At 35.4% G+C, this 72,089-nt stretch overlaps 2 protein-coding genes and 1 long non-coding RNA gene across 3 annotated transcripts; all 3 read right to left on the bottom strand.

Annotated features, from left to right (window-relative positions):
* Window positions 1–730: 730 nt before the first annotated feature.
* Window positions 731–47,310, bottom strand: LOC138325641 (pyrethroid hydrolase Ces2e-like). The gene is made up of 11 exons (XM_069271439.1): window positions 46,836–47,310; window positions 18,542–18,700; window positions 14,155–14,305; window positions 13,475–13,660; window positions 13,009–13,205; window positions 10,528–10,672; window positions 9,907–10,017; window positions 9,086–9,159; window positions 6,626–6,755; window positions 6,139–6,274; window positions 731–3,219 (listed from the first exon to the last, which is right to left on the bottom strand). The coding sequence occupies exons 1-11, from the start codon at window positions 47,046–47,048 to the stop codon at window positions 2,943–2,945; spliced, it is 1,779 nt and encodes a 592-aa protein (XP_069127540.1). The 5' UTR covers window positions 47,049–47,310; the 3' UTR covers window positions 731–2,942.
* Window positions 47,311–58,982: 11,672 nt separating this feature from the next.
* Window positions 58,983–60,030, bottom strand: LOC138325643 (uncharacterized). Its single transcript, XR_011208813.1, has 2 exons — window positions 59,263–60,030; window positions 58,983–59,189 (listed from the first exon to the last, which is right to left on the bottom strand). It is a non-coding gene; the product is annotated as an uncharacterized lncRNA (long non-coding RNA).
* Window positions 60,031–63,299: 3,269 nt separating this feature from the next.
* On the bottom strand, window positions 63,300–66,547 carry LOC138325642 (galactose-3-O-sulfotransferase 2-like). Its single transcript, XM_069271440.1, has 2 exons — window positions 66,501–66,547; window positions 63,300–65,396 (listed from the first exon to the last, which is right to left on the bottom strand). The coding sequence occupies exons 1-2, from the start codon at window positions 66,512–66,514 to the stop codon at window positions 64,211–64,213; spliced, it is 1,200 nt and encodes a 399-aa protein (XP_069127541.1). The 5' UTR covers window positions 66,515–66,547; the 3' UTR covers window positions 63,300–64,210.
* Between the last annotated feature and the right edge of the window lie 5,542 nt (window positions 66,548–72,089).

A 72,089-nucleotide genomic window follows, 5' to 3' on the forward strand; every position in this document is an offset into this window, starting at 1 on the left:
AGTCTCTTAAAAGATCAATTTGTTTATGTCTTAGCGAGACAATTAATTCATTTTTATGTTACACAACCATGTGCCGATGGTGTGAAGCTGGTGTATTCAGATCGAGTAGGGTTGCATAATGTTTTGACGACACAATTATCATTTCTAAATGCAAGTACCTGTAGCTTTAAATCGAAAAATTACCATGTTAAGAACGGCTTTATAATCATTAAAATGCATCATAAAACTCATCTCAGCCATTATAAATCGTTTTTTTTTTCCGGGGGAGACCCCCGGACCCCACAACTCCAAAATCTCGCGCTTTCGAGCGCTCGCAAATTCATCAAAACACATTTAAGCTATTCTAAATCGTAATCTTTTTCCTGGAGGAGGCCCCGGATCCCCCAAAGACCAAAATCTCGCGCTTTCGGGCGCTCGCAAAATCATCATTATTCATTGTAAAACTCATCTCAGCCATTCTAAATTACAATATTTTTCCCGGGGGTCACCCTCAGACACCTAAAATACCAAAATCTCGCGCCTTCGGCGCTCACACGCTAATTTGGCCAATTTGCGTATTCGTTAATTTCCCACTGTCTATAAATGTGTACAAGGATTAAATTTACTGATATATGAAAAATGTACATAAAGCATATACATGTATGGTTGGGAGTGGAATTAATCTCCTCCTGTAGGTACGGCGGGGGCGGGGGGGGGGGGGGTTTACAAAATACTGAGGACCTTTGCCCCCCCATTACGTTTCATCTTCCTACGCCACTGGTATACTTAAAAATCATGCGATATTAGGAAAATATTTTTTTAAATGTTTTGTATTGATATTATTACAGTACAATATTGTATTTATCCAGTTTTTATTTGGAAACAACTAGGAAAGATGTGCTGTTTAGACTTGTGACCGTTGACTGATATTATTTGTTGTAATCAATTAACCGAAGAATTTACCCGCGATGTTCTAGAGTTTTCCTAGAGTGAAAAACAGAGAAATAAACCTGTTAGATCAGAATTGGAGAATGGCATTAACGTTGATTGCTGTGGGGGGGGGGGGGGGGGGGGCCAAAACAGACTGACAAACGGGTCATTAGGGGGCATTGGTCTGCTTAAATACACGTAATTTTCATTGTAGGACCAGCCATATCTCAATGACAGTAAGTACCATCTGTTTACATGAACGTGGGAAACTGGTGCAACATTTTACTATTATGAGAACATACTTGTAAACACAGAAAAAAACCAAAATAGTTAAATATTAACACAAAACATAAAAAAACGAAATCATGGATATAACAATACATGAACAATTAATATCATAATACCAGTTTTAACACTTGTTTGTTCATTTTATCTCATTGCCTTGAGAATGAGATACAATTTCATTCATTACACTCTCCCTACAATGAACGCCTCACAGATCATGTGACGTTGTGTTATTGAGACAGTAAATATTATGCATCGCTTTCATGTTAACATCATCCTCGGTACACATGGAGTAACTTAATTAAATACTGTCCATGAGTATCGAGGATATCATAACCTTTAAATACTTTCTGAATGTTTATTTGCTTGCCAAATTGAAACATCCGTCAAATGTAAAGGCATTTTAATTTTTGTGCTGTTATATAGGTGCCGAGTGGTTTGATTTCATGAAAGTTTCTCGAAATAGGTTCTACTATATGTACGAAATGCCATTTGCATTGATTTTTATAAACCAAAATGAAAGAGAGTAAAGGATATAGATCACGAAATGCGATTCCCACTAAAATTACTCAATCACGAAAACTCCAAATCTTTCGCGTCAAAAATAGTCTAATTAGCAGAATCGTAAATGGCTCAATGTCTGATGATACTGTAATGCCGGCTATGTTTTCCCCAGAGATGACATTTCGAAGATTTTGCGAGACATTGAGCCCTATGATCGTGAAAATTTGATCAGTAAAACGAAGATTTCGCGAGACATTGAGTACTATGATCGTGAAAATTTGATAAGTAAAACAGTGAGAAATAGATGATACATTGTAGTTGGTTGTAGATTTACCAAAATCTTTCGCGTCAAAAATAGTCTAATGAGCAGAATCGTAAATGGCTCAATGTCTGATGATACTGTAATGCCGGCTATGTTTTCCCCAGAGATGACATTTCGAAGATTTCGCGAGACATTGAGCCCTATGATCGTGAAAATTTGATCAGTAAAACGAAGATTTCGCGAGACATCGAGTACTATGATCGTGAAAATTTGATAAGTAAAACAGTGAGAAATAGATGATACATTGTAGTTTGTTGTAGATTTACCAAAATTAAAACTTCTCATCGTAAGTAAATAACACGAAAAAAGGTCCACTATATATTGTTCGACGTAATAATCCTGTCAATATAATGACTGTGACCAGAATCGTCTTACTAATTGCAACTAATCATAACTGTCTGACATCAGTAGTTTTCATCATAAAGTGCAATGCTAAATAGCATTATAATATGTTTATCAGTATAAAGATCCGAAATCCAGGCAGTATTGTCGTCTCGGTGTTCGGAGGATTGGAAACGACCTGCCGGATAACCATGGCGTCTGGTCGTATATAGCATTACACTGACAGGCAGACACATTCCCGATACTGATGGACAGGACTTAAATGGTCAGTGTTCTAGACGAACACACGACGTTATTTCATTCTCAGACAGTTTCTAGCAACTAGATGGCAATTCCTGTAAAACATACGACGTTATTGAATTCTAAGACAGTCTTTAGCATTTTGATGGCCATTCCCGGAGAACATACGGCGTTTCTTTTTACTGCAAGACAGTCTTTAGCATCTAGATGGCCATTCGCGGAGACCATACGACATCTTGTGACTCCAGATTATCGATAGTTAATTACAATTGTACATAGTATATCTTATGAATGTGGAAATATATAAAAATATTTAACAGTTTGGAACATACACTGAGCATCAACTATGTGAAGCCCGTCCTGTACAACACACAACTACTAACACTGACAACGCCAATAGGACAGTGTTCGCACATATTGATATGCCACTGCCGGAGCAGATACAACCAGACTTATCCAGTAGAGGTAGAAATGAGTTCCAGAACGCCATCTTTCTCGGCTTGAAGTTTGGGTGTGCCTGGATGTTGAGCTCCTTCTCATCCAGGAGAAGGCGGTTGATGGAGCGGGTAGATGTGTTGTAGATCAGGTACGGAGTTTCTCCGTCCAGAGTCAGAAATCTGGAATCAGAAATACCACATTAATACCTAGTGATAAATTTACAGAAATTTCTGTAAAAGTAGAAATATCCGCGGCGTCGATATTTTCGGTGATTACGCTTTCTCTAAATTTCCGCGCACGAACATAGTCCGTCAAATGTGCAAATCATACGTATGAATAATTTTACTTTTGACGAGGCCAAAAATATGCCCGATTTGGGTTACCCGACTGATCATATTTTTTTTTACCCTAAACCTAATTATTTTCACATTTTTCTACGGAAAAAATAAAAGCCGGAATTTCTACCTCTCTGGCCATTACCTCAGAGTGAATAAAATATCCCGACCTACCGACCCAATTTTTTTGCCAATGTAACCCTAAACAGACATATTTTGTTTTTGGCCCGAACGGCACAAAAAGTGCTACACAGCAAACAGTTTAAAAGCTCATAAGCGAAAATAATCCACTAGCAAACATCTCCACGTTTCACAATATACAAAGAGGTGTCGATCACCACCTCATATACAGTCACTCGGGCTTTTAGCTTAGCGTCAAGAAAATAATACTTGTAAATCATACTTTTATACAGCGAGAGCAACTGCGCTTCTCACATATTGTACCCTATTATTTCCAATGTTATGCCACGTTACTAATACCTTTATAAAGACATCATTACCAAAACACATTATTAGAATTTATTCGATGCCATGCAGCTGTTTCGTGCCTCAAGGATATGTATTTATGACGCTGTGGGCAAAAGAGGTGTTTTCTGTTTGGAAGTAACCAAATGTGACTCAAAGTGCAATTGAGAAAGATGCCAAAATCTATTAATGAAAGAGAAGAAAGTGCAAAAAAGATGCACAATCAAGAAATTTAGTATTTAAACAAGAATTCAACATCTTTCATTTCAAATCGCGATGTTAAAAATGATAATGAAAATCTGTTGGCGGTGTTATATTTCTTGTGTAATTGAAGATAATATGGTATTCCGATACTTAGAGGCCCATTACCACACATATTCATATTCCATCAACAAATATTTTTAATCTCATTCGAATTTAACTCCCTCCTAGGTAGAAAGAACCCCCTAGGCATTGCCTTAATATAACAGATTTATAATGAATAGACATTTTGTCGTACGATTTATCTAGGCTGCGTTATATAATTTTAACCTAGATATAAAGTACACAAACTAGATAAAGAATGCAAATCCGTGTGCCTCCTCACGCTAGGACTTTGTCTAAGAATATACATCACTGATATTTTCAGCTCAATCATGCTTTACATCAAATTAGCTTAAATGAGATAAGCCCACCAGAATTTGGTGGCAGTTCTCTTTAAAAATGAGGAAATATCAATCTATTAAACCTATCTCAATAAGCAGAGGATTCGCTTGTTGAGACTTTAATGTCCTCACTTAGGTCATATATGCACGGGACGTTAACAAGTGAATTGACTTTTTGTACAATCTTACATCATCAAAAAACAAACATGGCACTGTTTTATCATAAAAAAACTTATCTACAAGTAAATTTGATAGAACCTTAATTATTTCAATATGTGGTAGATTAATATCATTAATGAAATATTTTCATCTTTAGCAGAAAACAAAAATGTATATGAAAATAAAACCTTTCTTTATCCTCACATCAAAGAGGTTAATGCTTATTAAGATCACGGTCAAGACTTATGTAATTTCTTATGCGATTCGTTGAAAGAGATATTCAAATATGTATCCCATCTTTGCATAATACAAAGTTATCTGTCCTTGGGGAACAGATAATGCTGTAAAATGCAAATACGAAATAATTGCTTCTATAAGAAAATGAATAATGAATATCACACTTTCGAATCATAGTTCTATGAATATGTTTCTATATCGAAAACATATACTGTTAGGAAATAGAAATGAAATTGGAAAAAAAAGTTTATCAATGGATTGTCCCATTACTATCGGTATAAAACACTCCTAGAAACGTTTTTAGCAGTTGTCTTTAGCATCAAATATCGATTGTTAAGATGATCTAGAAATCACAAATCACATTCACATCAATGAAATATTTACTGACAGTTTATAGATGTATGATTTTAATCATTATCGATACATAGGGCATATAATATGTTGAATTGTAGCGACAGTTTGTAGAAGACCTAAGGTTCCAGTGTAGCAAGTGTCTTCTTCGCAGCCAACGTGTCAATGTGGGTACAATCTTTATCACATAACTTACACCTTCAACATGTGACGTCGCACAATTGTCTCGGTAGACGGAGACGTCAAATTTGAGCCTGATCTCGCCACTCTTATATAGAAACGAAACGAAAAGCCTAAAGGTTCAAGGCATATCAAATTATTTAACTCATTCAATAAATTTAAAATTACATAGCCACTAATGTAAGATCCTCTATATATCACATCATGTTCTATGGGCAGTGAAGCAAAAATATTACGTCAAAGTGCGATTTATGATTATTCACTTTTATTCTCTCTAGATATCGTCATAAAATGTGTATATGACATCGATCCACTATCAAAAGTAAAATCTGGACGGTTTACTACATGCTTACACTGGAAAAGCGTATGTGAAATCATCAACTTTAATTGGTCATGGTTTCCACCTAAATTTGTGAGGAACAAATCAGTGTTTTTGTTTGATTGTTTGTTTGAATAATTAACGTAATTAACAGCCATGGGCATGTAAGGACGGGTGACCTGCCATTTATGCGATGTGTAGTGTTTTGGGAGACTGCGGTATATTCGTGTTATGTCTTTTTGGATAGAGGAACATTATATTAAACCAATCAGCTGAGGATTTGAATGATGAATTATTCATGATACCACAGTAAATGAGGTCTTTGTCCCCAGAAGTAAATAAACGACAGAGCAATTTGCACCTGAGACCGAGGATAATTCTTACCCGTGGACCAAAGATGATTCTTACCCGTGTTTAACGAAATTACTCCATAACGTCATAACTGTCCGACTGGCCTCTTTATCCGTCTCACTGTAAGTGTACAAAGGGTGTCCGACCAGAGGGGCTCCGAATATGTAAAACAAATCTCGACCATGCGGAACACCTATATATAAATGGATAAATCATATTCAGCAAAACCTAACATCTGATAAAGTTAAAACCCAATTCGTTTTCCTTTGGTAAAATAATGAAATTTTGGTTGTGAGGGACATTTCATTGTTTTCATGGTTACTGGTTTCCAGTTATTGTACCATCAGAAATATTTCATCCAACAAACAATAGTTTTAAGTCTTTGAACCCCAAAAAGAAAATGCCCACGGATATTCCATGTTGCACAGCATTGCAGGAGTGCAAATATTCGGTTCATCTTGAATATTTATTCATAGTTTTGCTGCATAACCTCACGATAAAGCGATATTTTCACAAATTAAAAATACGTAACGTTACTCCCTACCCTTCCATTTTGGCCCTGGTGCCAGGTGTGATGTGTGTTCAAATCGGAATAGAAACAAACGCCTTGTCCATTTAGCCATCATATTTGCCATGTTGATCATGGGAGCCACAAATACAAGGTCACTCTCCATCTGTAAATGTAGACGCAAAACTGGTAATTAGAATATTAATCGATACGATATCTATCAACGTTTATATATCAGTTAGCTAACCTATCCATATGAAAACAAGATATGCCGAGTTTATAAGAAACAAACCATTTAATATATGCCGAGTTTTTTTGCATAGACTGCTTTGAAATTCATTGAAAACAATTATAAAAAAGTTATGTGATTCTATAATTTGGTCATATATATACCTGTTTAAAAATATACACTGTGCTTTTGTGATTTATTTTTTCATGGTATTTTTATTCGCGGTATTGACTTCAAACGAAAATATGTAAGTTGAAATAAGAAATCTCGATCTATCTATGAGAACTATATCATTTTTCAAGTTCTCAATATTTCACTGAACTTTGGCGATCATAGTTATGTCCTGCGAAAACGTGAAAATATCATCTCCGAAAAAAGAACTTGGTATATGGTAATTCAAGACATTTCATTCATAAAAACCATTAAGACTTCATTCAATAATGTTACTTTAAGATTTATCAGACAGATACTGTTGGAGGTCGAACGTTCTTTTAACATTTAATTAGTTGGCGTCTGAGTATAAAATATTTTTGATAGGCTATCAACACTTTCATCTAATTATATCATCGATAATACACTTATAATAATTCCATTTCCTCTTACATATCTCTGATTAGATCTGAACACTACTTTGATGTGAAGAGAACTAAAGAGAACCACCGAGTATGGGGATACATCATTACTTCCACTTAACCACACGATAATACGTCGACGTGCATTCAACAATAAAACAGTTTCCATCGTAATGTGATCATTTATACTTCACGTGCAGCCACTGATAATTGAAACTTTAAGCTTAAGCTAAAATGGGGTCATGTAATTTAGTTTTAAGGTAGATTTATTAAACTGCTGTAATGTTTATCAATTTATATCAATGATAGATTTCTGTTTTATAATTTTTGAAACTAAAACCCCCGATTTGAAATCTTCATTGTTTACATCACCTTACTTTTAACACATAAAAAGTACAGACTGAATAAACAACGGGACAATGTTCTGGAGAACTCCTTTAATACGAACACTAGGATAACTAGAGGTTTTTTAAAGGTCTCTCTGAAGTTGAATTAACTCCATTGTGCTACTAATGCATGGCATGATTTTTAATCAGATTTTGATCAGCATATCGCTAGAGACAGGAAATGTGAGGATTTGTTTAACAAAAATAATAACGAACTTTACTGAAACAATGAACATTGCCAATGCTTTCTATTACAAGTATGATAGGTATATATAATAAATGGTCAAGACAAGCATCCTACGTATAAACCCATATACAACTACTTATTTAAGTTAAAAGCGTTATATTCATTTTCATAGATAAAACAGGAAGGAATTCATTATAGCTCCAGTAAAATAGATGATTATTTTATATCTTTATTACACTTTGTTGAGACTCATGATGTGATACTACCGCAAAACGGATGAAAAGATTTCCATATTTATCTTAATAACTGATCCAGGCTTAATAGAAAATAGGTTATATTGTTTTATATACTTATCAATTTCAAGATTAAAGCAAACCTCAAAGTGACTGTTTAACACCAGCATGTATTATCTTTATCAAATAATATGTGCACGTTGAGTCACTACAGAAATATTTAGTTAACTTATATCTTACAATTGATACACTGAAAACTTCGTTCATGAAAACCGTAAGAAAAGTAAATTATTTACGGAGACTTAATACTTTTATCAATGGGTACTTGTAGTACGCTGGGAGGCATACCAGTTTCTGAGTCTATGCACTCTACGCAAATACACTGGTTAGCATAGCAAACATACTTCAGAGTGTATATAAAAATCTAAATTTCATTCATACATACGTTTGGTGGCAATTCAACATTTTTCATTCATAAACATGTTAATTAGCATTTCCAATCAGAAATACGTTGGTAGTAATCCAAAAATTAATTTCGCTTATAAATAATAGCAATAGTTTTAATTCATAAATACGTTGGCTAGTATACATTCTCCATAGTATAAAATAATCACATACTTCAGTTGGTTAGTAACATAAATCTATTTGAATTTCTTCCCATTCATGATTACTTTGAAAAACGTACATTTTTGAGTCTAGTTCTAGAATTCGTGAATATCGTGGATAGCATACAGTCGTCGTGATATCTTATATATCCAAATGTTACCATGAAATATTATAGCAAGCGCATATCCGGTATGATGAGCAGAAACATTAAATTGACGTTGAAAACAGCATTTTTTAACGAAATAAAACCGCCAAAACAACAACCACTTTACCCAGACAGTACCTCTATGAAGTTGAGGAGCGATTCATTGTCCCGGCGAAGGTTTTCCCAGTTAGAATATTCGTGTAGAATAAGCTCTGAAACAAGGTATCAATTAATAAAATTAACAAACAAATTGACACCAATGTACCAATGTGACTACCCGATATTGAACCCATACAGGTATTTACACCAAAGATATGAATACATTTCCTTTTTCTTTCCCTTAGACTTACGTTAAAATCCAGATTCATGCTGCCTATTGAGTACGATTTCTCTGCTAAGTTAAATATATATCAGAGCTCTGGCGTTCTCTTACATTTCACAAAAACGTCTCACCTTTCTTTCCCTTAGACTTACATTAAAATGCGTATAATGTCTAGATTCATGCTGTCCTTTGAGTACGGTTTCTCTGCTAAGTCAAATATAATTATAAATCAGCGTTCTTACTAAGTCAAATATAAATTATTATAAATCAGGCGTTCTCTTACATTTTACAAGAAACGTCTGCCTTATATAAATGGTCAATGTTTAGTATTCAAGATAAAAAATCATTAATTTCCATTTTCTAAAAGACATTACGAAAGAATATGATGTAGATTCTAGATAGTGAATGGTTTTTATTGTTAAAAACAGAAAACATGCATTTATTTTATTCAAATTTATTACAGTTGTCTGCACCTTCGGGTAGGTATCAACTGTGACGTTATAATTGAGAGAGATTTTAATCCAATGCAATTCACGATTCCTGTATTTGTAAATTTTGAATTTGGAAATTATTTCGTGATTAATTCGGTAAAATTATCTACATAAATCAAAATGTTATATATATAATCATACGCTACCTGTAAGGCCACACACATTAGGGAACGCCGATTTATAAAGCTGCAGTACTTTCTTAAACATTTCTTGTGAAAATTCTTCGCTTTTATCATATTGGTCCAAAAGCACTTGAGCTGAAAATAAAATTAGAAAAATAAACAAATAAGATTGAAGCAATACAAACCAGGAAATGCAAAGGTTCCAGAACAGTATGATTAATAGGTTTATTAATTACGTAATCTTATTTATCAATTTGCAGTACTCCGGAAATATTTGAACTAAAACACATTTGTACCATTTTGGCGCAGAAGGTACTTATCATAAACAAACTAGTTATAGAAATGTCAAGAGGGAATATTGAAGTCTTCTCTTTTAATGTTTATCTAACCATTCAAATGCAGATTTTCTAACACTGTTTCATTATATAGTTTTGATTCCAGTTTGTTTTAACATTGACCACCACCATCATTTATAGTGATGACACATCAAAGGGAATCTAGATTAAAACAACGAAGAGACCCTACAAACATGTATCTAACATATCTAGACGAAGTTTAACCCAAGATGGCTGATAAGTTTTCTGTACTTGAAAAACTCCATCCTAGATTGGTCTATTTGATATATTCCAGGTTTAAGTTCTGTACCGTGTTCTGAACCCTCGTCTCTGGTAAAAGACATCAGATAGGCTTCGCCGTGAAATTTTCCGGTTTGGAACGTCATTTCCGGTCTCTCTTTCAGATAATAACCATCAACGACGGCGGGAAAGGTAATTAGGTTACTAGCTGTCGTCTGCAAGGAAACAGCATGGATAAATAAGTTCAAACTAAATGACCGAGATGGTCGAGATTCAGTGAAATAGGAACATACCGAGAAAGCAGACACGATATCAAAGGTTAAATAAACAGTAGACAAAATCGAGAGTGATCAGTGTAATCGACATAAAAGATCTTAACAGAAACAACCGGAAACAGTGATTAACAAAACGATAGGTATCCACGAGGACAAGTTTTTAATGCGAGGAAATAAATACAACGAGACGAAAATGTGTCCAAAGAAAATATTTGTCTTCCGTTCCCTGATATCAGTGACATCTGGTTGTATCGACGGAGATAAAGATGACAAGCTAAACTGTATATGTTTCTGTACTAGAATCTTTCGTGACTGATTTTCCCAATGTGAACCAAGTTCATATTCAAATTGCTTGCAACATTTATATGCCACAACATTTGATGGGAAACTATTCCATATAAGTAAGACTCTACGTAAACGAGTGCTTTCTCACGCCGGCATAACATGGCCTTTTAATGCAATACAACTACCAAGTACAGTTGTATTTGTTTATCATATTTACTATAATTATGCTATATACACAACTAGAACATGGCAATGCTTAATTGAAAATATTGTCCCCTTTACAATATCTTTAATCTTGTTAAATGTTCATGTATGCCAAAAAGCATTAAACAGTATTCAGTTTTAACCCATCAAATTACCCAACTTTTAATGACATATTCTAATCTTGCTTATGCAAAACAATTCAAATAGACATATAGTTAATCTATAAACTAGTTTTGTGATGGAGAAAAATGGGCTTATCAACTTTCTGGGGTAAAACCTCAGTCATAATTTTAGGTGATATCGTATCAGTGGTTACTAACATTCTTTAATTTATTATCAACATGACGTTTGTTAAAGTTGACTTGATTCTAATATAATAGAGTGCCTAATCTGGGTGGGAGGTTTCCCGATGACTCTGCATTAGAACCAGACATTTTAACACGAGTTTTAGCGATTTTCGGGTGATAAAAAAGGAAAAGGAGTCACATTGTGTATCTATCTGACAATTGCAACTACGTCAACAGCTACTACCATTGATGGGTATCTAGGGCCGCTTTAGTGCGAAGTTCGTACACTTAGACTATAATACTGGCTGGTCTCAGGCAATATAGTCATATCGCCTGAGGTAGCCTCATGATGTCACAGCGTCAACAAATTACTATTTTCTTGGTAACATTTCAGAATTTTTTTAGAAACTAGGCTGTTTTTTTTCGAACTTATTTTTAAATGGCTGAATATTATAGTTGAAAAATGGCAATAAAACGTCGATGTTTGAGAGAAAAATGAAGAACAGGTATATTCTACCCACGGGCTCACAAAAATGTTGTAAAACCCTCCGCAAGCCTTCGATTTTACATTTTGTGACTCTTTGGTAAATATACCTATCCTCCATATCCAAAGATGAAATAATGCGTACTACTGTATATTCTCACTGAATTCAACTGTTACTGACTAAAACAGATTAAGATATTAACATACTTAGACACTTACTTGATTCATTGGCTGTTTATACACAATTAGAATTAAATATTGTTCTATCTGACACTATTTCACATGTATAAAGGTCAAACTATCTTGAAAATAATACAGAAAGTAGGCTAAAACGTTTGAGAGCAAAGAACTGTTTTTGTGTGAAAATTCGATAAAATTTCAAGATATTTCGCGATGGTCATCTTAAAGGTATGTGTTGTATATGTTGGCTGCAAAAAGGCATTGGTTACAAAGCCACAAAATTAGGATACTCTTCAGATAGCAATACTTGTATTGATGCATCATAATTCAAAACAACACATTTTTACATGAGATTTATCAATTGAAAACGAAAAAGGCAATCTTATATTTTTCTTCAGTTCTGAAACTACCATACTCTACTGTAATACTACATGTGAACATCCAGAAAACAAAAACTCAAAAAATGCGTTGTCCTTTGGACCTATATTAGAAGATCACTGACCCCCCCCCCCCCCCCCCCCCCAAAAAAAAATGTTAGCTTTGTAGACGTAATTTTAATCTGTATATATCAAACAAATTATCCAAAGTATAACATTTGATTTTACTCTGGTGATGCATCTTTAATAAGATATATTCAAATAAAGCAAGGCTTTAAAAAGAATTCATACACGGATATCTCAAACAGCATACAAACACTTTATGATATATTTGTGTATCCGTTCTATTCAATGTTCCGATTTATTTTAATAATTGCTGTGATCATCGAATTATGTTAATATTATCATGAATATATTGCTTTTAATGACAAAAAAAAAAAAAAAAATACAAATACTTACCCGTCCCGGAATATATCTGATTTGGGTAATGGATAGTTCTTTTAGGAACTGTTTATAATCTACAGAGTTAGATCCTGAAGGGCACCAGTAATCCTGACACGTTAGGTTGACGTTGTATCCTTGTTTCCATGACGATTTAGCCATGGCCCAAAATGCTAAAGGTGAGCCACTCTGTATTACGGCATACTGAAACAATCCTAGAAAATGGCGAAAAAAATCATAAGTTGGTAAGGTTGTTTTCACATACTTTAGCTGAGGAAAAATAGACTGAATCATCGATCCCAACATTAATTTCTTAACTTTACTTCAAATATTGATCGTTTTATGAAGAAACTAGAGAAACATCTTTAGTTTTATTTATTTATCTATTTTAAAGAAGACGCTACGATTTCTCTTTGTGTTTAAGCGATTCATTATACCATTATATTTTTGTTTTGTTTTAAATGCATTGACAGGCAATCTGTACCTTTTGTAAGAGGAGAAATTAAATGGAATCCTACATCCGCTGCGCCTGCGCTGTGACCATCTATCGTCACCCGATTAGGATCCCCGCCGAAATAGTGGACGTTTTCATTGACCCATCTCATAGCTGCTACCTGGTCCAGGAAACCGTAATTACCCTCCAAACCCTCTTCTTTTGCACCGAAAAAGCCTTCAGTCAACAGAAAATGGAAATTAATTGTTCCAACCACTTCTCTTGGTACAACAATGTAAAATACAAATGAGAAACATGTCACTGTCAGAGATGTCACCGTCAGGGGGCGCTACAATGAAGTCACATATCCGGGAGACTGATAGGTCCTTTGTCTACAATTGGTTAAAAAGGCAGAGCAATTTCGACCTGTCGTCATTCAGCGATGTTCTTTTGTCGAGTCGTCTGCCAGGTCGAACGTTGCATAATGCTGCAATTACTTTGTAAGTCTAAGTGGTTCTCTGTGCGTATTTCTTACTGAGGAATGGGAATAAACTACATTTGGAGTGAATTGCAAGATGCACCTCCTTAACAACATTTGGATATTGTGAAGAGTAACAGATGATTTTGCAATGGAGTTTCATGGAATATAATTGATAAATGTCAACATGTATTATAGAGTATGATTATCAAACAAACAATGATATATGCATAAACTATATCAAAATATTTACCAAACGCTCCTAGTCTGTAGTTGAAGTTGATCACTATGATATCTCCGAATCCGGCCAAAATATCACCATCAAACATACCGCCCATTCCCACCTCATTGGATCCTCCGTGGATGTACAGTAATACTGGAAGTGGGTTAGTTGTAGATGTATTCTAAAATAAAAAAAAAATATAAAACATATAGAGAAATCAGATGACATCTGAAGTAATTAACACCGTTGTAGCATTTGTCCTTATCTAAATAATTTGCTATACTTGTTGTACATATCTTAGCGGTACTCTTATCTTAATGCCTTTCTCTACAGACATAAAGTTACGCTAATTCTAATTATGGTAGTTGCATGCATGAGTAATTGTGACAATCCGTTTTGTTCTGAAATTGAATCACGCCAAAAGAAGTTTACACCTTGTTCAACTAGAAAAATAATAATGTCAGTAGTTTTAGATATACACTAGTCTTAAGAATGGTTTTTTTGTGAATGTTAAATATAGATATTCATTCAAACGAGTTTTGATAATTTCAAATATCTGTTGCTTTTTAGAAGTTACATAGCATGGCCGCTAACTTTAACATACACAACGGAAGTAAAATATAAGTATGTTTAAAGCAAATTAAAGAATATGAAAATTGGTGGAAATTGGAATAGCATCCAAAAGAATACAGAGGCTTCACTATAGATCCAAGTAAATAGTAAAATAGTGAGTCCAACAGATTAGTTCCTTCTAGTAATCTGATGATATACTTAATTGTGTTGTTGACATGTTTCTGCCATTTACCATATACACTGACGACCTTGGTACATTTAAAGAATTGCAATGCTAGATTTGTAAAATTACATCAATGTGTTAAAGTTGATATATTTGAGACAGCAATTCGTGTCTGTATTCTGACATCAATTTCTTTTGACTGACACCCAGTGTTAGATTTACAAGCACATTCCAAAATTATCCTTTCTTATTTTTAGTACTCTCTCCTAAATCGCGAGATCAACTGTTGGTATCTCTAAGCTGTTGTAAACCCCAGTAAATATTTCGTGAATGGATCGGAATGTGCCGTACCGTTTTAGTATTTTCAATACCCTCGAACATTGGGATAGTGCATCTAGAATCATCGTGTGCCGTCGAGTGAACTCTGATCTACTCTGAGATAGTTATGCAATCAAAGTTGCTATCATGCCAAATAATTTCACAAATTTCATGAACGGATTTCTAAACGCCACGAGAGAAGTTAAAGCGTAAAACATATTTTGCATTTAGTTAAAAAAAGATTTCATCAATATATGAATGTAGTTATCATTCGTCGGAACAGACGAGATCCAAAAATAGCACGAATAGAGTGTCTGCTGTGTTGTCCAACAGAGAGTATAATCGCGTCGCCTCTGTTAATCGTGGACCCAGGGGAAGCTGTCGGAATGATCCACGGCTTACTGTAATTGGGGCAGTTTATTATGCCATCAAATATCTGCAAGCTGGGATGAGATTTAGCTCCAATATTCTTGAATTTAATTTTTGAACCTGCGGTTTATAATCTGACTTCTCTATTTCATTTCCTCGGCTTTAATATCACTCGATCATAGAGGACGATTATGTTGTGGTTAGGATATAACATCTTAAATATCAGATTGCATTCTAACTGGGAAAGCCATAGCATAGAGGACCTCACAGATTAAATAGAATACATTTAAATACAATTCTCATAGCATGTGAATGTCCTTTACCGAATGATATTCATCCACATACCTGCAGTGCTATTAATCATTTTTGCATACCTACTTATAAAAAGAAAATTATACAGAAAAAAATCAATGACGAATTTGATAAATGGCTTCTCTTAGATTATTACCTAAATCATCTTAACCAGAAAACCCAATAAAAAGGAATTCCTTTAAATCGGCTTAAGCAGGTCGCTTTAATGGTACCACCGAATACTGTATACAAGTGCGTTGAAACTAATATTTAGATCTCTCTCGTACATCCACGTTTGATTGCATTTAATATATCCCATGTTGTGTGGTGTATCGTGACCACAAAACAAACTTTAACAATTCACTTTTTAGAAAAAAAATCTAAAAGAATTACAGAAGTTTAATGTAAGATAATGTACTGAAAAATGGATATTTACCACATCAACCGATGTGGCCAAATTCCTAGACTTAAGTTTGCAATAACGATAACATTAAACCTTGAAAACATTATGACGAAATGTTTGTCATCGAAGGATATTGTAACCGCCATAATGCTTCTCAGTATATCATGGCCTTTTGTGAATTTATCTTGCTACCTAAAGCATACCATGTTGACATTGCATGCGAACAAAGCCAAAACACATTTTCGTTATTAATTAGATTTCTTGTTCAAACCATTTTTTATTTCTTTTCCCTATCCATGTGTGATCATGTTCAATTCAATTATCGTTAACAAAGTTGGCCCTGCCCTCTGACCTTCACCTATATCCCCGAACTGATAACCAGGTGTATCTCAACTGAACTTTTTCCCCTTTTTCTGTTAATGATAACATTCTTCTTCAAACATGATATTCTACAATGATTTGACATGGGCCAGATTTGTAGCGTATAAATAGATCTCTAGTGTTGTAAAATATTTGTCGAAGCACCCTGAGCGACTTCCAGCAAGAAGACCTTACTATAATTAATTTCTTCTCTCATCCTGTTTACATTACGGCGTTGGATATGACGCACCTGCCCGTCTTACGTTTTAGTATCATACACATGATGACTATTAGCGAAAGGTTTATGCAGTGATCTTAGTATTGCATTAATCATGTAACGATGGATAAACAGAAGGAAAAATGACCAAGAAGAATTATAAGAAACAGCTATACTACCGATTAAAATGACATTTACAATGTTCCATTTATTTCTCGACCCCAAGCTTTCACCCATTTGAATTATGTCAATCCAAACGCTATTTTAAATGGATAAATTTGACGATTGATACAAATATGTTACAAACACCATACGGCATAATGGTGCTATAACTGTATGTGTTTAACTCCGATTCCTATCTACATATAGGGTAAGGGTTCGTTGCGTGGTTTCATAATTAAGTGAAGAAAAGAGACCCTTTCTTATTTGATAATGATACCTTTGATACAGCTCTCTGTCTAAGGACAAAGTTAAGGCGTAGAAAATGTTCAAGCAGAAAAACAGCTTTTAATATGATAGTAAATGCCAAAGAAATTATCACAATTAACTGAACCTGATATTCAAACAGGTGCGTGCAGAATTTCTAAACCATGTGCATTTTCTCTTCGTTTGTTTACGCATTACGTCATCAACAGGCGGCCTATTTATATAGACCTGATCAGTTTTCTTGTCTGCAGTTCAGCAGGATGAAAGTCGGTGTTATCGCTAAACACGATCGCTGTGCATCTCTATTCTTTGAATGAGCGTGTAAGACCTTATTATAACGAGTGACCTACACCCCGCCCCCGCACGCGCTCCGTCAAGGAGGTGGTACAATATTTTTAGTGTCTGTTGGCTCCTTTGATCGCGTTAACGATATAATAAACACATCTATGGATACACTTCCGCTTGTCTGTTCCCCGCTCTTACACTAAAATGCTGTGGTTCTATCTCTCTCTATTGTGTTCAATATGAAGTTCAGTATGACTAACAGTAAAAGTTTTGTTCAAATCCATACAAAAAATTATTTTGTTTGTTGATTATTGTTAGTATCTCTTGATCGAACCTCATAACGAAGGATAATTAAGACGAATATTATTATAAATGAAACCGTTAATACGTATTTTACCATGAATCATTCAATTTTTAAAGCAGGAAAATGTTGACCAGACCGCTGTTTGAACTATGGACATTCCCAAAACTTGACAGATACTAATTTATTTAACTACTTGATTACCTTCGATCGACACGGTGCAGTATCGCGGTATCGTGTTTGCAGCCAGTATACCACATGGTTGCTCTTTTTACCTTGTCCTCGAGCGATTCTCATTCAAGATGGACATATAGCATGAATTGTCGGTCGTGAAGCAAAATACTTTCACTCTTCAAAAAATGGGAATGCTATACTAATACTGTTTCATGAGTAACGGACCATTATTATAGCTAGCAATTGTTTACTATAGACTATTTTATTTTAGCCAATATTACATTTCGCGTCTTCGGTAATTTAAACATACTCGCCAATACATTTATTCATAATCAATGGCTGTTAAGTACTTTCACATTTATTCAATTCACGAACCACTTAAATTCGCGTTTTGGCTCTCTCGGAATATCATGCGAAAATTTGTACCTCGCGGAAATAAGGTTGTCTATAGGATTTGATAATCGCGGAAACTTAATTCCGATTTTGACAAAATGCTAGTTTGGGTAAATTTATGTAATATTTAAGATTTGTACTCACCAAAGGAACAAATATATTGAGGTAGAGACAGTCTTCATCCTCATTCCAGAAGTCAGGATAGTGCTGATGGACATATTGGAAATCGTGCATCTGAGGACAGGCAGGTGGAAGCTCCAGAGTGTCCAGTACACCTTTCCAGGGACGGGGCTTCTGTGGACGCTGGAAACATAAACAAAAATGTCAATCCATGTAAATTAAAGGCACAGAAGGAAGTGGGAGAAGATGTTGGAAACACAGAAGGACATGGGGGAAAAGTTGGAGACACAGAAGGAAGTTTGACGGTTGGAGATATCCTATAGATGCAAGGTCACCAACATTAATATCTAACATGCAACCAGTTTTTGAACGTAATATCCAATATACAAAATAAATATATGAAAAGTCATTAACATTCCATAATCAAAGATTCATTACAATATAACCTTTAACATGTACAAAGAATCTTTTACAAGATACAGAGAACTTTTAAACAGACCTCTACATGACTGTGTGTTGCATGTCCTGTTGCTGCCAACAGGTTTCTAATTAGGAATATAAACACCCATGTCACTCATTTCTTATACAACGGATAACACAATGGACAAGAATTTTCATTATTACAAAGAGATAATCCTCCTAAAACATACGCGCAATAATTTGCAGGCCGTTATCAATAGTAACCTTAACTGTTATATATGATCAACCAGACACTGTTTTGGGAGACTGCAGTATGTTCGAGTTATATATCTTGGCAATAGTGGGGCTCTTACCCGTTTTACATTGTTATCCTACTCTCGCTTCGTGACCGCAAACACACGTGTACATATTCAAAGTATACAATACAAATGCAAAGTAAGGTGCAGTAGCCGGACGGTTTGATTGGCAGCTGGCGAGCCGTCAATACAGACAAATATGCATGTTTGCGAATAAAGTAATTTGTCTTAATGCGCAATTTTTGTAGACGAAGTCCTTTTAATCTATCGATTTTGTTACTGTAATTTAGAGTCGTAAACACCCAGTATATCAAAGGAACTCATTTCAAATGTGCCAATACATCATCTGTCTGATAAAGGCTGCAGAATTATTTGCAAAAACATATATGACAACAGCGTTATGCAGATTTGGAAAAGCCGGTAACGACAATCGTATTAAAGTACATTCCTTCACAAGGGACATTAACTAGAGACAGCGTCCGCCTCATAATAGGGTAAGCGGCACTGTCGCCCAAGGAAGTTATTCATTTCAAAGCCGTTGAATAGGATTAATGATTTGCACACAAAACGTACTATAACGCACATTAAAATCTTCTACTAGCCTAACTTTCCTGGTTTTTAGTAATGATGTCATTTAAAACTTGATATGGCAGACGTGTTATGGCCGAGACCCTCTCGCTTTGTCAGCTATCTAAATACGCGCTTTAAAATTATGAAATGTTCTCTGTGAAATAGCTTTGTCGTACTTTCAATGCTTTCATTTAATGGAAGAATATAAGAATATCAGAAGAGGTATATGAATGTAAAAATTCTTGGTGGGAATCACAAACAAGTATATTAGATCCGACGAATAGAAAATATCTTAAATTTACTGTGTTTGAAAATTTGATACTGTCATATGGCATTAGAAATAATAAAAAATTGTACTATAACAAAAGAGGAGGCACAGCATAAAATTATAAGCTTCCAGAAACACATTCTTCGTACATTGATATTTAACTCTTAAGAAGTGTTTGAATACAATACAATATCGTAATTATTGATATGTTACAACAATTATTCCTTTTTATAGTGCTACCTCACTGAAATGTACTTTTAGGCAACGAACAACACACGACACCAAGTCACATGATACTGACATAACGCATCTTTGAAAAAGGTGTATGTCAAGCAGGAACAGGAACTACAATCTAACAGACTTGAGTCTCGACTACTTCTTCACGAGGTCAACGCTCTACTCAAAATAAAATATGGCGCAGTGTCATGGGAGAAGGAAGAACAATTCCATTAAGAAAAGATAAGATTCTTCTAGGCGTAATTGACATAAATACAACTGGGACAGCAAAATACAATAATGAACCATTTCGGTAATGAACCGATTATACGGACTTCTAATGTATTAGTGCTTAACTTCTACATGTTTATAGTATAGATCCATTGTTAGTCCAACAGAATTAAATATTACGTAATCCAGAACACAACATCTTGTGCAGCCATCTTTGCATTTAGTCCCGATTTCATACTCACTTTAAACGGGACCCATTTTATGAACAATTTATAAAATGATGATAATAATAATAGTAGTAGAAATGCTGCAAAAAGGATGCACAACTCTTATCATCAGCATCTTAAGTATTGTGGTAAATTCAAACTGTTATATAATGTATATGTGATGAAAATATATTGTTTAGAGTTGTGTGCCATACTTTTCACACTGACAACCACAACAAGGGTGTTTTTTATATTGTGTAAAGCATATTTTGTTATTTTGGTTATTTCAAAATGTTAATTAATAAAATAGAAGCGTCATGCATGTTTGCTAAGTGCTTTTAATGATTTGTGAAACTTATGTCATTAAATCTTGGGTCTTGCTATAGATTTGTAATAGAAAACACGTCAATTTGTTTGTTTGTTTGTTTGTTTGTTTGTTTGTTTGTTTGTTTGTTTGTTTGAATGCTTAATGTCCTATTACCAGTCAGGGTCATGTAATAACGGCCTCGAATGTATGCGGTGTGTAGCGTGAATGTAGTTCGTGGTGCGTGTTTTGGGAGGCTGCGGTATGTTCGTGTTGTGTCTTTTTGCAGAGTGGAACTGTTGCCCTTTTTATAGTGCTTTATCACTGAAGAATGCTACCAAAGACACCAAACAACACACCTCACCCGGTCACATCGTACTGACAACGGACGAATCGATCGTCCTACCACTTTTATAGACTTTGGTGTGTATCGGCCTGGGGACAGAACCAAGAGCCTACCTCAAATGTGTGAGCATTCAACAGAAGACCAAAAGTGAGGCGGTGTCAAGGGAGATGTTAGGAAGAATAAAGTCAGTTAGGAAAAAGAGAAAAGATAAGATCCTAAATTAAGTCGTCTTTTACGATCATACAATAGGGACAGCAGGTACAATTCTAACGCCAGAGTTAACGTTAACATATAACTTTAAACATAGTTTTTATTAAGCTTTACAAATCATCTCTAGGTACATGAAGAATCATGTTGAATTGTTGTGAAATAACAATTAGTTCGACGAATACTGGACATCGACTTAAAAATGTTCGATAACAAGTCCTGGTAGAATGAGCGCATTTTTCATTGCCGGATGATGTTTTACAAACTGGGGTCATGTACAAGAAAATCAGTGCATTGAACAACGATGTGTAAGATTACCTTATAGTCATTTAAGTCCTTGCATTCAATACCATTGGAAATGATTGATATTAATAGCTCACATTTCATCGACGGATAGCCCGCAATGGACATCTCCTGGTGCAAAGAAATCGTATAACCGACAGAAAATTACGGTATATTACATCATAGACCTTTTGAAAAATTTACTTGTTATACCAAAAGTCAAAATAGTGACACATGCAGTAATTGTCAGATAACTTAAACACAAGATATCAATGTTTATGTTGCTGAACGCTGAATTATTTTAGTGACAGTAAAAAAAATCCACCTTTCATGATTTGCAAATATTTTCTTGATACAAGGTATAGAACGAACCCAGACTATACAGTCAGTAACCAGTACATAAGGTCACAGGAGTTTTGTACTGCACCAATAAATAACATACATACCTGATGTAATTAGTGTTATGATTCTGCAGACGTTTATATAAAAAACGGAGCTAAAATTACACCGTTCCTCACTGCTAACGATCTAGTTGTAACAATGGAAATGCCTATTTTTATATATCAATGGCATGCATGTACTCTTTGAATCTAGTGTTCCATAATTACACAACTATAGAGATACCGTTAACGGTTCCTTGTACTCTGCTAAATTTGTATTTCTAAAAAAAATGCTTCTGACGACTGATTACTGTAGAAACACGCCGCCAGTACATATTTATCAAAGTTCGTTACAATTGGTCGTCCTATTGTGTCTGAAGCGTTCTATTCCGTTTTTGCATATTACAGAGTTAGCTCCTTTGCGGGTAGGTATCGACTGTAACGTTATTATTCTGTGAGCACATGTCGTCACAATCAATACCTATCCGCAAGGGCAGATAACTCCGTAATATACAAAACAGAAGTAGTACGTGTTGGAAATAGGGGTAGCGGAAATCAGAGTTCCTGGAAAAATCTACCACCCTACTACCACCGATCTGCCTCTTATGTCCTCTGATTCTCGACATACATTTAACAAGGGCCCAATTTTGGATAGACATGTTGTGAATGATGCAAGGATAGGAATAAATCGAAGTGAAGATGAGCTATAATGATAGGGAAGTTTCGAAAGAAAATAAAATAAATATTGAACATTGGTAAGTGGGTCAAATTTTTCGATAAGCCGAAGTTACTGGACATTGTAACGTCTACGATATCAGCATGTGACTACCATAACTACGTAATGCATTCAGAAGTTTTCTGATGTCACATACTAAATATCAGGTCTCTAGGTTTCTTGGTTATTAAGAGGAAGCTGTTTAAAGATTTTAGCCTATTGACCCATGTGACCTTGAATAAAGGTCAAGGTCATTCATTTGAATAGACTTGGTAGCCCTTCATCCCAGCATGCCACAGGCCCAATATCAGGTCCCTAGGCCTCTTGGTTATTAAGAAGTTGTTCAAAGATTTAAGCCTATTTGACCCCTGTGACCTTGAATGCCAAATGCCACATGCCAAATATCAGGTATCTATGTATCTCTTGGTTACGAAGCAGAAGTTTTATCAAGAAATTTCAGCATATATGACCCCTGTGACCTTGAATGAAAGTGAAGTTCATTCATTTGCACAAACTTGGTAAACTTTCATCCCAGCATGCTATAAGTCAAATTTCAGGACTCTAAGTCTCCAAGTTTTGGAGAAGTTGTTTAAATGGAAAAAAAATTGATGCCGGACGGCCGGACGGACGGACGACCGGACGGACGGACGACCGGACGACGGACGCCGCACCACGGCATAAGGTCACTTGTCCTTCGGGCAGGTAGGGTAATAAATGTAATATGAATAAATTGTCGACATGAATTAAGTTGTGGACTTTCTTCTTCAATTGCCAAAAGAAGTAGAGATTAATATGAAAATGAAAACGTCAATTTAACTTGAAAATGTGAAAATGTTAAGATATTGGCAACAACAAACCTAACCACCAAGCAATTTTTTAATCAATGCACAGGTAAGACTTCGATATCTGCATATCACGATTACCTTTAATCTCTGACGGGAAGGCAAACGCGGAATGAATAATTTCCTGGCCTGTGATTGGTCTGCTTTGGATTACTTTCTATAGACCTTGACCTTGTCATTTATCACAACGTAATGACACGTGCAATGTTGTTCTGATTCTGTGTAACCAAACAAGAAACATTCGATTTACATTTAGTCCAGCTGGGAAGATAACACAAGATTTTTAAACAATCAATCTATTTTCTTCATAGACCCCCGTTTTGCAGGAGTTTACAGGAACATTCAAACCGAATTCATTATGTCAGCAACATTCATTCAATTACGGGTTATCAGTCATTCGGGCCATTAACCAATCAGGACGCCGCGTTTTATGGTAGGCCGACGGTGCAATGGCGGTTCTGATATTCAATTAATGATTCTTAGAAAATTACAGATTGAGATTGAAAACGTTAAAAGCTCATAACATCCTCATTTCCATCGTACGTATTCCTAGACAAGGCTCTAAGAGTCCCGTAAATACAGGTCCATAGTCTGCGTGGACATTCGATTTTAGAATATCTAGTTCATGTCAGAGGCAGATGTAATATAAAACATTTCTACTGATGTTGGTGTTTATTTGTTAGATGACAATAATATCTAAATATAAAATGCGATAGCGTTTCGTGCAATTAAGCAGTCACTTCATTTAATTTATTGTTTCTATGGATTTATAGGTCTATATATAGTTTGGTTTATTTTGATTGGTTAGTTTATTACATTTACGTTCTATCAATAACCGATGTCATTCAAGGACTGCTTCCCGTGTATGCGATGTGTTTAGTGCATGTGAGTTTTTGGAGAGTAGCTATAGAGTAAGGTCATGTTGTGTCCCTTTGTATAAGTTTCCCAATCTGTAAATATAATGTAGACTTTGTGTTCTTTTAATCTGTAAAGTTGAATTTTGCAGAGCCTATCGGTAAAACACTATGCCATTATTATGTTTAGGGAACCTTTAAATGTTATATATGATTTTTTTACTCGTCCTTATCTAAAGTTTTAATGTCATGACCTGTCAATCCGTAAAGCGTAAAGCTGAAATATATTTTATCCCGACAAGAAAGTTTTAACTTGAACTGTCATCTTGAATCGTTCTCTACAGCGTGAACATGCTGCCATTTCCTGTGCAGTTTACTGTCCATAGATTGTCCAGCTATTCCATAAAGTACAATGTAAAGTGTAATGCAAGTGAAAAACGTAATCCAAATTTTTAGGAATGATCAATATAGCTTTTCCTTTCAGTTCATTTACCTAATGTATACTCATTAAGATATCATTGGTTATGACAACAGTTGCAAGTTCTGCATATATTGATAAGAATAGGTGGTTTGGTAAGTCGAGTAAATATCGCCATAACTCTATGGGCTATGGTGACAATATTTTTACGTTTTGAGAACTCGTGTTTTACCGTAAAAGTCACCATTTATAGGTCAAGGTCTGGCTGGAGTGCTTCCCGATCTCACAGGACGGCTCGTAATGGCAAATCCATTACCCTGTCCCCGGACCGGAAACAGTCGTGTCCGTGATTACAGCGGCGAGGGAAACCGATCCGTCAATCATGTGATGGTATGGCCATTTATCTGACATGGGAAGTTTGATTAGAGATGGTCGTCAGGTAAATCTTTATTTATAGATAGAGTGTATGCAGAAAAACAAGCAAAACAATGTAGAATGGTACAAATGTGAATTTTGTATATGGAAAAAGTAGAAAGGGCTAGTCTAATCCAACAATATATATTGGATAGTTAATTTTAATGGATGTCTGTATATTTCGGGAGGCTGCTGTATAATTGTTATATTTGTGTTGTGTCTTCTTATAGCTTATGTGTTGTAATACTGGAACTCTTGCTTGTTATTGTTATGTATCTAATGCCCAAAGACACCACTGCTGTGGGTAAAGCAGTAGAAGACATTTAAGCATTAAACGATCTTCCCATGGCATATATGGTCTATATAGATGTCAGAGCTTTGCAATCATGTCATAAACAGCCATTTTGACGGTGATCACACTTTGGGTGTCAATTATATCGTCATGCACTTCAGTTTGCCTTGGTTAGGTTATATAGTAGAAGTGACAACCAAATGTAAATATTACCAATTTTATAGACAATGGTGTTTATAGGCCACGTGGCAGGACCCATAGCTGTCCCAAGGCGAACGCTCAAACTGCAGGAAGTATCAAATAGTCAGAAAAACAAAAGAGGATAAATAAAAGCTCCCAAATTTAGTCGCCTTTTGCGATCGTGCAATGGGGCTGCAGGTACAAATCTAATAATGACGCTCTACCTGCAAGCTAATCCACAGTATACAAGTAAACCTTATATCTAATGATCAGTTATACAACTTTGACAAACAATAGGAGATTTCAGAAAAGATGGCGTGACGTCACAGAAAGTATACATCCGGGTCCTCAAAGGTACAAACACAATATGGCGACTAATAAAAACAATAACAGATACGTACAGCCCTGCTACACAATCGATACTGTGGCAAAAGTATACACTTTCATACTTGCAAATTCTGATTTTAAAATGGTTTCTTATTGATTAAGAGGTTACAGACATTTATATTTTTATATTTACAATTGTTTATTGCTAAATATATTTCTGTAGATTTAGTGTTGAAGCCAGCTTGCGAAGCGGTGCCGGGTCGTCAGACCACACGTACCCGTTTTTTGTTCACACGTAGAAATCCATGTTGTGAAAAAATTATGAATAGATAACTGATTTTATTGTGTCATATTTCTGTTGTACATGAAAAAGCTGCTCACAACACTATTTAACATAACGAAAGGTGGACCATATCTGGCCAGACCACGGCCGCTCGTGCATGGCTTCGTCGCTGGTAGATCATCGCAGGCCACAGCATTGTTTGGGAAATAAATCATATTAATATTTACCAACACTTTTATCTCAATAAGGACTTGTTTAAGATATATATTTTGGTATTTAATATGTACATGTTGTTTTAATGGAATGCTCTTGTATCGTAACAAAATGACGAATAGTAATTAAACTACTGTGTTACACGTACACGTATGGCTGCCGATCTCGAAAAATAAAATGGTGAAATCGTTCAGTTTTAATGCTGCAGATTTCATTTTTAATATTTCATTTTCAGCCGCTTTTATCCCATAGACTGCTATGTTAAGTCTCGAATTGAAGTGATATTACTTAGGTAATTTGGATACATATTAGGTAGACTTCATTTAAATTGATATAAATCACAGATCGTACTACCAGAAACATATATACATGTATATATGTTTCTGGTACTACTGTATATGCCGACCAGAATACATGTACATTGCGCACGGCTTCGAGAATCCTAAATACTCAAGTTTTGTTTAAAAATATGATAAAATGAACCTACAAACTGACTCATTTGTATGTTATAAACTAAATCCCAAAATTGATGCCAAAAAAATTAACCAGAATACGTAATTTTATGACACTGAAAATGGACGAAATTCGGGTTCTCGGCTGTACGTAATGGCTGCCTTGGGCTTGGGGTAATCTATGAAAGCAAATGTTTAATTTTGCACTAATCATACGTCGCAAGGCATTTTATCAATTAACACTTCGAAAACAGTAATTGCTTATAATTATATTTTGGGGGACTTTGAATTTAATTTGTAATTTCAAGTTGATATTTGCAATATATCTGTCAATGTATATACGTAAATGGTCACCGTGTTTTCTCGTAGCGGTCGAAAATTGAGTATAAACAGAGTGAAATATATGAATACCATATGTTTAAATTTGTATATTATTGTAAAATATTTTTATTTACACTTTTTGAAGTTAAAATAACGCAATAGTTCTCGGTTTGCCGTACTATTTATTACTATAAAATGTAAACAAACATCGCAAACGGCTGTGTTCCCACTATGTTTATGTGTAGATATACAGAGTTGTACCTTTGAGCGCCCGGATGTACCTTTGTGTGACGTCATCGCCATCTTTTCTGAAATCTCCTATATAGAAAACACTACAGCATGCGTTTTTTTAAATACATAAAGTTTACCTGATGCATTTATTAAGGATAAATACGCTGCAGGTATAACCATCGTTACCAATATTGTTATTTTTCTCTCTTTTCCATTGATTTCAACGTTTGCACCTGTGAGGAAATCCCTTGATTCAATTGTAATGATGCTCCATTAATATTTATCACATAACCGGTTTTGGCCCAGCCATGTCATACGGCAATACCATTAATATCGTAAAACACATGTATAATAACACTATTACGACTTCACATGTAGTTTTGACGTCATATATTTGATGTCATAATATATATGACGTCGCATGATTGTTTCAGTAGACGGAAACGTCACATCCGTCACATCCGAGCAGGATTTCTGCTGTTTTATAAATGTATAATATATCTATTAATAAAAGTTATGTGATAAATAGAATCTTACACTCATGACTATGTGATATGAAATTTATCAAACTCTTTAATAATTTGATATGCCACTCACAAGGATCGTTGCATATCAAATTATTGCACTTGAAATTTCATATCACACAGTCACTCATGTTAGATCGTCAATGTAAGAAATGTTAAGCAATGTGCTATTCCGTTTGGGATCTGTTGTATATGATAGGACCTATATGCTGCGTTTTTGGTTGGATTGTAACATCCTGGAGATTGGCCATAACATCCTGGAGATTGGCCATAACATCCTGGAGATTGGCCATAACATCCTGGAGATTGGCCTTAACATCCTGGAGATTGGCCATAACATCCTGGAGATTGGCCATAACATCCTGGAGATTGGCTATAACATCCTGGAGATTGGCTATAACATCCTGGATGAGATTGGCTATAACATCCTGGAGATTGGCTATAACATCCTGGAGATTGGCCATAACATCCTTGAGATTGGCCATAACATCCTTGAGATTGGCCATAACATCCTGGAGATTGGCCATAACATCCTGGAGATTGGCCATAACATCCTGGAGATTGGCCATAACATCCTGATAAAGACTTTTTGGGACGGCCTCCTCTGTATGCAATGTGCTGTGTGTATGTGTGTTTGTTTTGGGAGGCTGCGGTGTATTCATGACTACATGAGGTTCGTGTTGTTTCTTCTTCATGCAATAGTGAAATATAAACACATATGTAATTAAAAGTGTTGTCTCACTGAAACTTGTATATAATTACGTCTGTCAAAGCACATGGTCCACAGGAGTCTGTCCTTAAATAACACAACTGAAATCAAACAAAGTATTATGGTTATGTGTGTGTGGTGCTGTATGTTTTGTTGCACCTTAGTATAGCGGGGATCTACTTTATAGTGCTGGCTTACTGTACCAAAAACACCACGGTTAGTCAATTAATGTTGACAGCAGAACCCACAATCTTCCTCATAAGGCGAACGCTCAAAATAAGGTGTTAAGGCGAAGATGATTCTAAGATGATCATAAAATAAATAAGATTTTATAAAGTTCTAGATGTGATGTGTAAAATATATAAGTCATACATGATTTTGGAGATAGTTATGTATGTATTAGTTTATTGATAACACAAAACAACGGGAAAAATAACCGGAATGATTACCATTACCATAAAATTCCACCACATAATTAGTCAACAAATTGCTTAAATTGCAATTAAATATCGTTCAAATTTATAATGAAGGGCATTATACTTTAATTACAAAAGTATTGGAATGAATCACATTCTAATTGCATAGCAACGGTAAAAATGGCATGGTAACGTACAAACATCAGTTTGTTTCCATTTTATGATTTGAAAACGACCCATATCTTGTGTATTTCATGTAATAGAGGAATGCTTGGTTGGTAAACAGAAATTAAATCATAATGATATTGAAAAATTGGAATAATAATACCATCATAAAATTGTGTCGCATAGCAACCAGTCAAGGCTTTGTAGAATGTAAGATGGCATATCTCGGTGTCATTTTATAAAACAAAATCCAACATCATCGAAGACATTTACAATGGAGGCACAGCTGACCAATAATAATGCTGTACAAGAAATAGGTTAACAGAATGTCTAACGCAGTGCAAAAATATATAGCATTACAAACATTGAAAGTTGCACGGTTAACAAATATGTGTTTTAAAGAAGGGAATTTGATACGTGGAAGAAACTGATAAAAAGATGACCATGTTGCCTTTTATTTTATGAACATGTAATGTAATAGGCTTGTTAATGAAACATGAATAAAATCCTAAACAAATAAGTTTTAATGTGAATACATTTTAGACTAAAATGATAGTGATGTCTAGTAAGCAGAGCTTTCAATTTTTCTGTAAAACGTAATAGTAATCTAAAGTATGATTAGATAAGATATTAGAAATGTTGCCACTAGTATCATAAATAAGCCATTAGCGATACGATAGTCTAGAACCAGGTGTTTCGAAAAGGAAGCGTTATCTATATCGAGTCGAATTGATTACCGGTTGATGACTTATCATTATACAGAAACAATTAGCAAAAATAATATTTTTAATCAAATTTATTTATAACATTTTTGAAGAACTCAACTAAGATGTTTACACTACTCTCTAACAAAATGCATTGAATGTTTTACCACTTGTAGGTCTAAGATAAAAATTACCTTGCTGAATTGTACTTAACGTACTGGGATAAAAAGTAGAAATCTTGATGTACGACAAGGGCATATGGTATGGAGCAAACTTTTCGCCATCTATGATTTAAATCTAGAACATGTTTCGATAGTCCCAGTTTTTCTATAAGAAGCACGTGTTTAGGTGCAGTGCGATAAGACGTGTTAAAGTTGTGGTTTCTTCGACTGTGTACCTTTGACCATCACGACCCATCCGCCTGCTTCAAAGAACCGAAGATGGACGGAGGAGATATGCCTATACAATGATAACACACGAACAGATACTTCAAACACCAACTGTGTGATCAGGTCAATCTGTTGTTTTCGTCAAATTCCGAGAAAATATTTTTAGAATTTTAAATAGGTTTGTTTGTTTGATTAATGAACTTCCTATTATGTAAGGACGGTATCCCATGTATGCAGTGTGCGGTGCGTGTTTTGGGAGACAGCAGTATATCCATACTGTGTCTTCTTGTATAGTGGGATTGTTATTTTTTTATAGTGGTATATCACTGAAGCATGTTGCCGAAGACACCAAGCAACACCACCCACCCGATAACATTGTACTTACAACGGACGAACCAGTCGTCCTACTCCCGGTATGTTGAGCGCTAAGCAGGAGCAATAACTACCACTTTTATAGACTTTGGTGTGTCTCGGCCAGGGGATAGAACCCAGAATCTATCATACAGTGGCGAGCGCTCAACAGAAGGCCAAAGGTGGTGTCAAGGGAGCTTAGGAAGAACAAAGTTAGTTAGGAAGAAGAGAAAAGAGAAAAGATAAGATCCTTTTGGGTCGCTTTTGACGATCATGCAATAGGGAAATACTTAGGTATATTTCAACTCTTTTTAGTGACATATATCTTCATTAAGATTTAACACAGAGATAATTTGAAAGATTCAAATTGTAAACATTTCATCATTTGCTTTGTAAAGTTTCTGATGTTGTTTAAAAATAACTACAATGTATTTGCAAAGAATATAAACATGTATGCGCAGACGAGTATTATTTTAAAACTTGTTGATTAAACTTTAAAGATAATCTACTTATTATATATCGTAGTTTAGACGAAGGTATGGCTCAACTAGGAGACATAAATCAGATTCTCCTTCAAAGCCATTCAATCAAGGCCAAATGTGAGTCTCGGTCAAGAAAGGCGCAACAAGAAAGTCTTCAAAGAAAGAGTGTCAGTCTCTTAGTGTTAGCCAGAATGACCTGATCTTAGCTTTCCCACTGAAGTCCTATCTCACAAAAGTATACTCCCAGAGAACGCCAACATAAAATTCCACTTAGTCGTATTTTGTAGAAGTCGATCAATTCTACAAATATTTTGTTAACATCACCTATTATATCCATTAAATCAGACACGTTTTTGCCTGGAAATAAACTTCATCTAAATGTCGAACGCCCAATAGGTTTCAATTGAGGCGGAGACAAGTTAAAATTGCCAAAATGCATAAATGAATAAGTTTATTCCCAATATACAACTATAATTAAATTTCAGTAGGTTGAAAGAAACTAGAAATGTATGTCAGACATATGTATCAATTACTTCATTTATCAAATTAAAGAATTCTTAAAACGTTATATACATGGTCCTCTATTTAATGACAATGGCGTAAATAAAGATTTTGTATTTCAACACTACTAGTTCAGGTATACTTATCTAATTATACCTACATGAATGTAGTTAAGTAGTATTGCAGAAAAACGCGTTGTTTTTTACAGGGTGGGGTTATGTTAATATTTATCTAACATCACTGCTGACAGATATCGCTACCCCCGTGGACGAAAATCATTGTAGTACAGTTACTCTAGGGGAAGCTCAATATCCATCTCCCCATGGGTAGCATTTGTATAGTGTTACCACGGGGAGATGATCATTGAAGTAGTGTTACCTCCGTGGAGCATCACTATCAATTCGAATGTTTTATAAATGACCACTGGGCGACCATTGGTGTTTGTTGTGGACTGTTGGGGCTGATACAGGTATCAGATCAAAACATGGTAATCGAATCAGAGCAAAAATACTCAATAAAAGCCGTAATGATACTGTGGCTATCAGAGAAATCTTATGCCCAATCGTAACGGTATTCCTTTTCATCGGTTTGAAAACAAAGTACATGAATTCATCCTTTGGGAAAGAAATATGAATTGTACCATCTCCCACTTATCCTTACTGTGAAAGGCGACACAATTCTAAAAATTATTTTTTTACTTTGATACTTAGTAGGGAGTTCAAAGCTACATGATTTTTCAGAGTTTTGACTAAGTCATATTAATTTCAAATATATAACATATTTCTGTTGCTACTGCATCTGTGTGTCATAGAGGGGTGCTATCTCAAAGGGACACAATTAAAATATGATTTTAACGCCCTGATTAATTACACACAATAGCTTACAAAAGAGATAGATTTCATTCATTGATAAGGCTTTATTTAGTAAAGTAAAACTGAAGTGAATATTTAAATCAAATGTTAGTCAAGATGAATCTATTCAAGAGCATAACCTATTATTTTCAGCCTATTGCGTGTTGACCAGAAGATAACAAATATCACGGCTTTCCTCACTGACAGTTTTACTCAAAATTCGATTGTCATTGGCATACGTGGCAAACATTCCCAAACATACAAAATTATCGTTCGTATATACAATTATATATAAGGTACAATGTCAAATTATATGTTAGCACAAAAGTATCAATTGATTGTTTCAAAAAGGCTTTATTAAGGTTTTATACACATCGCTTCTTATAATGTGCTCAGGAAAGTCACTTTTATACTGGTTAAACCCCTGTCAATTTAATGTGATCGATAATGTAGTGTATATGGCAGTTTGTTACATGGAATACATTGGGAATTACTGTAACACACAGAGATACCACAAACTTAATTACACGGACTCGCTTATACATACATGAAACCTTAAGGGACATCAAATGACCTTTCTATTAATATGACGAAATATAAAGTATTATCACACTTAAGACTTGTTAATTATACATATGTACCAATTATTGCATTATGAGTTTCAATGTTACGTGTCGTTCACGATGTCGAATAGGTACAGTAATCAAACGTAAAGTGCGATTAAATAAAGCATTTTATCCTTTCTATTTTATTGACAAGCAGTTTGACAGTTTGTGAGATGTTCTTTTCCAAGGTTTGTTAAACGAGATCGTATTTATTGTCTCGCTGCATGCCTTCTATATTGGATTTATTTCGAAATATTGTTATCACAAATCAATCTCTGCTAGAACAATCACCTCACACAGACACAATGACCAACATTTGTATCTGAAGGACAGTGAATCCTAAACATGTTACTAATAAGCAAAGACAATGAGTTGTCTAATGATAAACAAAGAATAATGAGCGTTTATATCCCCTCATATATTGTAAACTTAAAGCGTTAATAAGAGTTTGTTTTCGAATAGTGATGCGATCTTTATTGTAAAGAGATATTGTACACTCTAGACGGAGGCGTTGTTTACAGATCGAACATATCTCATAAATTAAATCAAAGTTGGCTCGTATTTAGACGGCTCGTAATCCACACTAACGTAATATGAGGTAGACAATTGAGTGTTTTAGTGGACTGGTGACTGCGGACAGATATGCTGGTATCACCTCAGTTCAAAGGCTTTGATCAAAATTCCGCCAGACAGCAAATCAGGGATACAATTATTACCAAGCACAAGTGAGGATTTGTGTGTTGTGGAACCAATTAAACGATCAAAATCACCACGAACAAGGAAGTATGAATTATTATTCGGCCAAAGACAAATAAAAACAAACTGATTGTGTGATAGGTAAGTTATCCAAAAGTCTTCAAACGCCCTCGCAATTGCAGTTTGATCAGTCGATAGTGTCCAATCCGGTACCATGCGAATAAAGCTGTTAAGTAACAGTTTGTGATGGATCCCTCATTATTCATATGAATAAATTGTGTCTGATATAGAGCGATGTTGAATGGTTGATTTGCGAAACGTCATTCGGACAAATTCTGCTTTTGCATATTACATCTAGTTATTTGCCCTTGTAGATAGGTATTGATTGTGACGTCATGTGTTTGCGAGCATAAGGTCCTAATTTTTCAGAGAAAACGACGTGAGTTTCGATCACAAAAGTAGGTTAAGAATGGAGTTCTTAAGATATCTTAAATACAATTTTGTTAAGTTAGTATTACAAGAAATTATTTCACCTTTATTTGAAAATTGTCGTTACACTTTAATTAGCCTAATTAGCTTCTAACAACTGGACCCCTGGTTTTTATCAAAGATTAATAGTAGAAACTGCCATAAAACAATATCCTTTTGAACGCCATCCATGCGGAAATAGTTGTATATTTACATGCCTTAACGCAGAGACTGATGTAGTGACATGCGCACTAAATATGCTTATACGATCAACATGTATGCAACTGTCACTGTTCTTATAAATATTCATATTCTTTATCAAGACGGTTTGAATATCTGTCTGATTATGACAATGGAAAGTGTAAATACAACATTAGTGACTTATCAATAGCCAGTCTGTCCTTGTAACCTCGTCTTTACAATCAATGATAACAGCGACACAAAAATACTGGTAATGTAATCGTATGAATATGGTTTCTCTCTAGGCCTGTTGTCATCCATGCTTTCACAAACATAAAGCTTGTTTGATTACGATCTCATACTTGCATGGTCTTGGTGGTGGAGGATAGCCGTAGTTCCCCGACAAAATAACCGACTAAGGTCCTTAGTGTATATTAATTTAACATGTATCATTACTGCCCATAGACATAAGACATATTGTGTCCATGGTACCGCCTGAGTTGATGCTTTACATCAATATAAATATCAAAGTACTCCGTATATGTTTTGGAAGGCTGCGGTATGTCTGTGTTGTGCCTCCTTGTTTGTTATAGTGCACACTGCTGTCCACTATAGCGAACAGTCAAAAACACATACACGCAAACAGTTTACGAAACATATAACACGGTAAGACGAATGTGATATGGGATACATTTCAGAAAGAAGCAGGAGTGTTAATTAAATAACTTCAGATAAAGAGTAAATAAACAACACTATCTAAAAGTATATTACATTTTGTATATCGAGTTACAAAATCAACTGTAAATCAGCGGTTTGATTAACTAAAAGGTGAACATGTGTACCATATATATCGTCATCATTTTATCTTGAAGACTATTTCATGTATAATTTGAGACAACAGGTGCGATTGAGCGACCAACCAATTTTTATATTCACGAATCTAGAAGATAGATAATATTCGTCATCAAAAATTACCCTTGATTAAACATTACTTGATTTTACCAGTACAAATAAGAGCTGAAAATGATTTTGACAGTACTGCAAAAAATCAATATATTTATATCTACAATGTAGTGAAATGAGAATATATGGTCAGACTATGAAGCCAAGCTGTTGTCTACAATTTCATTTCAAACTTTTACGTAGTTACTAGTAAATGTGAAGCGTTTTTTGTAGGTATTGTTCCGTCATCGACACACACATAATACTTAAAAACCAAGAATTTTACAGTACATAAATTTTGTGTCGTAATTAATGTTTATAAGCCATCATACATGTATGTCTGTTCATTTCAATGATTTTCACAGTCTAATTCGTCAAAAATAAGAATTTTTCGCCCAATTATCGCACATATAACTGTAAGATACAGTGTATTGTTTTACTACCATACACATTAATGACGTCAGTTTGGGGTTGTTGTGTAATGCCATAAATATTAGCAGCGTTAGTAAAAATGTCTCTATTTGTCATCGGGAAAAATGTTAGAGTCTAGACAACAAATGCTTATAAAGGATCAATCGATTTGTGTGGTGTCTTTCATCAATGCAAAATGTTATCACCTGATAGTGACACATTGAAGAGCGTCTGTTTTCAAAAAACCTGTTACACACATTGAAAGTTTTCAAAAATCCAGTTACACGGATTGAAAATTTTCAAAACACCAATTAAACGGACTGAAAGTTTTCAAAACACCAGTTACACGGATTGAACGTTTTCAAAACACCAGATAAACGGACTGAAAGTTTTCAAAACACCAGTTAAACAGACTGAAAATTTTCAAAACACCAGTTTAACGGACTTAAACTTTTCAAAACACAAGTCACACGGACTGAAAACTTTCAAAACATGTGTCACACGGACTGAAAGTTTTCAAAACACCGGCTAAATGGATTGAACGTTTTCAAAACACCAGTTACACGGACTGAAATGTGTGAAAGAAGTATCTAATAAAATATATTGTTCATAATACAGAATTGAAACAGGGACACTACAAAATTTTGGTATCAGTGACTTCTGAACGTTATTATAACAGGAATTTGGCATCAAAACATAACGTATTGGTGATTCATATAATTTACTACAAGATTATACTCATGTCAATGAAATTAAAGAGTCTATATGTTTAAATACAAATCAAATTGTTGGGTATTTATTCAAGAGTGTTAGTGATAGGTATATCTACGCTATTTGATTTATTGGCATTATAGTAAGTATCATGATAATGGAACTAATTATTTTATAGTCGTAATGAAAGAAATAGAAAACTCGATGTCGTTTAAAAGACAGTGTATAAACGCAAACAACGTACGGATGGAACGGAGACTCGTGGAGAATAAACATAAACATAGGAAAGCGCCTATAAAATATGATTTAACATAAAACACTTTGAATAATTTAAAAAAGTTGATATTTGCAAAGGAAAGCAGGTTCTACGTAGATCAAATTCTTGAATACTATAATATATATTTTTTGCTCTATAAACTAAAGAGGATGGCAAAACAGGTTGCATTCACGTACAGTTGTACGTAAAATGCGTCAACACTGTCAGAACTACAGAAAAATCAGTATTTCGAGATCAAAAATCAATTCCTAGTCAAGCTGCTCTATAACAAATGGAACAGAATATAAATGTCCTTACATGGGCAAAAATCTCGAGAGAGGCTACAGAGAATCGTTTACAAAGACATTTCTTGTACAAAAACTCATATATTTAGTGAGCTAATTTCCGGAAATTTGACCCAGTTTCTGCGGGACACTATTTCCGGTATGAGTCCAAATCACCAATCGTGTCTTTGGTGAAGTCTTTTCACGGCGATTTAGGGGACAAATCAGCGTGTCGATGTAATCATCAGTATCAGATGACGATCAATTCACACATACGACACTCCGAGCGAAATACGTACGGCTCTAACAAACGAAGACGACATCTTTCTAAAACCTATTTATAACGCTGAACAGGCCATTAGTCACCACCGAAGTTAATATAGGGTCCACATAAAATGTGAAGAAGAAAAATAAATGGCCGATTATAGTCTGTGTTTTGTGAGAACTTGGCTGTAAATAGAAGGCCGATTTTGGGAAGTTGTTTGGTACTGGTAGTTGTGTGATAGTTTTAGTTTTTCTCTGAAGACTCCCACTTCCCCCCCCCCCAAAAAAAAAACCAAACAAACAAAAAAGAACCCCAAAAAACCAGCATCTCTTCAAATATGGAGGGTATTGAATTACTTATCAAACTACAAGTATATCCAGGTTATTGTATGGTGTTGTAAGATTGAAATTAAATATCTAATTCAACACAATTGAATGCTAAGTTATCTAAATTGTTTCTTTTATTAAACTAAAGACCTATTAAAATAATGTTCTGTTTCGATTTTACCTGTTGTTGAAATGCTTTGGGAAGCCATTTATAAACAAAGTGTTTCGCCTCTTGGTTTGGTTCGGGTTATTAGGTATAGCATCCCATTAACAGCCAAGGTCATTTGAGTTTTGGGTTTATTAGTTTAACGACCTATTAACAGCAAGGGCCATGTAAGGACGTGCAAGGTTTGTTGGTGGAGGAAATCCGGAGTACCCGGAGAAAAATCACCGACCAGCGGTCAGTACCTGGCAACTGCCCGACTTGGGATTCGAACCCGCATCCCAGAGGTGGAGGGCGTGGGGTAATATGTCGGGACATCTTAACCACTCGGCCACCGCGGCCCGGTTATTTGAGTACAGTCTCCAATGTGCTTATATCTGTATGTTTTTGTATTCGTATTGAGTCCCTTTGTAATGGCAGGGCTTTTGCCCTTTTTAGGGTTATCTCACTGCAAATTGCCACCAAAGACACAGAACTCATAGAATCTTTCCCTACCTAGAGGGTGTGATAACGCAATAATGATCTTACCGAGGGTTGGACATTAAAGGATTTTCCCGAGGGTTGTGATTTTGTTGTCACACCCTCATAGGTAGGGAATGATTTTTTTCTCTCCCATTTACAAAAGAAAAAGAAGAGATAATATCCTAAAAAGAATTATTTCATCGCGGAATGGACATGGTTCCGTCGTCTGCACGTCAATATTGGTGACGCCATTGACAATGTACTCAACGATCACACCACATGAAGTCATTACGTCACGTAATTATCTTCAAGTTCAAACGGTAAGCGCGCGCAATCTGTCATACCCTAGGGGTTGACAGAGAAATCTCCCACGGCCAAAAACTGATGACAAATCAGTAACTGGTGGGAGAAAAGTATATCGCACCTCGTCAAATTGATATTGACATCGGGCAAAACATTTGTTCCACTGAACGCTAAGCAGGAATAGAAACTAAGACTATAAACTATCGTCGTCCAGGGAAAAGTACCAAAAGCCTTTTTCCACAGGGGCAAACGTTCACCTCAAACGTGAGGCAGTGTCGAAGGAGACGTCAGGAAGAGGAAAGTCAGTGACGAAAAAAGAAGTGATTAAATAAAGATCCTAAATTTAGTCCCCTTTTAAGATATCATGCATTGGAGAAAAGTAAAATTCTAACTCTCTCTATCTGCAGGGTCATTGCTAGGCTTTATAGCGATGGTGTTTTGAAACAACTCCAACCTGACGTCATTTGGTTTACATTGTGAAACCATCAAAATGGTTTGAATCTCTGAATGGTACCTGCAGGAAAGGGAAGTACAATGTGGAATGAGGTGTCTGTTGTTATAGTGTAAGAGACCTTCTGCGACAGAAAAATAATGGCGATGTTGTGAAACAATTGATAGAAATGGTCGTGACAATATACTTGTAACACTCTAGACATTACCCAGCATGGAAAATGGCACGGATTTCAAAGTATAGGAAAATGTCGAACAGTAAATAGAACAAAACATGAAGAAAGTTCATAATAGCAAGGTTTTGCAAGTTATGCACGAGATGTTTTAGATCAAACATGAATGAATCTAAGCATTTTATAGACTTTCGTATTTTATGACCCGTTCAATTATATTTGATGTTTAAACTGTTTTTGAGTAAAGTAAAATGAGGCGATTGTTTAAATAACCTATCCGTTCCGAAGAACGACGCAAATAGAATGATTTTAAAATACGTGTTTCGATACATTTCGCTATGTGTGATGTCCATGTCTATTGTAGGCTTCAGACCAAATGAGACCTGACAGAAGGAGCTGTACAATAGGGACGTGAACATAATAGGTGCCATACTTGTTGTAATGTTTTATAATTCTTTAAAATCCCAATACTTTAAATTGTCAAGAGCTCCACTACTTCGCCAATACCAAAACAATCGTTTTAAGACAAAACAGAATAAGTGAGAAAGCACTCTTTGAAATGCTTAAAATGCATTATTGTGAAGCGCAATATGTCTTGTGTATGCTTATGGGACAGTGATAATTCAATTGAGATTGAAGCAGTAGGAAGTTGTCATCAATCATCATAGTTGTATTTCTAGTATCTGAGTAAGCGGTGCTGTAGTAGTTTCAGGACAGATATAGATATATCTCGCGGGAGATAATATACTTGTAATACCAAATCGTATGAAACCTCTTGGAAAACAGCTTTTGGAGAAAATAGCAATTCCGGGATTTCAACAGTCCATTGCATTTAATCAATGATATCTACCTTACAAATATCTAAATTAGAGATTTTAACCAGTTTATAAAATAATCGAAACATTGCTTATAATAGGAGATAAGCAAAGGATATCATAAATGCGTTGTGAATCACAGTATTTTGGTCGAAATAATTTATGTTGTCGAACTCATTGAATAAGATTGCAAGCACTCTTTAGATACAAGATATTCCTTAATGTATTCAGAAGCGTAGAGAGCATAAGGCGTGTGTTTTACATTAGACACTCACTGACGTCATCATTGGACGTAATTTTTGTGACATCATAATCACTGGAAATCTCGAAACCCCCGTATTGCCCCTTGTATCAAACAGCTCTCCTGTTCCAACTTATGCAAAGGAACACCATTATATGTATTCAGTTTCGAGGATAACACAATTTAACCTCTCACAAAATATATTAATATATATTTAGTTTTGGGTGACCAGTCAAACACCATAGACTATACATAGGAAAATGAAATTATTGTTCTGATAATACGGCCAGGTTTTAACCAGATTACGACTTTTTCGATGTATTCGCCACTTTTTATTGAATAAAAACAAAGTTACCAACAAGAGGGACAGTTTGTTTCCAAAATGAATACCACCGGTGGAAGTGACATTTGCCGTCTATAAACATTGCCAATCTTTGTAAGAACACCAAACTGCATTAGTACCATGTAGATATCTGATGTATACGTATCAGACCTGGTTTACGAGTTACCCTATTTCACTATAGCTTTGAGTACGGAATGCGTTGTCGGATGGGAGAGAAGAAGACTCCAGTTGTGTATTCTCCTTGCAGTGAAGGTCGTATGTAACAGTGCGAATAGCCTGAATGTCACTACAGGAAGATTAGCATGTGCTGCGTCAGTTGATATGTCCAGATATGTCGAGATGATATGCGAATCTAATGTGTTCTGACAACATGGAGGTCATCTTGTCATATTCATCCTGGTTTGTTTATCAAGGCAGTTACACTGCTATTTCACCGCTGATTTGAAGCTAGGTTGGGTACCTTCGGTACATTCGCAACTTTATTCTTTTAATAGATCGTATATTAAACGTTAACATAGCAAGATCTTTACAGAGTTACTATCGTAAAACAAGAAGAGACCCGCTCACTCTTGCCGGAACATTTAAATTCAATTTTGTCATTTCTGTTTTCTGAAGTCGCCGTTAAAATCTATATGTTTATCTGTGTTTATTATACCTTTGAATCGACGTTACCGCCGTTTATTGGAATCAACTTGTGTCTGTCTTCCGTAGGAAAATGTTGCCCGGATAACTTGGCGAAATGTGGTTATTGTGCCAAAATTGGGGTTGTCATAGTAACAGTGGTTTTTCAAAAAATTACTTATAACTTAGAAGATGTAATTAGTTTTCGGATCAATTTTGTTCAAAATTCGCAACATATTGTTTGTTTGATTAATTAACGCCCTATTAACAGCCAGGGCGATGTAAGGACGGCCTCCCATGTTGTGTGTATGTAGTGTACGGAGTGTGTTTTGGGAGACTGCGGTATTTTAACATATGAATGTGTATAATTTGACACATTACATGCTATTGAAACAATACGTAGAAACATTTCCCAAATAAGGGTTACCAGAGATAGAGGTATAAGCCATAGACTTACACCTTTAGTTTGATATATAATTCAATTAACTTTTTATATTGACATTAGTTGTTCAAATTTACGAGAAGAATTGCATGTGTCATTGTTTCTTTGACATATACATAGAAAATGTATACATTTACCTCATGTTGTTCCTATTAAGTTAGTGTATCGTAAAAAATCAGATGTCGTTAAGTTAAAAATTGGAAGACAACAAAAATAGAAGAAAAAGAATTATACATGACTTTCAACGTTCACATATATTTACCATTCCTTACAAAATGTCTCAATAGAATTCATATCATCACATTAATAAGGATACTTAACACTATCTGAACAATCTTTACTGTGTCGAGTGTTAATGTCCAGAAATGCGTAGTATGAATAAATTCTGCATCAGTTTATCCAACTCTGGTCCATCCCTGTACAATTTAAATTTGGCATTATGTAATTCCAAATCTGGTCCATATATGAAGTTACAATTTAAACTCTCCTAGCCAAATCAGCAGTTCGTGTGGATAGTATTTGAATGCTATCTTGCTAAGCTGCATCTCGTTTTGCAGATTCATCAGTAAATAAAGTGATCAAGCCTCAGTCTGTCTGATTCTCTTGATATTTAATTTTTCGTGTTACATCAACAATAATAATAAAAGACACAATATCAGAACAATAATTAACTTATAAGTTCGTTAAATCCCTTACTCTTGGTAAATTGTTCTGAAACCTCAAACATTATCACATGTAGTCAAAAGACGATTATAAATCAATATTAACACACTGTTGTCATGGTGCTTGTCAAGTGTTCCTGATCTTTTGTTTTTTTATTTGCTTCTGAAAATGAATTACTTTAACAATAACAATGACACAATCTCATAGCTGCATTTTATTGACTCATGGTTACCTTGATGTGTTTGTGGTGAGTAATTGTCATACACGGACAGTGGCGTTTATTTCATTATAAAACCTGGAATTCCCGAAGTAAAGCTACCAAGCCAGTGTCAGCCAGTTTCATTAATGTTCATCAACGTAAGGCAAATTATCAACTATCGGTTTTTTCAACTTCTGTAACGCTTTTCTATGGATAAGTGTAAGTTATAAAAAATCCTCAAAGTTTCGGAAAATTTGGTTTGGTTTGTTTAGCGTCCTATACCCAGCCAGGGTCATTTAAGGAGGTGCCAGGTTTAGACGACGGTGGGGGAATGCCGGAGTACCCTGAGAAAAACCGCCGACCAGCAGTCAGTACCTGGTAATTGCCCCAATCATAGGATTCAAACTAGGAATCCAGAGGTGGAGGCTTTATGGTAATATTTCGTGACATCTTAACCAATTGGCCACCGCCTCCCCGTTTCCGACAGTTGATAAAACTGATGTCATATAAACTCCCTTTGCGACCTCTTATACGAGTTCTTGAAGTGGAAAGTCACTGTTTCCCATCAATTGCATTACATTCATGTAAGTCAACCTTTATATCACATACATACAGCTCGGAATATGTTGCTTTATATCCACAAAGTTAAAGGGACAATTCAATGAGGTTAATTTTGTTACATATCCCCGAAGCAAAATATGACATAAATGTATTGTTCTACGTTCCTTATGAACAATGTAACAAGAAATAAAAACAAATTCCACGACATTGTTATGTATTTTGATTGATATCGTTGAATTTCCAAATCGTTATTCAATACGATTAAGCATGTATAACATGTACGCTGTACCCATACTCGAGCCAAAGTCACGTGCGTTAAACAAATGCAATACATAACCACTTAGGAGTTGTTGAAATTATATTTAGACAAAAAAAAATTAAAAAAAATGCACATAATAACGTTTACACAAAAAAATCTTTACTATACTGGCAAGGGCCAGGGTTCGGCATACAATACTTCCGACCACAATGTGTAATGGCGGACAGCAAGCGAGTTTGAACATTTCATATACATTTCACTACTGTTGGCTTTTCTGACATATCACAGCAAAACCAACTAATCGAATATCCATTGAAACTGATTAATTTCCAATATATATGCAAATTTTGATGTACTTTTAGACTGAATTGAACACCAGCAATTTAAAATCAATTCAACAATACCACCAATATGATCAAAACTTGATCATACCTATATATATAATGCACTGTAGACAGTGTCAGTTATAGAAAGGAGTGAATTGTTTCTCCTAACAGATCAATGAAGACAACTAAGTGGCTGCCAAAAGCTATCCATGTAAAATGCCTGTTGCAACGATGTTTAAGTTTCATCTACTATGAGGAGATTTATGATAAAATAAATCAAATATATCAATAAGTTACATCCTATTAAAGTTATAGATAATGTTGTAAACTATACAGTAACCAACCCCAAACAAAAATACATGATAAAAATGAAGTACCGAGTTGACGTATATCTTTTATGCGAAAAAAACATTATGTGATATAACTTTTACGGACTACCTATTTGATAAATTGATATTTTACAATGCTCACTTCAAGCGAATGGACAAACGGCCATTTCAGAATCTCGTTGTCTATCTTTTAAAACAAATGTCAAAACGTCTTCTTTACATTAACAGTACTGCAGTGGAAAGTGGATATTTGCTGTTTATGTAACTAGTTAAAGGCTTTACTGACTTAACTTATACACTCATTCGAAGGTCAATGCCATGTGATATGCTAAACATATTCTTTTGAACTCTCAAGTAGATCATCAAGCTCATCTTATGCTACAACCTAACATCCGACCGTAACAGATTTCAATCCATCTGTATCCAATAGGTTAAAACAAAGAAATTGATAAGATACTTTTGTTTGTTTTCTTCCTTTTAGTTTTTACTAAGATGAAGCACAATAGATAATCGTAAACAATGGGTATTGGAGCACTTGCTATTGTTATGATGAAAGTATCGTCTGCTTTTAGTGACGTATGAATGCTGAAGCATTGTTATTTCTTCGATATGGCAAAAATGGACGTTAACACCAATAAACACGCATTTAACAGCGTTTCGATGATATAAATCATGTATATACCTACTAAACAAGCACATGGAAAAACGCTAATGATAACGCCAGGGCGATTGAACAGTCTGTGTTTATATATCCGACATACGTGTGTATCTTTTACAGTATAAATCATACCATGTGCTGTACGCTCATTAGGTCTTGTATGGTTTGTGTGTGTTGGACGTCTTAACAATAGCAATGGTCATTCATAGACGTGTGGGGTTGTTGGTGGTGAAAGTGGAAAGCCGGAGCTCCCGTGAAAAAATTAATGAACACGACCTAGCATGTTAATGAAGATTTTTTTAAGAATAATTTTATATGTTTGTGACACAGATATAATTAGAAGATACAACTTACAAAGACATTCTTGATCATGCTCCCAAATTAAGTTTTATTGTTTAAGTGAAAATTTCATTTATTGACGGAACCGAATAACTATTTGCAGTGTTTAAAATAAATAAACGTTTCATCATGAATGAGAATTTTCCTTTAAATATTATTTTTACCCTATTTTTATAAAGCCTACTGAACGTATTGTTAGCTTCTATTGACATTCCACTTGTATAGAGGACAACGGCATTTTGCCTGCTGCCTAAAGCATGTCAACCGGACATATGGCAGAGTTAGCCTACAAAATGAGATGCAAATGCATGGAAATGCATATAAGTATGCAGGTCAGCATTTGTCTCTAAACAACTAATATTGATTAATTATCACAAGAAACAAATGTTATTGTTGAGAAGGTGGTATAAAAATCCATACTGTGACAGTGGTCATTTACACGTAGTATTGTGACAAAACTTTAGTCATTGCTAGGGAGACGGAATAATAGATCGTGAGTAAAGTAAAATCAGTACCGTTACATAACGGACATCATTAAATGTATTATGCAAATAAATAAAGAAATAAACTGAAAAAATGTATTCTTATATGAGCTTAAGCTGCACATCGTCGCGATAAAAATGTGTCCTTTCCATTGACAGTCACACTGCTAAAGATATCCAGTCCGTACAGGGTTATACACAGTACTTCTTGAACTGGTCTTTTGGTTCATTTTTTGTGTTGTTCGACTTTCTCTCAGGAATACATTACAGAAAACTCTTAAGCATGTAAAAATACTGCTATCGTATACCCTATTATTTTCGCGGATTTCCGGAACACTGCTCTGGACGCGAGAATTTGTTCCGCGTGATATTGGGAATGGGATGAGGGATATATACCTTGAAATAAAGCCAAGCTGCAATTCTTTGTTAGTTTTTGTTAGTTATGCATTTGATTAATAAGGATTTCCGGGTAAGACTCAATATAAAAATTATGCAATAAAAATTTTGCCATTGGAATACAAAAGGATGCAAACTTGAGCCTGCGATGATATGTTTTATTTTATCGAAGTTATCCTTTTAAGGTTAATAAATGCATATAAAATATTTAAAAAGAGTTCTAAAAACATGTAGTTGGTATTGGATGGTAATACTATCAAATAATTTCCAAGTGTTATTGAATATATACTTGTCTGCAATTAGAGCTGGAACAGATAATTCTATGTATCGGTAAAAACGGGGTTTTCATAGTGTAATAATGCATTTGTTTCAATTATTAAACAAATGTGCCTGATTTACTTGGTTTCAATCGAAAGCATATACTGTTTTTTTCGCGCCAAATATTATGTCTTCCAAAAGTACACATATTTTACACATTTTTCCATCATAAGTTGTAAGTATCCATTTTCAATATATGAATTACTTTGAACTTTCATCTTTCCATCTTTCCATCACTATGAAATCAAAAACAGGTAAAATTCCTACTTACCTCAAATCTTAGGCTGTGCTTGGGTGGGGCGGCAAAAGGCACCCCAAGGTATTGTTCCACGTGCTCCCCAACAAGGCGGTTGGTAACGGACCCTCGGATCGTCCCGAAAAGTGTCTGTCGCGTCACATATTCGCTGTATTCTCCAAATATGATGTGATGCCAAAGAACAACACACGACAAGCACAAAACAAACGGTATTCCTGGTGACTTCATATCCGTGAGGTTGTCGTCCACTCAACAGCCGATCATACGCTCACTGGATGCTTGCATCGTCGTTTCATTTAAAGTAAAATGAAATGTGTGTATTTGTAGCGGGCTCCTATCGTGATATTCGTATTTTTCTGACTGTGTTATCCATACCGTAGCGCGATGGCTGAGGCCATCGGTACTGTGTCTAAGGATCACAGAGAACACAGCACCTCAGCGCATCTCATACTGGAAATGTTCACATGTACTTTGGTCCGTACAAACTTATAACACGCATAGTATTATAAGGACGCAGGTTCGAGTATTTACCCGATAAATGAAAATCGACCATACAAATCACAGACCTGACGTGTCTGTTGTAATAGCCAATTGCCTCTCTGTATAGACGAAGCATTGTTACTCGAGGAATACTCCCTTGACTAGACGCCCGCTAAACACATTCCATTTACCAATATCTAATTCTTAATAATTATATCTTTAAAATGGATAGTTGGGCGCTAGCTCTGGCAGAAGTACGGAGAACCAGAGTTTTTAGTACAGTAAATCTCGTTATTCATATAACCATTTATTACCATGTAGTTAATAACTTCATGGAGACTGCAGGAAATTATTGATGTATTTGTTTTCTCTAATCCTTTTCCAAGATATTTCCCTAAAGTATTTTCACTACATAAGTACCTTTATTGCCCAGTTATTGTAAATGCGTGAACTCAAGCATACTATAGAGCATTTTCGTGAGTTCTTTTATTTGTGGTTTGGAACGAAATTTTCAAGTACTTTATGAGAAAACATTTTCGTGGTAGGCCTATGGATCAGCGATTCTTATAACTTGTAAACCAAATGCTGTTGCTCTTGTGGTTCACCAGGAACAACGATAAGGATTATTTCACACGATTTTTTACTTTATCATTACAGAGATTAACAAAACTCGGAGATATGCATTATAAATTTCGTCATTTACAACTTATCGTTAATAGTAACAGGTTAATACTTTAACTAACTACCATTATGAGTTTCATCGGTTATATTTAATAATTAAGTAGTTTGATTTACAGCGCATTTGTATTGATAAATGAATTAATACGATAATCATCATTAAATCTTATTTAATGTTTAAAAACTACTTTCATTAATTTGTAACGTCTACTTATTATTACTTCATTGTGATATCATTTTTTCGCGTATTTATTCGCAAATCAATGCATATATGTGTATAATTCAATTTTGCTTGTTACGAGCATTTTCATTGGCTTAAAAATTTACTTTATCAGCCCATAAAGGAAAAAATGGCGTCGCCGTTTGTAACGTCGCTTATGATTGGCTGAGATGACGGCGTAATAATTTCATAGACAAAAGAGTCCCAAAATGAATTTTAAATGTTGAAGAGATTATCTTTAGTAAATTGAATTATAAGGACTAATTTGAATAGATTTTTTATGTTATGGAGATATAACACAAAAATCTGAGTGTACTCTCTGCGGTTTATGATGAGAGTACACTCAGATTTTTGTGTTATATCTCATAACATAAAAAATCTATTCAAGTTAATCCTTAAATACAATAAATAAAGGATTACAATAACAAAGGAAGCCGTTATATTTCATTTTATACTGATATTTACAGGAGATGGTTTGGTTATATTAACAGCTAGAGTCAGATAAGGGCGGCCTCCCATATGTGCAACGTGTGTGTGTGTGTTTTTTTCTTTTGTGAGACTGCGATATGTTCGTATTACGTCTCCTTATATATTGAAATGTGTGACCATTGTTTTTTCGCATAGATGTAACGAAATGTAAGTTGTTTTGAATATTGTTCATCGCGTCAATATCAATGGTTCAAAGTGAGTCGAAATCAATGACGTTTTCGTTTACGGCTTTGTTACAAACCAAATGGTGACGTTCCGATACGATAAGGAGGGTCATAGTGCGTGGAAGCAACAATATAAATTTATTTTGCTTAACAATGAGATCGCTTTAAAGTTACCTAACAAAAACCAGCAATATAAAATCCCTACTAAATCATAGAAAGCAAAGTCATATGAAACACATACACAAGTAAATTGTCATCGAAATATCTTTAGGGAAATTCCGATGAATTCCATGTAATTTTCTGGTGATTTTCGTATTATTAGTTGATCATTTTAGTAAATTGATCTACTGTAAAAAATTTTCGCGAGATGCACATTTTTGCTCCACGTGATACCCGATAACGTTTGTGCGGGACTATTGTATATATTGGTGATGGAAATACGTTGTACGATGACGTCCCGTTTTAGCGGGACGATAACAAAGATTGACATTCCATCACCTTTGGTGATAATAGTACCGCACAAACGTTATCGGGTATCACGTGGTACGTGAATTATTCCCATTCAGATGTTCCGAAAATATTTGTAAAAACTTATACAGAAATTCACGATTGAAATTAAGAACCGTTGCACGAGAAATTACGTATTGGCAAATACTGAAAACAAGAGGCATTGACGGTCACCTGAGTGCTGGTTCAAATCTGTCACCTGAGTGCTGGTTCAAATCTGAAAAAAAGTATTTACGAATTAGAAAAAAACTTTAAAGATGAACCTTCATATTAGATTTTTTACATGTATTTTTTTGTTTTTCATTTTGATAGTTAGTGTATTATGTTACCAAACCTTATGCTTAAAATTCAAATTTGCTTTGTCAACGTTAAACAACAAAACCAAATTAGAAGTCAATCAGTGTCAGTAATTTTATAAATTTCACTTTTTAATCTATGAAGATTATTTGGTTCCATCAAACCTGTGAATTCAGAAGAAGATTTTTGAAATTTTAGGCAATTTGAACCATTTTGGCCCCGCCCCTAAGGCCCCTGGGTGAGTCGGCCAGGACCAATTTGGCCCCGCCCCTAAGGCCCCTGGGTGAGTCGGCCAGGACCAATATGGATACGGCGATAAAATGCTATCTCAGGCTAAAAATTCTAACGCAGTTTGACTAATTTTCTATGAAAAATAAGCAAATACTATTCATAAATGTGTTTTTCTTATATAAACTATAGTAAACTTGATCCCCTTCCCAGGGAAAACATGAGAACCCAGGGTCATAGAATTCACAATTTTTGTAAAGAACCTTAAGACCTTTCCATCTATGAATAGTATTTGTTTCTTTATTTATTTCAGAAGAAGATTTTTGAAGTTTTAGCCTATTTGACCCCTTTTGGCCCCCCCGCCCCTAAGGCCCCTGTGGGTCAGTCATGGAATTTTTTTAACAGGAATTAATGACCATCTCATAGGGATAATTCTAATAACATTTGACTAATTTTTTAAAATAAATGACCAAATAATGCTCCAAAATATGTTTTCACTATATAAACTATAGTAAACTTAACCCCATCTCCAGGGGGAAACCTGAGACCCCAGGGTCATATAATTCACAAATTTTGTAGAGGACCTTAAGACCTTTCTATCTATGAAGAGTATTTGATTCTACCACAACTGTGAGCGGAAAAGAAGATTTTTGAAATTTTAGTCAATTTTACCCCTTTTGGCCCCTCCCACAGCACCCTGAGGGTTGGGGGTCAAATAATTCACAATTTTGATTGATCTTATGCCTTAGAATTTTGTGCAAAATTTCATTGAAATTGCATCAGCGGTTTTTTAGAAGAAGTCGAAAATGTAAATTGTTTACGAACACACGACGCACGACGACGGACAAAAGGCAATTAGAAAAGGTCACCTGAATCTTCGTCTCAGGTGGTCAATAATAACGACGCAAAGTATTGCATTAGCGAAAATAAAATGATTTGTAGTATATCTGGATAAACAGGCGACACCCTTTATAGCTCAACCACCACACATATTATCTTTATCGAATGAAGTGTTGGAAAAATCATAACGGATATTAGTAAGTTGATACTTATATATGAATGTCATACATGACAAAGGTCTTCTGTTAGCATTATAATTCTTCATCTGATTTGTCCAAACCAGGAAGTAAAACAATAAACTCGTTTCGTCGGAGGTTGTATTACATGGCTACACATGCAATATAACCTCGGGTTTGAAAATCCTCGAGTTTTACTACATTTTAGACATTCGTGTAGAATGAATGGGTCTTAAAATTGCGTTATGATCATTATTTAAATAGCAGATCATATGATGTGATATCTGGTAAATGAGTATCTAATCTACTTATGTCGTAGTTTTCTTTCATTCGTTTTATCTGTTCTAGGACACAGCTCAGAGATGTGATGAAGACTTCATACAGAAATTATGGCCAATGATAGTTAAAAATAACTGACGTAATCTTGAACCAATCATACTTTCGAAATTAAAACTATTTCCAAAAGAACTAAATTCGCGATATGATGAAGAACCTAATTTTCTCTATCGCCGTACACCTGTACTCCCGATCAACAGAAATAAGGCGGCTGATTTAGATCCAACGGATTCCTGGATGATTGTAATTTGTTTCGGAAAAACTCATCAGATATTACAGTCAAGCCGTATCTCTTTTCTGATAGCGACTCGGCACACTATCCTAGCAGAACATGTTGCCTCTGTGTAAGGACATGTATATCGCTGTTCACAATCTGTTGTATGGCTATGTATCAACACCCGCGGGTGGCAGGGTCCGGCCGAGCTGGTCAGTAACACTAGCCCAGCCCTATCTCTTCTGTCGTTTTGAATGACATGACGGTACAGTGATGCTCCGAAGAAACTGAACGCCAATCTTATCCTCATCCTATCAAGTTTCGTTCCGCTACGACTACAGCGAGTATCGAGAAAAACAAAACAAGATGCCCATGGCTTTTTAATCTCTCATCAGCGTGAGAAGCAATTTTTCATTTTTCCAATCACAAATTTGTAGTGTTAACGGATGAAACTGTACCCGAAACTTGTAAGACAGCCATGTAGCACGCACAGTCGGCAAGATAGAATCAGACTCTATGTTGTTGATATATGTTGTGGAAGTTATCGTGATGTCGACTTGTTTATAACTTTTGAATGCATGTGTGGTATGACTTGCGTGATTTTTGCTTACAGTCAAAGGTCAATATGTCGATATCTTATGTAAATCTGTATATCATTTTGTTGGGATTATATCTGATCCCAGTATAGTATATACATTATGTACGTTGTCTTTCCGCATCTCGGCAAATCATCGTGTTCAAAATGTGTTTATGTAACTGTAAAATTTGTACTTTTACAGCGAAAAAAACTTGACCATATCACAACTTAAAGCGTGAACAGATACAAAACATTGACCATATCACGACTTATAGTGTGAACAGCGTTACTTTAAACCATAATTTTTATTTTATTTTAGATAGTTTTCTAACTTTATCGTTTGTTCATGAGGCGAACGTTTTGCCAGGCTTTCGTGAACTAGGAGTACGCTTACGACAAAGCAACATACGCCTTAGGAATAAGTAAATCAAATTTAGCAACTCACTTTATTTTCGCGAAATAACTCGAACACGAATTAAAATGTTTGGTGAGCAATTGTGAAAAGATATATAATTGTGCGATTGTCAATAAGAGGCTTTGATCACGAATTTCTGGATTCTCGAATGTTGAAAATAAAGATGAAGTGAAGTATTGTATACGCGAAATGAAGTAAAATGAAACATTTATATAACATTGTCAGGAATATTTCTGAGCAAGCATTACTATCGAGCTTCGGAGTATTGATACTTTCATGATAATCATGAGAGTATATTCCGGATCTTGATTTAACACAGGACTGTAAATCACCCCAAATGATATAGTCCGGGGATGAATATAACGTCATTGATTGTAACCCCTGTACCCATGGAGTATCCAGGATGTCCCAAACGATAGCATAAATATAATAAAGCGTTCCACGCCATGCATGCAATACATGACACTAAACAAATATACTGCAGCCTCCCAAAACACCTGCGACACATCGTATATAGGAAAGACCGTCATAGAAAAAAAAACCTGTTTGTTAAGAACTAAAAGAAAGATACCAAGTTATGTCATTCTACAGCCTAGCCTCTCTGATCGCGTGGTCACCCTTCTACCATACTCACAGGTCGAGACCCTTATCCTGCAGTTGTTAGCAGCCTGAACCGCCGTCCCCAGACAAGCTCCATGGTCAGTATTGATTTTCTTTTATCCAAGGCAGCAATTTATTAATGCTCTTCAGACAACTATAAGCTGTCGATTATCGCAGCTTGATAGTACAATGAAAAAAACGTTCATGTGATCGCCATATACATTTCCTTCGTCTGTTGGGGATCCCAGCCTGGACAATGGTATTTAATCAATTCAGAGAGACGAGATTATAAAAAACATGTAACCCAGATAGTCAACGCTGTTTGTCACACATTATCAAGTGATTGGTTATAAACTACATGCATAAAACTTTAATACCGTTTTATAAATCAGGCTTATTGGAAAAATTCGATCAGGACTAAATTAATAGTTACGGTTGTTAAAGACCTAGTAGTAGTATCAGTATCAAAAGAGCTGATATATTGTTAAATAAGTTGTTGTATAAGCTATCGATCTAGACTCTATAATCTGGTTTTATTGTTATGCGCTGGAAGCGAATGTAATATTGGGGTCACTGAACTCTGGACTCTGTAGTAATGCATACATTTATATAAAAATGCAACATTTAAGGTGGGATATTTCCATATAACCGGTTATTTTCGTGGGTTTTGCGGATGCGTGGGACATCGCTATGACCGCAGAAAATTGAGAAATCTATGAACTATATATATACCAACAGCAAAATCGCGATATATTTCAAACCCGCTAAAATTTTATTTAAATTTCTCGTTTTAGTCTAGAACGAATATACGTACCCGGCCTACTATACCTTTCGACCGGGTACGAATTGGTCCCTATGTGTCGTAGTGGAGCACTGCCTCCGAAAATCACTCGGGCATAGTTTTCTATACTTTTTTGTAGGTTTCCAATTATTTTATGCATATACATGCATTTACATATTATTTTTGTCCAAAACAAACATAACTACCATTCTTAATATCTCTACCGCTCACAAGACGTCAAATTCACAATTTGTGGACTTGACGTATAAATTCCCTTCAGAAAGACCTTCATATGTATTATGTAAAAAAAGATAATGCCTCGATGAGAATTTGATATTTTATGTGGTTCAGTTTTATTGCCTAGTAGGTAAGCGATATCAAACAAGTACGATAAAAATGCAAACAAACGTTTTATAATGGTTTGCATAATCATTACTTTGCTCCATTAGCAGTAATAGGCACCAATTGTAGCTCTAAAGACGACACCATTTTCTGTCAAAAAGTCTTTTGAGCTACAATATTGCAGCTAGTTTTAGTCCGAATCGCTTACATCTTGATATAGCTGGCTATGCGGTGACTGTTATGCGCTTTGGAGGCTTTGGTCCTATCCTGGGGTTGGGTTTTGAAATTGAAACTGGGCATGTTGTCTTTGCGTTCAATTACTATGTATCTAGAAAGGTATCTATCTACGAAAAAACAAGAAATGGATTTGGTGTTTTTCGCTTATTGAGACTGATACTTCATATAGATGTACCCGTGTTATAAATACATATGATTTCGTCCCTTTATATCGAGACCGCTGCTTGTAATTATGCTTGGTCAAGATTAAAAGAATTTCTGGTAGATAATATAATATAAACGTCTTGTTAAAGGGACAATTCACTCAGGCTAATTCTTTCAAATTAACAAGAAGCAAAATATGGCATAAATGTATTGTTCTACATTTCTTATGAAACATTTAACATAAATATTGACAAATCCCACGTCAGTGTTTAGTATTTTAATTGATACCGTTGTAATTACAAATCGTTGATCAATACGATTAATTAGGTACAATATTTACGCTGTCCCCAAACCAGAGCAAAAGTCACGCTCGTTAAACAAATGAACTACATAACCACTGAGGAGGTGTTAAAATGATTTTTTAGGCAAGACAATTTACCATATAAGGTGAACACACTAATGTCAGAGCAATTTGAGCAGTTCTAGGCAAAATTTGCATTACCCTACGAGCAAGGGACAGGGTTCGGCATACAAGATGTTCGACCACAATGTGTAATGGCGGACAGCTAGCGAGTTTGAATATTTCACACGCATTTTACTACCATGGGCTTTTCTAGCATATCACAGTAAAACCGATTGATCTAATCTCCATTAGAACTGGGGTTTTCCGATATATGTACAAATTTTAATGTTCTCTTAGACTGAATTGTCCCTTTAAACTCTAAAAAATAAAGAATCGAACCTCTACAAAATGCGTAATGGATCATGTTGTTTGAAATAAGATTTAATAAAGAATGAGTGCCAAAGATTAATTTATCAACAACAAAAAAGAAAACTCTATATGCAAATCACAGTTACATTATATTGTTATTTGTATAAGAATTTATTTCTTTCGTTTATTCAGTTTACGAAAATTTTGATAAAATACAAGAAACTTGACTGAACATAATATAACGTACTCCAATATTAAGGCTGCCACAAATACACCCACGGAACTGCCCTGCAGGTAGGGCGTTAGAATTGTAACTGCTGCCCCTATTACATGATCGTAAAAGGCGACTAAATTTAAGATCTTATCTTTTCTTTCTTCCTAAATTACTTTATTCTTCCTATCGTCACCCTAGACACCACCTCACTTTTGGCCTTTGGTTGAGCACTCGCTCCGGTGAGGATGGCTCTGGGTTCTATCCCCTGGCCGAGACACACCAAAGTCTATAAAAGTGGTAGTTTCTGTTCATGCTTTAGAAACGATTACGTTTTGGCACGTAAAACTCTTCAATTCATTCCTGCTTAGGATTATAACGGGAGTGGGACGACTGGTTCACCCGTTGTCAGTATAATGTGACCAGGTGGGTTGGGTTGCTCGGTGTCTTCGGCGACATGCTTCAGTGATATAGCACTATAAAAAGAGCAACAGTTCAACTATACAAGAAGACACAACACGAATATACCGTAGCCTCCCAAAACATGCACCTCGCACAACATACACACAACACACAACACACCGCAAGGCCGTCCTTACATGACCATAGTTGTTAATGGGACGCTAATTAATCAAACAAACACCCAAGGAACATGCATCATACGAAAAAAATATCCTGTTTGTCTAGCAAATATAAGCCCTCGTCAGTCATCACCAATCCTCTTACAGATACAGTATACGGAAAAGTATATCGGCATTCGAATGGTAAGTATGGATACTGTAAAACAACATATTTTCGCGTGCGATTTAACTTCCGCTTATTTCGTGATCAATAAAAATCATGAAATTTTTTTGACCAGTACTTTTTTTTTGCATACCACTATGAAAAAAAATCCGACAATGGCGCGAAATCCGACATTATCATGACTTCACAAGAGACATTGGCGTTGTGTATTGATTCGGAAAAAGAATCCCGAGAAAAATCACTAGAATGGTACAATTAAAAAACTTTTTATTTCATCAAATAGATTATAAAATTAATTATAAGCATTGATGTTACTACCTTTTTGATTTCATCGGATTATGAAAAAACCCTGTGAATCCGTGAATCGGATTCTCACAAAAGTTTGCATTTAAATTTTCATACCCCGATGAAATTAAATAATATCGACATCAATTCTGAAGTGAAAAACTCGGAATCGCGAAATTAAGTCGTTGGACATGAAAATGTGGATTTTATTCGCCGCGAAAATTAGTTGGTTCACAGTATATGTAGGTGGAATATTTACTTCGTTTTCATTAACATTGGGGATATATATGATGAAGGAGGTACCGATATATCAAGTTATTCCGTTATCTTCGAGATTTACACATTGTCAGATACAATTTCAAACGAAATTGGTGAGATTAACATGTTGGTTTTCATTAAATATAGAAATCGAAACGGACGCTTGATCCATGTACTGTTTCCATTTTGGTTGCAAAAGAGGCTTCAGAATAGATAATTCATATTGATAAAGAAAAGGGTTCAGTTAAGTATACACTGTTTTGTAACAATAATGACCACGTTTGTTAGCCGTGAACGAAGAGCTGGTGGAGTCTTTATGTGAGGGTAAATGTGTGATTGGATCTGACAAATCCAAGTTTTATCGGTAGCTATCAAACCAGACTTGTAGCATTCATACTAAATATTGTATACAACAACATCATGTTGAATAGATATAATTTACCTTGACCTGCCAGCTGCTTCTCGGATGACGTTATCTTCAGTACATAGTGTTTTTCTTACAGATAAATACCATGTGTTTGTTACATTTTCCCTGTTTTTGCTTAGTTTACATAATAATGACGGTGGTTGACTTTTTAGCCTTTAATCGTTTAACGTCATTGCTTGGCTAATTAGTCTCAGCGTCCTATTGACAGCCAAGGTTATTTAAGGACGACTTATGCAATGTGTTGTGTTTAAACGTCTGTGGTAAGCCATCTCTGGGTTTTCATTGGATATTATATGCCAAGATTTTTCCTTGTTGAATACATTTCCCCTATTTAGGCAGTATATCAACGTACTGAAAATTGAGGCAAATATTGTTGAATTATATAAAATGTTTAAATAATCATACTTTAAAGAAACATTTAAAGATGCTCCACCGCCGACATAGCATAAATGATATTCATTATTTGAACAATAATTGGTGTATTATCGTGTATATATATATGTCTAATTAACACAAAAATTAATATAACATAATTTATTTTGCCTTTGGTGCATGCGCAAGCAGTACTTCATTCCATATATGATATAGTGCCACGGAATTTTTTCGGGATGCAATTAATTATTTGTTTGTTTGTTTGTTTGTTTGTTTGATTTATTAACGTCCTATTAACAGCTATGGTCATGTAAGGACGGCCTCCCATGTATGCGGTGTGTTGCGTGTATGTTGTGCGAGGTGAGTGTACTGGGAGACTGCGGTATATTCGTGTTGTGTCTTCTTGTATAGTGGAACTGTTGCCCTTTTTATAGTGCTATATCACTGAAGCATGCCGCCGAAGACACCAAGCAACACACCCCACCCGGTCACATTATACTGACAACGGGCGAACCAGTCGTCCCACTCCCTGTATGCTGAGCGCTAAGCAGGAGCAGAAACTACCACTTTTATAGACTTTGGTGTGTCTCGGCCAGGGGACAGAACCCAGAGCCTTCCTCACAGGGGCGAACGCTCAACTCAAGGCCAAAAGTGAGGCGGTGCCAAGGGAGGCATTAGGAAAGATAAAGTCAGTTAGGAAGAAGAGAAAAGATAATATCCTAAATTTAGTCGCCTTTTACGATCATGCAATAGGGGACAGGTAGGGCGTTAGAATTGTACCTAATTAATTATTTTTCATATTTTTAACTTGAAGTAAAATTCATACTTTTCAATGTTGGTAATTGTGTAAAGTAAGTAACTTTTGTAACTGAAGAAAAATACCAAATCGTCTTCTCCTGTTTTTGATAGTGAAAAAATACCATTTGTCGGCGGTGGAGCATTTAAGAAAGATAATGTCCAATCAGTATAATTAATCTATCATGCAATTTAAATTACAAGTATAAGCTTTATGTTCTTATCCTTGTAACTTGTAAATAACCCAACAAACTTACCATATAGGGATTGGATTTCGTTTTTATGTTAACCATGCTTGTATGGAGCAATTCCTCTAAGAATATATTCTATGGGGCGCGTTAGCGCCCCATATTGAATATATTCTTAGAGGAATTGCTCCATACAAGCATGGTTAACATAAAAACGGAATCCAATCCCTATATTTACACTCACACGACTTTGTATTTATATTTTATGCAATAAAATCGTCATTTGAAAGTGACGTAATTATTCAATAAAAGTCGGTCAAAAGTGGGAGGAGCTTACTCAATTGAACAGCGAATGATGACGCTGCACATAAGGTAGAATTATTCATCCGCGACGACAAAAAAGTTCAATATTTTAGTGTAAAATAAACATGACAAACAAAGTAAATTTCAGAGATACTTTTATTTAATCAGATCAGAACTTTAAGTAGGTATTAAATTTTGCAAAAAGTTCATATATAGCGTAATAACATAAAGTATTTGTTCTCGGCCACATGTGTGAACTCGGTGACCGTTATTGTGCAGCGAGGCGAGGCTGACGCACGCTTACACAGTGGAGTTTTCCGAAGTTGTCAAAACACCAGTGTTCAAGTAGCTAAATTTGTTTGAGATTGTCGTCTGACTTGACGATATTACATCCTTCGGAGCCATGTGATTATATAATCTACGCTTATATCCATTGCCATCTAGGCTATAGATGGAACAACTTGTGTTCGATGGATACAATGTATTTGTGGTGACGCGTAACTGTCAACACGTGGATTACTAGCGGTGCATGTTTTATAATACACATGATTAAATTCTCAAAGAACAAAGACAAGAGGATATGTTTATAACTGACCTCTATCAGAAGGTCTCACGCCCGTCCACCCAAAAGACTCGATCGTATGACGAACACAGACACAGAGGTAATGTTAACATTTGACACCCATCATTTTTAACAAAAATGAAAGCACGTCGCCCCGGTCGGGATATTTTTCCGTTTCTGTATACAATTGTTAATTTAAAAATTGTTTGAATCATATATAAATATAAAACATGTATTTATTGTTTACATTTTTCCAAAATTCTATGAAAAACAACAATATACACGTAATGTTGCATCAAAATGTAAACAAAGCCATGTGTTTGTTTAAAAAAGTAGTCCTTTTACGTTGCATAGAACATTTTCTTACGCAAGTTCAAAGTTCAATGTTACCATGCAGTTATGGTACCCTAAACAAAATCGGCTAGTATTAGCGTACAGTGACCAAGCATAGCAAGTGTAAATATATGAACATAAACATCAACTGTCCTTTCGACTAGAAGACAATAATAACCATACTCTATTCTAGATCACTTTCTGGTTATAAAATATCAAGGAACAACTTGTTACAGAAAACTATAGCATACCAACAAAAAAGATATATCAATGAAGTAAAATATAGAATATAAACAAATAATACAACACCAGCAATTTAAACCAACAATATAATGATAATTATAGTTGTTACTAGTAGAGTAAAATTCCAATCAAATATTTAAAGCAGTGTAATAAGGGGTGCTCCGTTTTAACCATTGTTTTATGAAAAAATACTACATGTACATTACTTTCTTTACATAACAAACAACTCCTCAAATGTGCAACTGCTCAAATATGTTGTAGGTCGGGCATTAAAATTCAATACGAACATATGCAGCCTTCCAAAATAAACAAATATTCAAACACATTCCACACATTGGAAATTAAGGTCATTTAAGATCATTATCCCATGCATGTAATGTGTTGCGTGTATGAGTTGTGTTTTGTGTTTTGGAAGACTGCTGTATGTTTGTGTTAAGTCTCTTTGTTTTAGTGGAACTCTTTTCCTTTATCTCGCTGAAGCATTCAGCCAAAGATGTCAGCAAAGTATGCAATCAACGATTATATTACGAACCAGATAGAATAAACAGCAAGTGGAATAACTAGATCACAAAGTCATTAAAACGAGATATGATATTTAGGCCGATGTTCACCCACATTTTTCTAACCGAGACTGACTTTGAACGAGATACCGCCATTAGTCTCCCCATTTTGACAAGTTCTTTGAAATGTCACCAGCTTTAATCTCACCCCAACAAAAGTAAACACGCCGCAATGATAATTGACAAAGGACACCAAAGCTATTTATATCAATCATTAAGGACGAATGGTCACTGCCAGGAGCAGAACAGAAACGGTCATCGTCTCCGGCCCTTATCAGGCTAGGATACGGTGCTAAAGGTTAACGAGTTCGGGAAGTTAACCTTCTATAGGAACAAAGGACCAGCGCTAGTAACCTGAATAAGGACAAAGATTCACATAGTCAGACATTATCACAACACATGGCACACAGGAGAGGCTGTCCATAATAAGTTAGCTGTCGATAAGACGTTAACCTATGGAAATATACAACAGGATCTGCAATTTGTTGCTCAATTCTGAAATTTATTTTTAATTCATTTTAAATCGCCAATCTACCATCATGCAGTGCTATCGGGCATACAACGGTTGTTCCATCTTGAGATAATACAGCAGTTTCCTTTTTTCTTTCACAAAAATGGTGACATGTCTAACTAAAATCCGCTGCCCTTAAACGTTTTGAAAGCACAAGCCGAAGACTTTTTTTAAACAATATTTTCTGAAGGCGGCTAAATTTAGGATATTATTTTTTCTATTCCCACTGACTATATATCCTAACGTTTCCCTTGTCTATACCTTGCATTTGGATTTTAACCTTTATCCTTATAAGGGATGTCGCCATGTCAGCTTTGGGTTCGTATCTCTACTCAAACAACGCAATATATTCGAATGTTAGTTTCTGCTGATCACTGAGTATATTTGGGACGACCGTACAATACCGTATACAAGTCATTATCGCGGGTCATAGTAATATTTCAGAATTCTAAATTTTCGTGATCTAGCTTTAAGAATACAGCTGTAGGATTTTAACTTTTTTTAAAGTATAATATGACTGGGTGAAGTGTGTTGCTTGTTGTTCCATTTAACAAGAATACGTAACATTAATATACCGCAGTCTCCCAAAACACGCATCGCAAACACGGGAGGCCGTCCTTACATGACCCTGGCTATTGATAGGACGTTGATTAATCAATCAAACAAACAAATCAAAGGAAGTTTGGAAGAAAAAAATCCTAAATTTAGTCGCCTTTGACGATTTAGTCTCTTTTTATTCTAACGCCCTATCTGCACGAAGTACAAATTGTTTGCATTTGTTGATCGCTCATTCACCAGATGTTGTCCAGATTTTGGCACAGTGAACAGCAATGGCATTTAAAAACGCAAGGTTTCACAATCGTGTAGTTTTACAAATCTCGCAAGGACAATCAATATTTGCGCTATGAAACGCCAAGATTGAAACATTAATACCTCGTCTTTTCGTGCGCCAAGCGGAAGGTGTTCGCAGCTGCCACATTTAATTAATATTAGTTTCGTATGTCCGTCAAACAATAAAACAGCACGTTTCAATATTAACATTTGCCTCGCAACACTCTTTTTTATAATTCCAATATCAGTGTTTAACCAGCTGACAGATCGACTAACATTAATGGTGTCAGTGTGTCGTTTGCATTTGGGATGTGTGTACGACTTAATCTAGATAAGCTCGTAACTATTGATGTAGATTGATTTTATTTGTGGTAGGGTTCACCTAAGGACTTGATATAAAAGTAAAGCGCGAATAAAAGTAGAAGTATCCGGAGAAAAACCACAAGGCTATAGTCAGTACCTAGCCTACTGCTTCAAGTGAGATTCCAAAAGATATTACTGATAGCGGTAAAGCGTATTGTATAGTTGTAAATTGTATAAAAAAATTATGTACGAAAAATATAATTTCAAGATGCGACAATTTCACTTATTTTTATGATATTGTTGTATAAAACTACTGTAAGCGCGGAAACTTAAGCGATGGTGAATTTACACTTATTACGCGAATGACGTTTTAACGCAAAAATTGTATCCTCGTGTTATATGAATCTATGTTGCAAAAAGTTAACAGGCATATTTATTGCGAGAAAAATAATATAACGAAATGTTTACGTGTTCATTGTGAAATTAAACACTCGCAAAAATACCTTTACAGCATATGAATCGGAACATTACCGTTGCGTTTTTACCTTTTTAGACAAATCTGCAAAACAACAATAATAAGAACTTTTGAGAACTTTTATCAAAACGTGAAATGGATCTTAATCTAGTTTTCTTAACATGGTATTCTCTTTTTAAGACAAATTCTATTACCAGGGAAAAGGTTATAAGAATGGCACAGATAGTTTTAAATGAATTAATCCTATCCATAACTGTCTGAAATGGCAAATTCTGAGGGAAATGACAACATTTCTCGCCTGTCTTGGGAAAGTAAAACAAATTCAAATGTTACATGATCGTGTCCTTTTGATCAGTGAGTGATGTGAACTCTAGTTATCAATAAATGGCGATACCTAACATACGAGCGCAATCTTTGACACCATAGAAACGACGCCTTTGATCTTTTCAAATTCAGATGATTACTCATTTAGCACATCTTTAATCTTATTTAAAACTCAATTAAATTATTTCTCCTCCTTGTCAATCTCCATGGCCTTTTGATTATTTTTGTTTGTTTCTTTACATTCTTCTCTGTAATTCTGAGCACAAAAGACCCAGAAATGTGTTCATCTGACCAAAGTATAGACAATCACAACACGATAACACTTCTTCTGTAGCGGTTTACTTTAAAAATCATATCATCAATAAACAATGTATTACTCGTAGGAAATCAGCAAAACATTACAAGGAACTATTCTTTATTTGTATATTACAGAATCATCTGTCCTTGTTGGTTGTTAGCGATATCAAACACACATCATGTGTTTGTGAGTGTAACGTCATACTTTTCACAGTAAGTTTCGGTAACAATGGATACCTACCCGCAAGGGAGGTAACTCTGTAAATTTCAAAGACGGAATACCATAGATACAATGATATTGATGTGTCATGAATAAGAAATGTTATTTACCGACATGTTATTGTAGACAAGTTTATTTTTCTGCTGTGTACAAACACTCCATACTATGTGTGACGATGTGTATCATTCACATGACATATCAAGTGTCTCCGTATACAAGAAACGAAAGCATGATGAAAGAATAATATTAGGAGCATTACCAAATCGTCTATATCACACATGTTCGTATCAGATATAGGAACAAATATAAATACATCTGGACGGAGACTTTTCAGTTGGCATAGAAAACAGGTGACAATACACAAAAAGTAATCACAGAAATTAATACCAATTTTGCGGTGTTGAAAACTCCTATTCCGATGCGAGTGATCGCATAAATAATCGAACATTTCACCAAATTTTCCGAACTCAGGCAATCGTCGAGAATGGATGGAAGAAATATTTTGTGCATTTTGGTGAAAAGCATGTGTCCGTGGCTTTGAATTTTCAGACCTAGCAAGGCGATATCACATTGAAAGACTTGATCATAATTATGATAGATAAATCAGATGATAAATCATACTTCGGTTTGGTTGATCTATAAAGCCCTCACATGTCATATAAAAGTAAATGGGTTTGTTTTGAACTATAGCCTATGCATTCACGCAACCAATTAGGGTTTTGATAGAACTATACCATAGTTTTCGTAATATATCTTATCGAGAAACTGGAGTTCATCAAGTCCCATCATTAGACAATCTATATGAGTTATAGTAAAACCTGCCTCCCACCTTGATGTCTTAACCTCAAGGTCATTTGTGACGTTCGCAGCAGAACAATATAGTCTAACCATTTCAATAACACGCTTGAAATGAAGTACTTCGTCAAAAAAGTCAGCTCCCGCGTTTCGTACTTTTTCCCAGAAATCCTGGTGTAATTCTTCATATAGTATGTAATCAGCATTATTCCACCGTCTTAACCGAGTAAGGTCCTCTACTGATAATGTGTATTTCTTGTTATTCCAGCGACTATTCTTAGGGTGGTAGATAATTTCCTTGTAAGACCATTTCAATTTCCTTTTAAGATAAATCAACGACTCGTCAAAGTATTCTAAAAGCATAATAAAATCAAAGTCATTCCGAATGGTGTTGATATAAGTACGGATTGTGGATTCGTTACCAAACGCCTCGGGTGGCATACCCAAATCGAGGCTCTGTCTGTTATTGGTGTATGAGACATAGGGAACAATAGGTTCATAGTCCTCTGGTGCTTTCAGATATTCAGACAGAGGTTTTTCGTTTTTGATTGATAGTATATCCTGTATGTAACTATTTTCAGAATATCCGTAATAGCGAATAACCGACAGAAAGTGATCAAATGGTCTACGGATGATAGACATGTAGAAAAATCTCTTTGTCGGGAACAGATCCGTGAAAACCGTTCTGTTGTAGGTAACATGGTTACACATGATGTTGTATTGCTCGCCCGAGGGGACGGGGAGAATGTTTTCAAGTGAAATGGAATCCCCTGGCTCACCTATATAATTATATCCATGTACATGTAATGTTTTATTTGGAAGTACAAAATTCAATTTTCGAACTGAGCCAAACCTTTGTAGAATGTTTGCAACGGTTGAACTTCCGGCTTTGTGAACTTTAACAAATATTATATCAGTTTGTTCAAAAGGTTCATCAATGTCCTCGTGGATATCTTTAGTGACGTCCAGTTTCCTTAACAGGAGGGGAAAAGAGATACTCTGGTCACGTGTTGCTGTTATCTGTGGGATTGCTGACCAATCAGAACTCTTTACACAAACGAACACCAAGACAATGAAGAATGACCCAGCAATAAGAAGATACCTGTTGAAAAAATAGTATCTATCAAATCGGTTTCATAACTTCTAATACAGTAAACTAAATTTCTTTCTCGTGCGATTTGATTTAGGAAATTTTGTGATCCAAGGATCAGAAGGTCTTACATCCGTCCATCCCAAAGACTCGATCGTAGGACGAACACAGAGACAACACAAATGAAAGCACTGCACGTAGCCCGTCGGGATATTTTTTCTCGTTTCTTTATACAATTGTTAATTTTAAAAATATTTGGATCATATATAAGTATTAAAGATATATGTACTGTTTACATTTTTCCAAAATTCTATGAAAAAAACAACAATATACACATAATGTTGCGTCAAAATGTAAACAAAGCCATGTGTTTCTTTTAAAAAAGTAGCCCCTTTACTTTGCATAGAACATTTTCATACGCAAGTTCAAAGTTCAATGTTTCCATGCAGTTATGGTAAACAAAATCGGCTTGTACTTGCATATAATGAACAAGCCTAGCAAGTGTAAATATAATGACATGGTTATTTTTGCAAGAAATGTAGTTCAAACTAGCTACAGTACATTTGCATATTTTGTCTTCAATTTCAAAGATTGACTTTTACTTTTTACTTTTGTTTTCGTTTTTTGTTTTTAATTCCATACGGCTGAGAAAGCCAAGTGGCCGAAATTTTGCAAAAGAAGAGACATTCATATTGATTTATTTACAGAAAATGTGCAACAAAATACGTTTTTCAGGAGAAAAAAGTACTGTCGAACAGTTTTGCTCACAGTTCTGGGTTCGCAGTCCAGTCTGCAGCGAGAACATCATATAATCAATGTACCGTTTAAAACTGTGTTGAAAAGTTATGTTAAATTGAAACGTTTCATAATGCTATAAAAATATCAGTTCAATAGTTCCATATTATATATGCTTTGATTGATGGTTTTGTAGGAGTGTCAAGCTCTGTTAGCCAAAAGCGTGTCTGCATATTCGGTTTTTGGCATGCTTCTATCTAACTTCATGCCGTATCAAATGACGTTGCGAGCTCACTTATAATGCTAACTTTTATTCTATCAGAATACATATGCATCAGTAGGCTATATTACATAATCTGCTGTTATACATAAAATTCTTACCTGGCTTGTCCCATCGCTACGGCAGCGTTCGATTACCAACAGTGTCGTTTGGATCTATCGCCGATATCAATGCTCCCTTTTCATTTTATAATACCATCAAAGTTCTGAGATACAGATATGTCAACAAACACTACAACATAAATATTTCGCCAGCTTATGACGACAACCCGTACATTGAATCTGTGACCCCATTTACGTACATTGTGGGTGATTTGCAATGTTTTTGTCCACATAATCTCCATATTGAATAGCGGAGATTAGCGCAATGTATAAATTGGTGAGGAGGAACAAGCAACATCCATTCATTGCATGTAATGTTAAAGGTCAAAAGCAAAATGTAATACATTTCAACATCATTAAGTATCCGAGTACCTTTGTTGAAATATGCGTCGGGGTAACTTTTGCGGCAAGCAATGACGCCTTATCACATTATCGCTATTTGTCATTATTTCAAGTGATATTTTCTAACTAACCAATGACTACATACCTCAATACGGAAGCTAGCACCATATTCCCGGTCCCCAGATTCATTTTACACGTTTTGTAACTTTAGGCTTAGCCAATCACAAATGATATTATTAAATGTTACTTTTAATGACATATAAAGAATAATCTACTCTATATACAATATCGAAATCCTTAAACGACCCCATATAAAAAGCATAATTAACTTATCTTATTGAACGGCTGCAGCGCAAAATGTGTTACAGTTTTGACTTTTTCCTAATACTTAGCCATTATCTACATATAATTTAACAGTAACTACTGTAAATAAAATATTTTAAAAGGTGTTGCGTGGTTTCGAACGTGACAGCTTCAAAACTTTTGTAATATAGAGATCTATGGTCGTATAAGGCGCGTTGGCGTTTTGAATTGGCCATCCTCAACGTCCCCAATCCTTGAGTTTAAGTCCCATTTAAAATTGGCCATTCTCAACGTGCCCAATCATTGAGTTTAAGCACCATTTTTAATTTTGGCCATCCTCAACGAGCCAAACCATTGAGGTTTAAGCCCCATTTTTAATTCGGCCATCCTCTATGTCAACGTGCCCAACCATGAATTTAAGCCCCATTTTGAATTGGCCATCCTCAACGTGCCCAACCATTGAGTTTAAGCACCATTTTTAATTCGGCCATCCTCTACATTTTTTAAGTCAACGTGCCCAACCATGAGTTTAAGCCCAATTTTGAATTGGCCATCCTCAACGTGCCCAACCATTGAGGTTTAAGTCCTATTTTGAATTCGGCCAGCCTCTACATTTTTTATGTCAATGTGCCAAACCATGAGTTTAAACCCCATTTTGAATTGGCCATCCTCAACGTGCCCACCATTGTGTTTAAGCTACATTTTGAATTGGCCATCCTCAACGTACCCAACCATTGATTTTAAGCCCAATTTTGAATTCAAGCCCAATTTTGAATTCGGCCATCCTCTATGTCAACGTGCCAAACCATGAGTTTAAGCCCCATTTTGAATTCGGCCATCCTCTACATTTTTATGTCAATGTGCCAAACCATGAGTTTAAACCCCATTTTGAATTGGCCATCCTTAACGTGCCCAACTATTGATTTTAAGCCCAATTTTGAATTCAAGCCCAATTTTGAATTCGGCCATCCTCCATGTCAACGTGCCCAACCATCGAGTTTAAGCCCCATTTTGAATTCGGCCATCCTCTACATTTTTATGTCAATGTGCCAAACCATGAGTTTAAACCCCATTTTGAATTGGCCATCCTCAACGTACCCAACCATTGAGTTTAAACCCCATTTTGAATTGGCCATCCTCAACGTACCCAACCATTGATTTTAAGCCCAATTTTGAATTCGAGCCCAATTTTGAATTCGGCCATCCTCTATGTCAACGTGCCAAACCATGAGTTTAAGCCCCATTTTGAATTAGCCACCCTCAACGTGCCCAACCATTGAGTTTAAGCCCCATTTTGAATTAGCCACCCATTGAGTTTAAGCCCCATTTTGAATTAGCCACCCTCAACGTGCCCAACCATTGAGTTTAAGCCCCATTTTGAATTCGGCCATCCTCTATGTCAACGTGCCAAACCATGAGTTTAAGCCCCAATTGAATTAGCCACCCTCAACGTGCCCAACCATTGAGTTTAAGCCCCATTTTAAATTCGGCCATCCTCTATGTCAACGTGCCCAACCATTGAGTTTAAGCCCCATTTTGATTTCGGCCATCCTCTACATTTTTTTATGTCAACGTGCCAAACCATGAGTTTCCCAATTTTGAATTGGCCATCCTCAACGTGCCCAACCATTGATTCTAAGTCCCATTTTGAATTCGGCCTTACTCCATTTAAGACATGATTCCGAATTGACACGTAGTTTTATAGTAACTAATACGTGTTGCCGATTTTAAAAGCAGAAAGAGCTTTTGGGAGCACCTGGAGCCATCTTTGTATATAGTATATATATATAGTATATAGACCCTGGCAAAGACACAGAACAAGCACATCCAACACGGTCACGCTACCCTGACAATGAGCAAACTAAGTCATCCAACCTTCTTTATGCAAAACAGGAGCAGGAAGTTCTACCATTTTATAGACTACCGTGTGTCTCCGCCCGGGGACAGATCCCAGTGTCTTCCTCACAAAGGCGAGCGTTCAATTCAAGATCAAAAGTGGGTGGTGTCATGGGAGACGTTAGGAAGAAGTAAGGAAGTCAATTCTGAAGAATAGAAAGGATTTATCCCAAATTTAGTCGCCTCTCACCATGCGTCTTGTAATCATAAATGGGACTATTAGGCCATCAAACGGCCTACATTGTACCTGCATGACATAATTGTGGACACTAGTATAAACATCTGAGTGCGTACTGAGTATGCATTTCAGTGAAAACCATATTTTACATGTAGCACTTTCATCTATCCGAGTAGATATTATTACGAAAACGGCAATTTCTGTATACTTTTCAGTACAATTATCTGATGGCTTTTGAGAGCGTTTAATACAATATTGAGAGTTTGTTTACAGAGAAAACGTCATAAAAATAAAATTTGGATTTTTTTTCCATTCTATTGTGAAAAAAATAATGCATTAAAAATTTAAAATATCAAGATTTGTGTGGAATCCAAGAAAACTATAAAAATCTCAATCATATCATTGTTTGTGTCAGGCAATGTGACAATTTATCGCCATTCTGGTTTTCTATTTCCCTAATGGTATTTTATTGTAAATAATCTATTTTTATATTAACTATAACAAAAGTTGAAGTGAGCAATTTTATCCGCTTGGGTGTGAAACGCTCAAAAATGTTTCAAACCTACACCTGCATGCTCTAAAATAAGGGTACACAGAAATCAGGAAACAGTAATTGTAATAAATATCAAATGTCGCAATAGACAATCTTTAAAGGAATCTTAACTATTAACCTAAATAAATTCAATGTTTTGGTATCCGATTGAGTTAATATCTTACCTAAAACTTAGTACTGCATGATGACACTACATGTACAGGGGTACAGGGCCGTTTTCGATTACACGATTTGACTGGTTGGACCTAGTTGTTCGTTTATTAATTAACAACGGACCTGGTGATTTAACATTATTTTCAGACGAGCCCTGACAAAGCCCTCACAGGCCTGGATCAAAAACTGTAGGTCCGTCAGGATTTATACTCGAAATAATGACTTCAACCAACGGTCGAACCGGTTGTTCTGAATAAACGAAAACGGCCCAGGTATACTCGCCCAACGATGGCAGAGTTTTGTCCCTTTTAGACTCGCGTTACTGAATTGAGGATGGAAGACTCGGTTGAAATAAACAAAATAAAGATACATGTATATAGGTATTTCAGGGTATTTTTGGATTAGTCCGTCTGCCATCGTAAAGTTTAGACAGGGACCAGCGCAACAAAAGATCTGATTTGAGTTTGGGATAAACTTATAGTGCTCCAGATAATTTTTCGCACGTTTAAAAAGGAGGGGTACAACTCTGACTTTTGTGTGAACCCAAAACTAAGCGTTCGAGATGTTTCAGAAAAAATATGTGGTTTTAATATAAAGTAATTGATGACAAACTAGCAATTGTGCAAATATCTATCTGAAACAAAAGCACAGTTGATACAAACTATATAGATTTGTTTGTTTGTTTGATTCAATTAACGTCCTATAACAGCTAGGGTCATGAATTGTAGGTATGTAGTGCGAGGTGCGTGTTTTGGGAGACTGCGGTATACTCGTGTTGTATCTTCTTGTATAGTGGAACTATTGTCCTTTTTATAGTGCTACATCACTGAAGCATGCCGCCGAAGATACCAAGCACCACACCCCACCCGGTCACATTATACTGGAATTCTTCTGATTTTATTTCTGTGGTTTTGGTTGTGTACTTACAAATATTGTACAGGTAATAAGTACAAGCTCCATTCATTTAAATGTTGTTTTTTTACCCGTGTACGCATCTTCAAGTTAACTGGAGCAGTGTGACCAAGTTCAAAATATAATCTCCCTAAATTGTCCTTATACTGAACCAGTGTAAGAGAGGCCACATTTTATTCATACATACAGAGATTTAAATACATGTAGTTAATCTCTGATACATACATATATAAGATGCATTTTTGCAATTAGTATATGCATCGAATAATCCTTTTGACATCTGTAAAAGAAACTACGTATTCATGTACATATATCTAATATAAATAAAACAAACAGACGGGGACAAACACTATAGTCCCCTCCGGTTTCATCGACAGAGGATAAAAATCAAGAACCTTTGATTCTGTCCATCTTTGGTCTAAAATAATGAAAAACACTACAGTGCTTGGTAAGCTTACTGCAGATCCAAGATTGATGTTTTTTTTTCAGAAACAATTCCCTCAAGAAACCATAGACTCACCTGACTAGTGTTAGAACACTTATCTTATTTTTCGCTTCTCATTTCTAAAATCAGTCGATTCTTTCATTCATGGTGCATGATTATTGTGGTGTGTGTTGACACTTTTCTTCCGCCAAAAAGAAAAGTTCTCTTACCAGATCCGTAATTTGAATAGGAGCAGACGACTTCTGACGGCAAATCACAAAATTGACGATCGTCAAAATAAACAAAATCGCATGAAAAGTTAAAGATGCTCCATCGCTGACAAGTACATTTTGTCACTATCAAATACACGAGCAGACGATTTTGTATTTTTCTTCCGTTACAAAAGTTACTTACTTTACACTATTACCACCATTGAAAAGTTTGAGCTTCTAATTTCACTTCAAGTTAATGTTACAAAAAATAATTTATTGCATCCCGAAAAAATTCCCTGACACTATATCCTATATGGAATTAAGTATTGATTGCGCATGCACCAAAGGCGAAATAAATTATTTTATTATATTTTTGTGTTAATTAGACATATATATACACGATAAAACACCAATTATTGTTCAAGTGATTAATATCATTTATGCTCTGTCGGCAGTGGAGCATCTTTAAAAATGTTCGAAAAATATTTAATTATGTTAAAATAAGAGCAAAACTTCTCTTCTTAAAGAAAAATAGCATTTGCAACATGTTTTTCTTCTGAGTAACGAAAAAATGTGAATTTCACACTTTTGGTTCACTTCCCGACCCAGTAAAACG

Source organism: Argopecten irradians, chromosome 6 (assembly GCF_041381155.1).
Source record: "Argopecten irradians isolate NY chromosome 6, Ai_NY, whole genome shotgun sequence".
Taxonomy (NCBI): Eukaryota; Metazoa; Mollusca; class Bivalvia; order Pectinida; family Pectinidae; genus Argopecten; species Argopecten irradians.

Coding starts and splice junctions, on each gene's coding strand:
- LOC138325641 (XM_069271439.1), bottom strand. CDS start 47,048: ATGAAGTCACCAGGAATACCGTTTGTTTTGTGCTTGTCGTGTGTTGTT. Junction 18,701..46,835: donor AGCACAGCCTAAGATTTGAG/GTAAGTAGGAAT, acceptor TTATGTTTCCAG/CGTCCACAGAAGCCCCGTCC. Junction 13,206..13,474: donor AATTTCTCCTCTTACAAAAG/GTACAGATTGCC, acceptor GCCATTTTCTAG/GATTGTTTCAGTATGCCGTA.